The sequence below is a fragment of the Phoenix dactylifera genome, chromosome 10, assembly GCF_051530095.1.
Source record: "Phoenix dactylifera cultivar Ajwa chromosome 10, Ajwa_hap1_PhDact_Kaust_v1.1, whole genome shotgun sequence".
NCBI lineage: Eukaryota > Viridiplantae > Streptophyta > Magnoliopsida > Arecales > Arecaceae > Phoenix > Phoenix dactylifera.
Window position 1 is genome coordinate 19,620,742 of NC_143199.1, and position 67,757 is coordinate 19,688,498.

A 67,757-nucleotide genomic window follows, 5' to 3' on the forward strand; every position below is an offset into this window, starting at 1 on the left:
CTGTCCTGGGTGAAATTCCTTACGAATAATCATTTTATCATGCATGATCTTCATGCGATCTTTGTACTTCTTGGCACACTCGTAAGCATCGTTTCTAATTTCTTCAAGCTCATCGAGCTGAAGCTTCCTATGTTCTCCTGCCTTGTCGAGATCGAAATTTAGGCGTTTGATTGCCCAATGGGCCTTGTGTTCTAACTCGACAGGTAAATGGCAAGCCTTGCCATAGACAATCCTATATGGGGACATTCCAATTGGTGTTTTGTAGGCCGTACGATATGCCCAAAATGCATGTGTTAACCTATGGGACCAATCCTTTCGAGATGGATTGACAGTTTTCTCAAGGATGGTCTTGATTTCTCTGTTGGAAATCTCAACTTGTCCACTCGTTTGTGGATGATATGGTGTACCGACCTTGTGGGTGATGTTGTACTTCCTAGCAAGGGCTTTAAAAATTCTATTGCAAAAATGTTTCCCCCCATCACTAATGATAGCACGAGGGGTGCCAAAGCGAGCGAAGACAGACTCCTTAAGAAACTTGATCACTACTTTGTGATCATTGGTCTTACATGCGATAGCCTCAATCCACTTGGACACATAGTCAACAGCTAGGAGTATGTACTGGTGCCCAAATGACATAGGAAAAGGACCCATAAAATCAATACCCCAAACATCAAAGATTTCTACAATTAAGATTGGGTTCAGGGGCATCTCATTTTTTCTTGAAATTTTTTTTAGTCTTTGACATCGGTCACATGCTTCGCAATACTCGTGTGAGTCATGAAATAGTGTGGGCCAATAGAATCCGCACTGCAAAACCTTTGCAGCCGTCTTTTTACCACTGAAATGACCACCACAAGCGTGGTCATGACAAAAGGAAAGGACTTTCCTTTGTTCGTATTCAGGGATACACCGTCGGATGATCTGATCAGGGCAATATTTAAATAAGTATGGTTCATCCCAAAAATACCATTTTACACGAGCTAGGAAGCGAAATTTCTCTTGTTTGGTCCATGAACTGGGCATTCGTTCAGTAACTAGATAGTTGACTACATCAGCATACCATGGAACATTGGTATGGGAAATCATCATTAATAGTTCATCAGGGAAGGTCTCGGACACAGGCATGGATTCTCCAGATGATTCAACAATTAATCTGGACAAGTGGTCAGCTATAACATTTTCAGATCTCTTTTTATCTCGTATTTCAAGATCAAATTCTTGAAGCAATAGGATCCAACGAATGAGTCTTGCCTTGGCATCCTTCTTTGTGAGGAGGTACTTAAGGGCGGCATGATCAGAATAAATAAGGACCTTGGATCCTATCAGATAGGGACGAAATTTGTCAAGAGCAAAGACAACAGCCAACAACTCTTTTTCAGTTGTAGAATAGTTAAGTTGGGCGTCATTCAGAGTTTTGCTTGCATAATGAATCACATGGGGAAGCTTCCCCACTCACTGACCTAGGACGGCACCTATTGCATAATCAGATGCATCACACATGATTTCAAATGGCAGATTCCAATCAGGGGACCTTATGATGGGTGCTGAGGTTAGTTCAGACTTCAGTCTTTCGAAAGCAGTTATACAAATCGGCGAGAAATTAAAAATAGCATCTTTCGCCAACAGATCGCATAAGGGTTTCGACAATTTACTGAAATTCTTGATAAAGCGGCGGTAAAAACCCGCATGCCCTAAAAAGGATCTGACTTTCCTAACAGTTTTGGGAGGTGGTAACTTGGCAATTAATTCTACTTTGGCTTTATCCACCTCGATTTCCCTTTGTGACACAATGTCTCCCAAAACAATACCTGATTGGACCATAAAATGACATTTTTCCCAGATAAGAACTAAATTTTTTTCTTTACATCGTTCTACAACAAGGGTCAAGTGATGGAGACATTCATTAAAATTAGATCCGAATACAGAAAAGTCATCCATAAAAACTTCTAAAAATTTCTCCACCATGTCGGAGAAAATGCTCATCATACACCGCTGGAATGTAGCAGGTGCATTGCATAACCCAAAAGGCATGCGACGATAGGCAAAAGTGCCGTAAGGACAGGTGAATGTGGTTTTCTCTTGATCCTCACGTGCAATTGGAACTTGGTTATATCCAGAATAACTTCAAGGAAACAGTAATGAGAGTGGCCAGCTAGACGTTCTAACATTTGGTCAATGAAGGGTAGTGGGAAGTGGTCTTTTCTAGTCATGGCGTTCAGCTTTCTGTAGTCGATGCATACTCGCCATCCAGTTTGGATTCGAGTTGGGACTAACTCATTGTGGTCATTCTTAATTACAGTGATTCTAGATTTCTTTGGTACGACTTGAACTGGGCTCACCCACTGGCTATCAGAAATAGGATATATAATCCCTGCATCTAAGAGTTTAATGATTTCAGCTCGAACCACATCCTTCATGATTGGGTTAAGTCGCCTTTGTGGTTCTCTAGAGGTTTTTGCATCCTCTTCTAGATGAATTTTATGTTGGACCACAGAAGGGCTAATCCCCTTGATATCAGCTATAGACCAACCGATTGCTTCTTGATTTTTCTGAAGGATATTTAACAACTTCTCTTCCTGTTCTTCAGTTAAATTTGATGCAATAATAACAGGTAAGGTGTTGTTGTCCCCGAGAAAAGCATATTTTAAGTTTTCAGGCAGATCTTTAAGTTCAAGCCGGGGAGGTTTGACACTTGAAGGTACTAGCTGGGATTCAGGTATAGGTAATGATTCAAATTTAGTAGCCCATCTGCTAGTATCCATTACAGAAATGGAATCTAGCAATACATTAACCTCCTGATTCGACTCTCCTTCCTCACAATCTTGACTGAATTGGGCCAAACATCATTCTAGTGGATCAGAATAACTTGATTCCTCGAAGGACTTGCTGATTATGTTTTCAATCATGTGAATTTCTTCTAAATCGTCCATCTCAGATGGTTGATTACTACTGTGAAAGACATTGAGTTGGACAGTCAAGTTTCCAAATGCTAAGATCATTATCCCATTTCGGCAACTGATCACAGCATTTGAAGTGGCCAAAAATGGTCTGCCAAGGATTACCGGGATGTGACTACCTGGATTTTTCACTGGTTCAGTTTCGAGGACTACAAAATCCACAGGGTAGTAAAACTCATTTACCTTTACAATTACATCCTCTACAATTCCCTTAGGATACTTCACAGTCCTATCTGCTAACGAAAGAGTGATGTTCGTGGATTTTAATTCCCCCAAACCCAACTCTGTGTAAACAGAATAGGGTAACAGGTTCACGCTAGCTCCTAAATCTAGGAGAGCTCTCTGAATGATGGTTTCTCCTATTTTAATTTCAACAGTGGGGCAACCAGGGTCCTTGTATTTTGGGGCAATCTGTTGTTGAATAAGAGATGAGGCTTGTGCCGCCATCACAGCTTGCCTAGGAATACTGGTTTTCCTTTTCACCGTGGTTAGGTCTTTTAAGAATTTGGTATAGGAGGGGATCTGTCTAATGGCATCTAGGAAGGGTAAATTTATTTGGACATTTTTAAAGACTTCCATGATTTCATCGTACTGAGATTTTTTCTTTGAGTCTTGTAGTCTACTAGGAAAGGGAGCCTTGGGTGTGTATGTCTCTATTGGTTTCTCCTCTATTCCTTGTGTTCCCTGTTCTTGTGCCTTTTTCTAAGTGGGGTTCGGTTCATGCTTTTCTTCTTTTTCTTGTACAGGAAGTTGGACCTTGTTGTCCACTTGCTTGCCAGACCGTAAAGTGGTAATTGCCTGGACTTCATGGGTAGGATTTCCATTAGAATCAATCTGAAACTGGCCTCTCGGCCCTTGATTCTGTTGCCTACTAGGGTTAGGCACTGGCTGACTGGGCAATTCACCTCTCTTCCTATCCCCTAGAGAGTTAGCTATTTGGCTCAGACTAACCTCAAGTTTTGCAATTGCTTGCGCATGGAATTGGTTAGTTTGGGTTTGAGCCATGTTGGTCTGTTGTTGCTGTTGGATGAAGTCTTGTTGCTGCTTCATCATGTTAGCCATCATGGCTTCCAATGATGTAGTTTGCTGAGGGATAGGGGCACTATAAGTAGGAATAGGTGGAGCCAATGATTGGTTTATTTGTGATGGACCTATCCTGGAAAAATTCTTCTGAAAACCTGGTAGACCACCTTGATGCTGAATAGGTTCATTTTGCTTGTATGAGAAATTTGGGTGGAACCTATTATCAGGATGGTAGACTGGGCTGAATGAATTGGGAGTGGGCTTCTTGAAGGTACTATATGAGTTTAGAGCATTTGCCTGCTCAGCCTTAATGTTGGGTAAACTAGGACAACACTCCACTAGATGCTCAGAACTGTCACACAGGATACATAAACTATGTGACTCGTGATCCACTTTCATGATGGGATTTAACTCTTTATATGAACTCGAGCTAGTGGAAACAGTGAAAGCATCAAACTTTTTGCTTAAGTTGTTCATTCCAGTCACCAGATTGGACATGACATTTTTGAGTTCTGGGTCTGCTTTCATTTCATAATTACCTGGTTTTCTAGATCCGAACTCATCTCTATTTACTTTCTCACCATAGCTACTCCAATTTTGGGCGTTCTCGGCTAAGTCAACAAAAAATTCATAGGCTTGATCCGGGGTTTGGTTCATGAACCTACCCTTGTGCATGGACTCAATCATGTTTCTATGTGCCGGAGTTAGTCCTTTATAAAAGAAGTGGACTAGATCAGCCTTGTCAAGCCCATGATGCGGGCACTTGACCAAAAGATCATGGAATCTTTCCCAAAGTTGGAAAAATTCCTCCTCAGATTTTCCTCTAAAAGTTCTTATGGCATCCTTAATTTTTTCAGTCTTTACTATGGGATAGAATTTAGCCATGAACTTCCTAGATAGTTGTTCCCATGATGTGATGGAATTTGAAGCAAGGGAATACAGCCATGCAGCAGCACGATCCTCTAAAGTCATGGGAAACAACCTTAATTTAATACCCTCTTCATATAAGTTTTGATTTCTAAACGTTTGACAGATTGTCAAAAATTTGTTTAGATGAATATAGGGTTGTTCACTCTCGAACCCATGAAACTTGGGTAACATGTTTATTGTTGCAGCCTGAATCTCGAATTGGGCTGCATTATTAATTGGTAATACTATACAAGTAGGGGGACTAGCGGATGCGGGTGCGAACAACTCATTCAAAGTTCTAATATGTTCACCCATTGTAGAGATTGATGGTTGGCGTACAGTTCGCAAGTTGTAATGAAAAGTTCTGTCAATCTCAGGATCAAATGGGGTTAACTTATCCCTTAATGACCTTCTACCATGCATACATTATCAACAATTCATTAGGTTTGACTCCTAAAATGAACGAAATCCTAAGAGAAGAGAAGGGCTAGACACAGATGACCACAACCAACACCACACAACAATTTGACCCTATTAGTTTTAGAACTAAGTGAGGTTTAGTAGCTTCTTAAATCTAGTTGCACAGAGATTTATCGGGTTAAAAATTTCCTGAAATTCTCTCTAGATTAGACAGCTCCTAATCTCCCTTTCAGATTAAGCTTGAGCTTACCAGTTAAGCAATCGAGTAACCAGTGACCAGGAAAGTCCCGGGGTGTGTGGTGGTGCCAGAAGGGATACACCGATACCACAATACCCGTAACAGTTCTTACTGTTGTAAAACTTTCCTAGACATCACCAATTACTAAATTCTCACTGGAGTGGCTTTCAGCCGCTTCTTTCCAAGAGCCTAATTGAGCTCAAAAACTCTAAGGCCAACGTCTAATTGATTTTAATTTAATTTGGCTTAGGATATGTATGCAAGGTGGTGATTTTTTGGCTAAGGACAGGTAATGACTTCCCGACCTTATCTTTTTAATGGGTTTTGTCCTTAAATTTTTTTATGCAAATGCTTGATGCAGTAAATAATCAATAATTTCTTAAAGTTTATGCAATGTCATTAGGTTGTACTGATTAAATGAGCAAGCAAAAAAAATTTTTTTTTTACTATTTTCTTAATTTTTTTATTAAAATTTTATTTAAATTTTTGTATAGCAATAACTTGAATGTAAACTAAACACAATCCTTATGCGTCAGTTAATCTCCGAATGCCCGTTGAATAAGCTCTGCAGATTACTCCGTGAGGAGTCCCAATAAAGGTATGATAACCTCGGGGGATTGCACCTTATCAATTACTAGCAAAATTAATAATTTTTTTTTAATTTTTCAATTTAATTAATTTTTTTAACTTTTCTTTTTTCTTTAAAATTTGAAATTTCAAATTTCGAATTTCAGAATTCAAATTTTCAATTTAAAATTTTTTTGAATTTTAGAATTTTGGAATTATTTTTTTTTAAATTTTTAATTTTTTTTATAAAATTTTAAATTTCGAATTTCAAATTTTAGAATTTAATAACTACGAAATTATTAACTAGAAATTATCAAAATAAGGAAAATTAATAAAAATAAAAATAAAAACTTACTACCGGAGTGCGTTCACTCCGGACATCCAAAATCCGATTTGATCTTCGTGATCGTTCTTGCTTCTCGATTTGCCTCCCCGGCAATGGCGCCAAAATTTTGTTGTCGAATTTCCTGTTTACCTAAAAATATGCTAAACAGATCGTTATTAGAACCGACAAACAAAGTTTAAATTAATTTTACTCTTACCTTTTCTACTCGGAAAATAGTGGTCGTAAGAGGTCGATCCACAGGGAGGCGATTGGAGTTGCTTAAAAATAAAAACGTTCACTTGGATTCAAATCGATTTTTGAATAACAAAAGAAAAACATTACGTCGGGGATGTTGAATAATTCTCTAGTCTATCAGAGAATGTTTTCCATTTGAAAATAACGACAAGACAGATACTTGGAATCGAAGAGCATTTATAAATTTAATAAAATATTTAACTATTCAAAGAAAAGCTTTGACATGGATAAAAACAGTGCTTAGGAAGATTGAAGCCTGGAACATAGACTGAATGAAAGAAAGTTTAATGCATTGCATAAAAAGTAGAAATTAAACTGAACCTAGAACATGGATTGCATGAAAGAAAATTAATTGATTTCATAAAAAGAAATAATTACAAAAAGTAAAAAGATTGAAGATGAAGCCTAATGCTTCTTTCTTCTACAAGTAAAAAAAATAAAAATAAGAAATTTTATTTTCTCTCCCTTTCTCTCCCACGGTGGACTTTCAACATAAAACACCCTTTTTTTTTCTTTCTTTCTTCTTCCCAAGAACAGAGCTCCCCTGTTTCTTCTTCTCTCCCCACCGAACCGAGCCCTCTCTTCCAAACCAAACCGGGAACCTCTCCTCCCTCCTCTGTTTCTTGGCCTCCACCGAGCACACCTCTCTACTCTTCCTCCTCTCTTATATAGATCCCATCAGCAAGCACGTGGAGAGGATCGTGATTGATGGGAGCTGATCATGGTTGAAGATCCGGCGCGGATGCAGGGATCGGCTGGGCGGTGCGGGATCGCCGGATCACGGAAGAGGGGCTGGGATCGCCGGTGATTGCGGAGGATTTGGAGACGGGCGTTGCTGGCATGCGGTGGGGAAGCTGAAGATGCGTTTGAAACGGGCGCCTGGGTTCACGAACGCGGGATCGACGGGGAGGAGCCGATCGTGGAAGAGATCCGGTGCGGATCGGCTGGAACACGGGATGCTTGCATCGCTTGAAACGGCAGCTGGAAGCAATGCGGACGGCTGTGAGGCGGGCGTTGCTGGGATCACGGAAGAGGGAAGTCATCCGGGATCTTTGCTGGGAGGAGCCGTGGATCACGGGATGAGATGGGAAACAGAGGAAATGGGAGGCTGAGAGGGCGGTTTGATCACAGCACGGGATCACGGAAGATGCTTGGACGCGGCTGGACTCTTGGGCTGCTGGGATTTGGGATTTGCTGGCTGCGATCGCGTTGATGGCGTGGAGGATTTGGAAGGGATGCCATGGCCGGAATGCTCAAATGGAGAAGGAACGGGGACCACGAACGGCTGGGATGCGGCTTCGGCTTGATTTGGGAAGGAGCTGAGGGACTCCTTGAAACGGACGGCTGCTGATCGTGGATCTGGATTACCGGCTGCTGGAATGGATCGCGGAAGATGACGTGGCTTGGGGCGTTGGGATTGAAGATGATGGTGATCTGATGGATGGCGCGGATGCTGGCACATCGCTACATGTTAAAGATGTGATGCTGATGATGAACCTTATTGTCGTCATCCAACAATTTCGTATGTGTCTCACGCTGCTCATTGGTTGGACAGGCTGGTAACACTGGGAGTTCATGGTGTAGAACATATGCTATCTTCTCACAACTCAAGACAATCTTTAAGTTATGGAGCCAATCCTTGTAATTTGATCCGGTCAACCTATTGTTATCTAGGATTCGAGTTAATGGGTTGGAAGCCATTATCATCTGCAGAGAGTAAAGATTCTAATTAGAAATTTGTAATTGACATTAATTTATTTTAGGAACTTTTAAAATAAAAGTGGATCAAATCCTTCCACTATTTCTCGGATCTCTCACACTCTCCTGGTAAGGATACAGAAACCTGCGACTTAGGATTTCAAGTGGGGTGCTGCGGTCCCACCAATCTACATATCACCTAACCTAACAATTATTGGTGACATATAGACGATGAGTGTACAACTCTTGTACAATGTTTCATAAGCAAATTGAGCTAACCTAGTCTCCAAGTCATAAGGACCTCACATAACAGTTATTGGCCCCGTTCCTTGGTTAAGTCAGACCCACCGTATATCCCGCGGAAAATAAAACTGTGATTGGGTCCTTACCTAACAGTTATTGGAGCCCAACCCCATCTTTACCCCACAACATCACATGCTAATAGAGAGGTCCAATCCCCCGATGCAACTTGCCCACTGTGTCCAGCCGAGACAAATCAACGCCAGAAAGACCTTAGCAACTCTACTACGGCGGAAGACCAATTGACTTAATATTGGGTAATCAAGTCTTAGTGATTCCAACTTTGAGCTTTCCATTAAAGGTAATCGATCAATTGGCCAGATAAGCAGGTGGGAGGCTCTCCTTACTCAAGAGTAAGGTCCTAATTAAGTAACCACCTTTAAGCTTTCTTAGATACCAATTAGATCAATTATCCAAATAGGGCTAGCTCAATGTATCGTTCACTCTTGATTGATTTAGGGAGATTTTAGGTCTCATGGGATTTACATCTAATGTAATAATCTACCCCATACCATATGTTATGTATTTACATCTTATGTAAATATCACATTGGTTCAAGTTTACATCCTATGTAAATATGAAACTCTTTCATATAGATTACATCTTATGTAAATGAAATAATTGTTTCATTTTATATCTTATGTAAATATCCCATTGTTTCAGGTTTTATTCACATCTCATGTAAATAAACGTTTGTTTAATTTATACATACATCTCATGCATATATTATTTTAAACATAGGCATAAACAAGTATGGACATTGTCAAGACCATAAGCATCTCATGCATATATTTCAGATCTGAACTTTTTAATCTATTATGCTATTCTCTGAATTTCAGATCATGCATTACTTGATTTCAAACATTGTAATCTAATTGCAATTCTAAAAACAAATTGCAAGATCAAAGAAAAAGAAAAATCTGCATGCTGAAAATTTCAGCAACCTGAAATTTCAGCACGTAGAAAATTCAGCAAACATAATCTATTAAAATCAGATCTAAAAATATGTTAATCAATCCTTAAATCCTAATCATACTTCCAAAAACTTGGCTCTGATACCACTGCTGAGTTACACCCAGTGTGATGCGACGTTCGCAGCGGAATTTCGCACGGGACGTCGTTTATCGTATGAACGCGTCACGGATCGTAGAGTTCAAAAAATTTTCTGGATCCAAATCCAGAAGACCTTTGAACTCATAAGGAAGGAGAGATTAGGATCTGAAAGAGGTTGATTAAATATCATAAAACTGAAACAAAAATCAGAAACAAAGATTTGAAGATTCCATCTTCAAACTTTTGTGCGGGTGGAAAAATACCGCAGCCTGATGATCTTAGGAGGTTCCTGTTGGAGCCGCACAAATGTCCGGCCTCTATAGGTATCCATACGAGGACTTGACTATCTGAGATCAGATCTCACCAGAGTGCTAGCTTCTTGCAGAGATTTTTCATGACTATCAATAAAGATTAGAAGAAAATCAGCCATATACCTCCTTGAAGAAGAATTCTTTTTTCTTCAACCTTGCTCGCGATGGAGGAGGAGAAAGGATGAAGCTTACACTGTTGGTTACCCTGGTGGTCGCATGCATATATTTTTAAAAATTTTACAGCGGAAGCATGAATTAAACTATTTAATTCCTATGCATGCTAGAGATCATATCTCTACAACAAAAATAGATCCAGAAGTTTAAACAATTATCCTAAACAAGTAGGCATGATTCTATGTCTAACATGTAGTCATGCAGAATTTCAGCAACCTAGTTGATTTCTAATTTTAATTTTTAATGAGATCAGATGTCATACCTTTTTGCTTTGAGAACTTTGATGATGCCTTGATCACCTTGTATAGCCGCACATGTGTCCGGCCTCTACGGATAGTCCACGCGAAGCTCTAGGAAGATCCACAACTGCAGGAGTGCTAGCTCGTGCAGAGGTGCTGCAGTGGCTGAACTTTTCTCCCTCGAAGCACTCAACTTTTGATTCTTCTTCGAGAGGATGAAGGATGGAGATGAAGGAGAAGAAGGAGGAGAGAAGGTGGCTGGCTCTCAAAATTTTTTCAGAATTTAGAACCCTTTCTAAAGACCATCTCTACAAACCCTAAGTGTGGGGGTCCTTTTATAGCCAAAAGACCCCCCACGCCTCACACCTGCCAACAAATTTGGCTGATAAAATTTCCAAAAAATTCTGGTGAATTGGCAGCTAAGATATGAACAAATTCTCTTTTAATCCTGTGCCAAGAATCCCTAAAAATCAGGAGGTTATTGCACCCCAAACTTCAGCTGCACACCACCCTGCTTGATGCGTCATGCAGTCCCTACAAATTAGGGATTTGATTCCTATCTTTTTAGGAAGATTGAGGCGCCATATTTTTCTAAAAAATAGCCCCACGCCTCCTCTTTCCTCACGCCAAAAATTGGCCAAAAATAAAGAGGATAGGCACCACTGCTTTTAGGGATAAGGATGAGGTGTCTTTCTTCTCCAAGAAAGAAAGCTAGGGTCCTAAATTTTAGGAATTCTTCTCCATAATAAATTCTGATTATTTAGACTCTTAATCCTCATCAAATAAGGACTCTTAATTGACTTGAGTCAATCCCAATCTAATTGGGTCAAGTCCGATCAATTAGGTTATGCCCAATCGGCTCGGGTCGAACCCGATCGAATTATGTCAAACCCTAATTTAGCCCAAATTGAATCTAATTCAATTTGGCTTAATTAAAGTCCAATAATTCAATCAAATTGAATTTATTAGTAATCCAATTACTAATTAACCCTCCAATAATTCAATAATTATTTTAATGGAACTTTTGCTTAGGATAATTTGTCAATCGAATTGACCAAATTACCTCTGAATGATTCTTAATTATCAATCAGCCATTTGATCAACCTAGAAACTTCTATGCGTGTGACCCCATAGGTTCGAACCTAAGCCGGTAGCACAAGAACAACTTCTTGTACTAATCGAAATGACCATCTAGCAATGGTACCCGACGTCCGGATAGGCCGAATGATTGCAAAGCAACATTCAAGAACCCTTGGACTATGGTTACCGTATAATTTATCCCTATGACTCCTAAATGCCAGGATGACTTCAGAGTTCTGTCAACTCTGTAATAAGTGCATCCATGATGTGATTCAACTTTAGAAATTCTGTGACTCCGCACAAGGATTACCCTGGCTAAGATTTTGCTAAATTGAACACAAGGCATTATCTTCTATTTTCAGGAGGGGTCAATTCCATCTTGACTTACAACTGACTATGCAAGTACTTGACTATACCCAGTGACCTTCCGTCACTGAATTAGAAATTTAGGTAGTCCGGTACCAAAGTACAGTGAGTTGCTTGCTAGTCACAGGTTGCGGTCTCAGGTCAGAGGGCCAAACTTATACCCATATCCACTTGGAACATCTCTTAACAGTAGAGCGTTCCGGAATTGGTCACGTTCAGTGAAATGTACTCCTACACTTCACCTGTGTGACATATCAGTGTCTCCACACTCCTTGGTTAAGAGGACAACCAACGTATATGTCACACAACGACCTAATCTCGATAATGCTGTCGTCCTAGTAACAGCATATCATTTGATCGCGAACAGTTTTAAGGACTTGAAGATAAATCCTCCTTTATCATAAAACAAGTCCTAAGGACTTCATCATATAAAAGTTCATTTGAAGATGTACAATAAAATGATGAATAATGCCAAATAATACTTTATTAATTTGTCAATTCATTTACAAAATTCAATCATCAACATGCTGACGATTGACATTTAGGATACAATTCCCAACATACACCGTGGATCTTCCTTGTCTTGCTTCCGTGGAAGAAGAGGAAGAAGAAGCTCTCCTGCTGTTGTGGAGAAGGAGGAAGAAGCTTGGACTTGAGGCATGATGGAAGGAGAGAAACTCTTTCTCTCTAAGCGCTAATCAACAATTGATTGGATTGATCTCTTCACGCCAACAAGGGGTCCTTTTATAGATGGCGGATGGAGGGAGCTAAGGATCAGATCAAAGCTCATAATCCAAGGGATTAAGGCTTATCAACAAGGCTCCTAATCAGATTAGGATGACCCCTCAAACCGCCCACCATGGATGAATGCCAAGTGTCAATGTATAGCGCCATGATCAAAAAGTTTCAGCCCAATCCAATTGGATTTGATTCTTTCCTATGGTGCCTCCCTCCACATGATGACATGTGTCATTTGATCAGGAGATTAGAGCCTAATCTTATTTGGCTTAGACCTCCTTATTGATCGATTTGCTACATCGGTTAAAGTTAGTTCCGAGATGTATTAAAATCAATCAAGAGCTACATTCAGATATCGATAGATTAGAGGAGGGGACCTCCACTTTCTTTGGCTCGTTTAAATGCTAATGAGGCAAATGGGGTGCACAGATGGGGGAGGAGGCAAGAATGAGAAGATAATAGGGATGCAAATTAAGTTATTCTTCTAGATTCCTCAACTTCTTCCCTTCCCCTCTACAAAGAAAAGGAAAAAAAATCCCAGTAGAGTAGGGAAATTAGGTTTGTGGATTTTGATTATTTCTAGACGAAATCGGACCGGATTTGAGTAGTACCTATCCTGATTCGACCCGACTGGTTTGCAGCCTAGAGAACGGACGACCCTCGCCTCTCATCTCAGGCCCTGTTTGGGGGAGCTGTGGGCAGTAAAGCTGTTGGAAGTAGAGCTGTTAGAAGTAGAGCTATTATAAAAAGCTGTTTGCTGTTTGGTAACTACATTTGTAAAGTGCTGTGGCACTTTAACATATGTTTGATAAACAAACTGAGAAAGTACTTTTGTATGACAAAATTACCATAAAGGACATTGCATAGTATTATACAACAGAATATAATAAAACATAACATATATTAATACATAAATATACGATATAGTATAATATTATTGTAATATAAAATAATATTATTATAATATAACATAATAGTAATATAATTATTAGAGTAAATTAATTTTTGATAATATAACATAATATTAAATTATTTAACATAACATATTAATGTATTATGATATAATGTAATATATATTATATTTATAGTATAATATAATAATAAAGGTATAAAATATTATAATTATTAGTATAAATTAATTTTCCACAATATAACATAATATTAAATTATTTAAAATAACATATTAATATATTATGATGTAATGTAATATAATATAATATTTATAGTATAATACAATAATAAAGGTATAAAATATTATAATTATTAGTATAAATTAATTTCCCATAATATAACATAATATTAAATTATTTAAAATAACATATTAATGTATTATGATATTATATTTATATATAATACAATAATAAAGGTATAAAATATTATAATTATTTGTATAAATTAATTTTTCATAATATAACATAATATTAAATTATTTAAAATAACATATTAATGTATTATGATGTAATGTAATATACTATAATATTTATAGTATAATACAATAATAAAGGTATAAAATATTATAATTATTAGTATAAATTAATTTTTCATAATATAATATAATATTCAATTATTTAACATAACATATTAATGTATTATGATATAACGTATTATAATATTATATTTATAGTATAATACAATAATAAAGGTATAAAATATTATAATTATTAGTATAAATTAATTTTTCATAATATAACATAATATTAAATTATTTAACATAACATATTAACGTATTATTATGTAATGTAATATAAATAATATTTATAGTATAATACAATAATAAAGGTATAAAATATTATAATTATTAGTATAAATTAATTTTTCATAATATAACATAATATTAAATTATTTAACATAACATATTAATGTATTATGATATAACGTATTATAATATTATATTTATAGTATAATACAATAATAAAGGTATAAAATATTATAATTATTAGTATAAATTAATTTTCCATGATATAACATAATATTAAATTATTTAAAATAACATATTATTGTAGTGTGATGTAATGTAATATAATAATATTTATAGTATAATACAATAATAAAGGTATAAAATATTTTAATTATTAGTTTAAATTAATTTTTCATCCTCCGAATGACCATTTATCTCTCTAACAATTTTTCTTGCGGAAGGGAGTCTGACGGCTAGGGTTCTTGGCTCCAGCAGATTTTTAGGTTTATAAAGAAACAAACTATGTAATTATTATATTTTAATATGGGCATTTTTGTCAAAAATATAGCTTTCCGACAAAGCTGAAAACAGCATTTTCGAAAAGCTGCAAATTGGAGCTTCCCTCCAAAAGCTGTTTTCAGCTTTCCGCAAAAGCTGAAACAGCTTTTCGAAATTTTTACCAAATATTATTTTTTATCTAAAATTATTTTTGGAGGCCTAAAAAAAAAAAAAAAACCTCCTGCAAACAGGGCCTCAATTTCTCGACCCTAACTCGTTCGCTCTCCGGGCCGTCTCCACCGCAATAAATCCCTCTCTCTCGGTCTTTCCTCCCGGCCGCTCGCCCTCCGCCGCCTCCTCGAACGAATCTAGGGTTCTCTCTTGCCCGAGCTCATTGACTCCTCTCAAAGAGAGGAGCTCGCTCTGATCTCCAACCATGGCGACCCAGATGAGCAAGAAGAGGAAGGCAGGCCCTCCTTGACCGTCACCCTCACCCTCTGTTGCTCCAGATCACCTTCTTCGATCCTTTTTTTCCTTTCCCCAAAAATTTTCTCTAGTCTAGGCCTAAAATTTCTCTCGTTTTCACCCTTCTTATTCCTTTATTTGGTGTTTTTTTTTCGATTTTTCGCGCTATTGTAGTTCGTGGCGGATGGAGTGTTCTACGCGGAGCTGAACGAGGTTCTAACGAGGGAGCTCGCGGAGGACGGCTACTCCGGCGTCGAGGTCCGGGTTACGCCGATGCGCACCGAGACCATCATCCGGGCCACCAGGACCCAGAACGTTCTCGGTAGGATTCTCCTTCTCTCCCGCCTTTCCTTTTAGATAAACTGTAAAAGGACTGAGAATTTAGGGTTTTGAAGTGGATTAGTTTGGGGTTGCCTGAGATGTCTTTGGTTTGGTTTGGTCTTTGTTTGCTTAAGGTGAGAAGGGGAGGAGGATAAGGGAGCTGACCTCGGTGGTCCAGAAAAGGTTCAACTTTCCGGAGAATAGCGTGGAACTTTATGCCGAGAAGGTTAACAACAGAGGGCTCTGTGCCATTGCTCAGGCTGAGTCCCTCCGGTATAAGCTTCTCGGTGGCCTTGCTGTTCGAAGGTAATTTACTTAGCGCATCCTCTAGTGGCCACTGTTTATATGCATTCTAACATCTTGAATTCATGCCTTTTCCATTGCCCCATATGTCAATAGACCAAGTACGGTGGTTAATTGTTCTTTATATTTTATAGCATTCCTAAGATCTTCCAGGGGCTGTTTGGTTGGCAAGTTTTAGTAAAACAGGTTTACAAAAAATTCAAAATGAATAGGTTTTAAAAGACTGGTTGTTTGGTTGCTTTCTGTAAAATCTGTTTGTCAAAAGCAGACAAGTCATAAAATCTGAAAAGTGAGTTTTAGGAAAAACCGGTTTCCCCCTGTTTTTCATAAAACCTGTTTTACAAATCATGTTTGATGATTAGCTGGTTTAGAAAAACCCGCAGGCATCCAAGCATCCCTTCAGAATTTAGGTGGGTAGATACATGAGCTTGTTACCAAGGAAAACTCAGAATCATGTGACCTGATGAGTATAAAAGTTAATTGATGTGGCATTTTGAAGTATTAAAGGACAAAAATTTAGCCATTTCTGTTCAAATTGGAAATGACAGTTGTAATGCTTTATGATAGTTGTAATGTAAGAATATGTTTTAACAGATACAGACTGTATGCTTTCATTCTATCTCTTAGAAAGACCATTTTTTTAAAAAGTTCTTTATGCAAAGTATATTGTTATGCATGTTCCTGTGATCTCTCATGTAATTTTGTGACTTCTCGGCAAGGGATTTTACTCCCTGCATGCATATGTTTATGTAAATGTGATCTTTCCCTATTTGGTGGATGAATTTGTTGGATGATTGAGGCCACACGACTTCCGGTTGTGGGATTTGAGAAACATTGTATAGACTAAAAGACATTCAATCAGCAGTGGCCAGACAACTGCAGGGATGGTTCCACAGAAGACTGATTGAAATTTTTATCTACTCATACCATCTCATATGTCCATATGTTCCCTGTAATTGTATTCGTATAAAGAAGTATGCATCACACACGAGAGTACAACATAGTTTTGTGTGGTATGTAAATGGGAGGCATGCATGCTTCATGCATAGGAACGACAGCATCCTTAGTAATTGTGCACTTGTATATGTGTGGATATGCATACACACTTAAGGCCTGTTTGGATATTCTTGCAAGACTAGGCTAAAAGCCTACAGGAATCAGGCCTATTAGCCTGTTCAACTCACATCTTTTAGGGGCCTACCTAAATCTCGGCTTGTAGGCTTGTTGGGCTGCAGGTAGGAAAAAAAAAGACCCATGGAGGATTTTTTTTTCTTCCCACGGCATTTTAGCTTGGACTATCCCGTTGGACTATCCAAATAGGCTTTTAGTTTTTTTTTGGTCTGTTACTAATGTGCATAATCAGTAAGCATGTACCTGTCAATATATGAGGTCTTACTCGTCTTTCTAGTGAGATTTCGAGATATGGTGCATGCAGGAAAAGCTGTTTTACAGCAGCAACCAGACAACTGTAGAGATAAATCTACAGGTGAGTGGTCTGAAATCTGAAAACCATTTGTCCCCTGATTCTATGTCACATCTATTATCCCTGTCATTAAAGTGGGGCACATTTTGTGCAAGAGTATGTGGACTTAAATCGACTACAATATATAGCAAAGAACGTATTATGTTTTAATTTTTTAAGTTAATATAAGACAAATGCAACAGAAGTTTCTTTCTTTCTTTCTTTTTTCTTTTCTTTTGGGTAATTCTATTCTTATTAGATGTGCTACCAGAGACAAGGGCTTCATGCAAATTTCTTCTGCAGTTTGTTGGGTGCAACAAAGTATCTATAATTTCCTAGATTGCAATAGAACCTTGTCGACTAGCGATATCTGAAAGAAGATGATCATATCTTTCAATAGACAAGTGCATGGTTTCATTTAGCTCTTGCTAATGGCATTATCTACAAGGTTTTGCGAATTATAAAGTCTAGGCATGCAATTCTTATGAACAATCCATAATGCTGCAGTCCTTAGATGATTCTTTGATACATTGTCAATTCAACTTTGGTTGCTGTACTCCTATTGGCATCAACATTAAGGGAGATATCATTACAAGCTTCTTTTCATTCTTTTTGACTGTGCTTGTTGGCAATTTGATCTCACACAAATCAGCATTCATTAACTCATCACATGCATTCTCTTGCTTTCACAAATGTGTTTGCTTACTGCATTTGTTGGATTATAAGGCTGCACAGATTTAAATAGTGGTGCCTTTAACAACAGTGCATAGATGCAAAGCCGTTCAGGCGGCAGCGGCGAGACAACCGTGGGGATGGATCCACAGATGACTGATCTTTGATGCCAGTTATCTACTAATTCTATCGCATATTCCTCCCTATTACTTTACAAGTGTTGTTTTTTTCCTAGAAAGCAAACAACGGGAATATAATTCCTTCTATGTGCAGCAGTAATTTTATTGGTATGCTCGTTTTGATTCACTTTCTGGAGGCATGTTTTTGTTCTCTCTCTATCACAAGCTTAAGTTGAAGGCCTTGTATAAATATTTGCATTATGAAAGAGTGAATGCATGGTTGCCAAAAAAAAGGAATGAATGCATCTGTGGTGTTATACTATAAGAATTCTTGTCATACATCTTTAAGTCTCAGATTCTTATTGATGTTGCAGGGCCTGCTATGGAGTCCTCCGCTTTGTCATGGAAAGTGGTGCTAAAGGTTGCGAGGTGTCTTTGGATGGCAAGAAAATGCTACAATTTTGTGCATTTTGATGATATTTTCTTATCAGAAAAGCTATCATGCTAATATCTTTTGTTTGAGTATGGTATTGATTGTCTCACTGCTGAGCAAGTGACATGTTTCCAGGTCATAGTGAGTGGAAAGCTCAGGGCACAACGTGCCAAGTCAATGAAGTTCAAGGATGGTTACATGATCTCCTCCGGTCAACCAGTTAATGAATACATTGATTCAGCTGTGAGACATGTCCTTCTTAGACAGGTCAGCCGCCCATGTTATTAAGCATATATCCAACTTATGTTCTGACGACGAAATTCAGGGAAGCCCAGATTTTTTTAATTATGGGAGCATACTGAGGAACTTGTATGGTTTTCTGAGGAAAATGCATCCAAGAAAATCTAGAAGGTCCTGAGATCCTGAATGCGAAGATTGGTTAAAATTATTTAATTGATATTCAATTTTTGGTCTGATTCTGGGAGGTTGATTGTTAAGAGTTGACGCCGAACGGGGTGGGCTGCAGAATTTTTCTTCTTTGATGATGGCTGAATTTTTTTTTTTTTCTCTAAGCAATGGCAATGGAGGCTACGTTCTTTGTGGTGGAAGGGAGGAGGAAGAAGATGGGTTGCTGGATGGCGAGATTGGGTTCAAGGAGGGTCAGCCAATGGACCAAAATTAGGCACCAAGTTTAGTGGGCAGCTGAAATTGGTTGGTTCATTTGCATGTAGGCTGAATGGGTTTAATTAGAGTTTGAATTGCCTTGGACCCAAGGGGAGGACGTGAGAGGGTAATGGGCATGAGGAAATTGCTGGTGGATGAGGTGGCAAGCAAGGATGGCGCACACAAAGGGTGGAGGCGTGAGGAGAAAGAGAATGGATAAGGATAAGGATAAGGTTGAGTTAGTTAGGAAAATCTCATCCAAAACCAACCCAATTTCAAATGGAGTGAAGGGGAGGCGTCCCACCTTCCCTCAGCCCCTTTGGCGTCGCACCAGCAAGAGGAGTAGCCTCTCTTCACGCAAACAAATAACAATTTCGAAATCCAAAGCTAATTTCATTCATCATACCCTCCTTTATATAGAAAGAAAGGTTGGCAAAGGATAAGGACTACACAGAATTTTAAATTGGACTCCTAATCACATGAGGACTCTTTTAAAATTCAAATTTTCTAATTGACCAATCAAATACCTTGACACCTAAGCCTAAACACCTAAGATCCATATCTATGGGTGTGGATTGAAACCCATCAAAAGGAATTCAGCCGCATGCCATGAATATTTATCTAGGTGGAACTCCTTCTCGGGTATCAACATCAGCATGAAGTTCGGGAGACTCCTCAAATTTCATCCGATCTCCAAATTTCATGTTCTAAATAGTCATTGGAAAGCTACGGATGTCTACTTTCCAACAAAATTTGAATCAACTTAATCAGACTTCTGTAGCTCCCGAAATCTTCAAAATACTATATGGTGTTCAATCTGTCACGGATTTCAACTGGATCTGAACTCTGAATTTCTTCCACCTGACCCAATCAATGCCTTGGACTCAATCTAATTAGGCATTGGAGACACTAACCGATTGTGAATTAAATCACTTATTACATGGACTCAAACACACCACAACTTGGACTTGATTTTTCCCTCACACACCTAGATCCAATGTGCATCCAATGTGTCACGCCCAAATGAATGAGGGTAATGCTCCTGCATCAATTCTCCCCGGCTGGAAAAAGACTCGACTCTGTCGAGTTCTGTGACTGATAGAGCTCGTAGAGATCCGGGTTCAACCGTTGGACTTCCTCCGTCTTTAACCAAGAACAATCTGAAATTGATCTGCCTTTCCATTTAACCAGAAATTTCTGATATCCCCCTCGACGTGTGGACACAATTTGATCATCCAAAATGTCTTCAATGGTGTCTTTAGGGGCTGATCGACGTGGTAGTGATGGTGGTATGGCTGGAGGGTCTTCATCTTCAGCATAGTGTCCTTCGTAAAGCTGCAGGTCTTCAACATTGAAAATTGGGCTAACCTGCAAGTCTTCAGGCAAATCAAGCACATATGCATTAGGTCCCATTCGTTTCAGTATCTTGAAGGGACCGGCGCGACGAGGATGAAGCTTCTGAAAATTTCTGCGAGGGAAGCGTTCAGCACTCAACCGCATCATCACAAGGTCTCCTTCTTTGAATTCCAGGGGACGTCGCTTCAGGTCTGCTTGTTGCTTGTAAATCTCGGTGTTGGTGACCCAACGACGTCGAACTTCAGCATGGATGTCTTGTATGTGCCTGGCGAAGTCTTCACCACCTTCGCTGGTCCTTGTGTTGATGGGAAGTGGTACAAGATCAATAGGCTGCCGCAGCTTCAATCCGAGAACAATCTCGAAAGGTGACAATCCTGTGGTACGGTTGACACTGCTGTTGTAGGCAAACTCAGCATGGGGTAAAATTAGATCCCATGACTTCACATGATCCCGGATTAAGCATCGAAGAAGGTTCCCAAGACTGCGGTTGACCACCTCGGTCTGCCCATCGGTTTGGGGGTGATAGGCGCTGGAGAAGGAAAGACGGGTGCCAAGCTTCGCCCAAAGTGTCTTCCAAAAATAGCTAACGAACTTGACATCACGATCAGATACAATAGTCTTCGGGAGCCCATGTAGACGAACCACTTCTTTTAAGAACAAATCAGCAACTCGTGATACATCATAAGTCTTCGCACAGGGCACAAAGTGCGACATCTTTGAAAACCTGTCAACAATGACAAAAATAGAATCATGTCCTCGTGCCGTCTTGGGCAACCCAAGCACGAAGTCCATGCTGAGATCCTCCCATGGTGAGCTCGGCAATGGTAGTGGAGAGTAGAGGCCGACATTGGATTTTGTTCCCTTGGCTAGTTGACAAGTTCGGCAATGTTTGATGATTCGGTGGACATCCTTGCACAGGGTCGGCCAATAGAACCTGTCCCCCATCGTAACGACGGTCTTGTCACGCTCGAAGTGACCAGCAAGACCTCCCTCATGAACCTCCCGGATGATGCGGTCGCGAAGAGAGGTTTCTGGAATACATAGGCGTGTGCCACGGAAGAGAAAGTCGTCATGGATCGAAAAATCAGAATGCTGCCGGTGACTCCCTGCTGAAATTTCGGCGTAGATAGGCTGAAAATATGCATCAGTAGAATATAGAATTTTCAGATCATTGAAGCCCGTTACTTCTGCATTCAAGAGGATGAGAACATGTGTCTTCCGGCTAAGGGCATCAGCGACTCGATTTTCTACACCCGGTCTATGCTTCAATACAAAAGTAAATTGCTGCAGTACATTCACCTATCTTGCATGTCGCGCGCTTAGCTTCTTTTGTGAATTGATGTACTTTAGAGAGTCGTGATCGGTGTACATGATAAATTCTCGATGTAGGAGATAATGCTTCCAATGTTTAAGAGTTTGAACCATAGCATAAAACTTAATATCATAAGTGGAATACCTTCGCTTGGGGTCGTTGAGCTTTTCGCTGTAGAAAGCAATGGGATGACCTTCTTGGCTCAGAACTCCACCAATCCCGACGTGAGAAGCATCACAAGCGACCTCGAAGAGCTGATCAAAGTCTGGAAGTCGAAGAATTGGGGCTTGGGTTAGACGCTCCTTGATGTCTTCAAAAGCTCTAGTGGCGGCTGGCGTCCAACGGAAATTTTCAGCCTTCATACAATTGGTGATTGGTGCTATTATGCTGCGGAAATTTTTTATGAACCGGCGGTAGAAGGAAGCCAAGCCATGGAAGCTCCTCACCTCATGAATGTTACTTGGCGTCGGCCATTCCCGAATGGCATGAACTTTCTCCGGGTCCGCTGCAACACTTTGATCTGAAATTATGAAACCAAGAAATGGTACTTGTGATTCAGCAAAGAAGCACTTCTTCAGGTTAATATAAAGTTTTTCTGATCGAAGTGTAAGAAGCACTTGGTGAAGATGTTGCTGATGCTCCACACGGCTACGACTGAAAATCAAAATGTCATCAAAATAAACAACCACAAAGCGCCCAATGTACGGTTTCAACACTTGATTTATAACCCGCATGAAAGTACTTGGCGCATTGGAGAGACCAAACGGCATAACCATCCATTCATAGAGGCCATCCTTGGTCTTAAATGTCGTCTTCCACTCATCCCCAAGTCTGATTTTGATCTGATGGTAGCCACTTCGAAGGTCCAACTTGGAGAAGATGGTGGCTCCATGCAACAAATCCAGCATGTCAAGCCGCGGGATCGGGAAATGGTACTTCACTGTAATCTTGTTGATTGCTCTGCTGTCCACGCACATCCTCCATGAACCATCCTTCTTGGGAGTAAGTAGAGCCGGGACGGCACATGGACTGAGGCTCTCTCGGATGAATCCCTTGTCCAAAAGTTCTTGGACTTGGCGGTGAAGCTCCTCATGTTCTCTCAGATTCAGCCGGTATGCGGGAAGATTCGGTAAGCTTGAACCGGGCACCAAATCTATGGCATGTTGGATGTCCCTCATCGGTGGAAGCTCCTTGGAAAGGTCCTCAGGGGTTACATCAGAAAAATCATCCAATATAGACTTGAAATCAGGAGGAACAATTTCTGAAATTTCAGCCCCAACTTCCCTAGACACTAGTGCATACATGACTCCAATCTCTCGGCTACAAGCTTCAAACTTTCTCATGGTTAAAATCCGTTGGATTATCAGATTTTCAGAGGTAAAATCAGTGATCTGAAGGGGCTTTAACACAACTCTTTTGTTGGCACAATATAGAGAATAACAATTGGATCGACCGTCATACTTGACACTACGATCATACAACCAAGGTCTTCCTAGAAGAAGATGGCACGCTTTCATGGGCAGAACATCGCACCATACTTCATCTCGGAAGTCCTTACCAAGTGAAAAACTGATCAAGCATCTTTGTTTAACAGGGATGGAGGAGTCTTCGATCCAACTTACCCGATACGGCTTTGGATGCGGTACCGGTTTCAGATTCAGTTTTTTCAGCACTTCTTCGGAAATGATGTTCATGCAGCTTCCATTGTCAATGATGAGGTTTAGAGACTTGTTGGCATGCTCGACGCGAGTGTGGAAGATATTGGTGCGCCTCCAATCTTCCTCCACGTTCTCCTCTTGCTTGCAACCCGTAAGAACCCGTCGCACGACGCACACGGGTAGATCTGAAGCTTCTAGCTCCACCGCAGGGGCTTCTTCATCATGTTCTTCGTTCCCTTCATTTCCCTCTTCATCAGCGGGCTGAGAGGGAGGAGTGACTTCAGAGGGTCCTATGATCTCATCTTCCTCACATACCAACGCAAATCGTTGGTCTCGGGTAGGACAAACAACGGCGAAATGGCCTCGCCCGCCGCACTTGTAGCATTCAACAGGATTCTTCTCTTGCGGCGTGGATTGTGGCATAGGACCTTTACCCTTTTCATTAGCCCTTGGAGCACCCCTTTCCTGATATGTGCTTCTATTTACAGAGGTTTCAGATCTAAAAGCAGGGGCGTTACCTCGAGGAAATGGAACTCCTCGGTTGGTGCTGCGCTCAGAAAATCGTCGTGCAACCGGGGCTTGCGCAGGGCGTCTTTGTCGTAGCTGCGATTCAACTCGAATGGCGAGTTGGTATGCCTCCTCTAGGCTGAAGATGCGCGTCGTCATTAGCTCCCTCTTGATGTCATCCCTCAGCCCGGATCGGTACCGAGTTAGGAATTGTCGATCCGTCTCCGTGAGGTTGCTGCGGATCATCAACTCATGGAATCGGGCCGTATACTCCTCTACGGAAGAGCTTCCTTGACGAAGTTTCAGAAGTTCTTCGAAGAGTGTCTCCTCATAATCAAGGGGAAGAAACTTTTCCTTCAAACGAAGTTTCATGTTCTTCCAATCATTGATAGGGGGCTGTCGGAGTCGATGAAGCTTCTCTTCAACGCTATGCCACCATATGCGTGCTTGGCCCTTGAGCTTCATCTTCACGAATCGCACCTTGGTTTCATTGGGCATGCTGAACCATTCGAAGTAGTCTTCGAGAGACATCAGCCAATTCTGGAAGTGGGTTGGGTCCATGCTTCCGCTGTAATCAGCAACTTCTACACGAACCCGCTTCATGACATCGTCGAGATCATTGCGCTCCCGCTGATTTTGATGAACATAGGGGTTCCTGAAATTATTCCCCATACGAGGAACGTTTGGAGGGGGCATCCGCTGACCCCTAGGTGGCCTTTGGGGTGATAGACCCCCGGGGGAGAATGCTTCAACGTCGGGGTCTCCTCCAAATGGCACTTCTGAATTTTCAGGTTGCGCGGGGACAGCATGTTCGTCTTCAAGATTGTTTGGCTCGGGGAAGAGACGATCCCAAACAACTTCTACCTTCTAATTCAAGGCCGCCACTTGCTGGATGAGCTCGGCCATCATCTCAGCACGTTGTCGTTCATTGTTGTAGGGGCGACTACTTCTGGTACTCATGGCGACAAGGATTCGCTCTGATACCAATTGACGCCGAACGGGGTGGGCTGCAGAATTTTTCTTCTTTGATGATGGCTGAATTTTTTTTTTTCTCTAAGCAATGGCAATGGAGGCTAGGGTTCTTTTGGTGGAAGGAAGGAGGAAGAAGATGGGTTGCTGGATGGCGAGATTGGGTTCAAGGAGGGTCAGCCAATGGACCAAAATTAGGCACCAAGTTTAGTGGGCAGCTGAAATTGGTTGGTTCATTTGCATGTAGGCTGAAATGGGTTTAATTAGAGTTTGAATTGCCTTCGACCCAAGGGGAGGATGTGAGAGGGTAATGGGCGTGAGGAAATTGCTGGTGGATGAGGTGGCAAGCAAGGATGGCGCACACAAAGGGTGGAGGCGTGAGGAGAAAGAGAATGGATAAGGATAAGGTTGAGTTAGTTAGGAAAATCTCATCCAAAACCAACCCAATTTCAAATGGAGTGAAGGGGAGGCGTCCCACCTTCCCTCAGCCCCTTTGGCGTCGCGCCAGCAAGAGGAGTAGCCTCTCTTCACGCAAACAAATAACAATTTCGAAATCCAAAGCTAATTTCATTCATCATACCCTCCTTTATATAGAAAGAAAGGTTGGCAAAGGATAAGGACTACACAGAATTTTAAATTGGACTCCTAATCACATGAGGACTTTTTTAAAATTCAAATTTTCTAATTGACCAATCAAATACCTTGACACCTAAGCCTAAACACCTAAGATCCGTATCTATGGGTGTGGATTGAAACCCATCAAAAGGAATTCAGCCGCATGCCATGAATATTTATCTAGGTGGAACTCCTTCTCGGGTACCAACATCAGCATGAAGTTCGGGAGACTCCTCAAATTTCATCCGATCTCCAAATTTCATGTTCTTATAGTCATTAGAAAGCTACGGATGTCTACTTTCCAACAAAATTTGAATCAACTTAATCAGACTTCTGTAGCTTCCGAAATGTTTAAAATACTATATGGTGTTCAACCTGTCACGGATTTCAACTAGATCTGAACTCTGAATTTCTTCCACTTGACCCAATCAATGCCTTGGACTCAATCTAATTAGGCATTGGAGACACTAACCGATTGTGAATTAAATCACTTATTACATGGACTCAAACACACCACAACTTGGACTTGATTTTTCCCTCACACACCTAGATCCAATGTGCATCCAATGTGTCACACCCAAATGAATGAGGGTAATGCTCCTGCATCAAGAGTTTAACGGGATGTTAGCTTTACCAACTGACCATAACAACTAAACTGGGGGAAAAAAACCTGTTAATAGATTTACATAGTGTCCAAAACCTGTTTAACTTTTGCTGCCTTGCTTTTATGAATCTCTCTGACAGTTGTGTTCTAGTAGTAAGTTTTTTCTGCCTTCCTGATTTTTTTTAGTGCTGTAAATTGATAAGATTGAGTTGGTTGCCACTTGATGCTTATGCTAATATCTATTATTGTAGCTTCAGACAGAGGTAAATGTCTTGGGTGCATAACAACTTAGGCTTTGCCTTTGCATGTCCTTGCTACAATTTCTTAGTTGCATAATACTGAAGTCAGCTGCCACGCTTGAAGTACATGGCAATCAATTTGACTCCTGTTACTGAACTTGTGCAGGGAGTCCTTGGCATCAAGGTGAAGATTATGTTGGATTGGGATCCCAAGGGGAAGCAGGGTCCTGCTACTCCGTTGCCAGATCTTGTTACAATTCACACCCCCAAGGAGGAAGAGGAGTTAACTCAGCCTCTAATGGTCTAGGAAATTTTATTTTTTTTAGTACTGGAGTTTTGAGATTCATCACTTCTGCAGAGGGTGATGAACTTGAGGAAAGTCCATGCTGTGAAGCTGACGAAGCAGATTTTTTCTAGTATTGTTCTATTAGGCTTATTGGTGATGCAATTTTGATGATTGATAAATGTTTTATTTTGCACTTTTCTTTTCCGGTTTTGCAGACTTATTCTTTGTTCCTTAATCTTGTTATGAATCTGGATGGTTGGCCTTAGTGAGAAGTTGAGGATTTTAATGGTTACATGACTTTTTAATTTGGTTTTGTTTATGTGAGTATCAAGTGCACCTAAATTGATACCTTACCTTTAGTATATATCATAATATCATATATCTGATTATTCAACTAAAGCAATTATATGAATATTAAATCTATTTAGTATGTTGCAACCGAAGCAGTCCTTTTTTTTTCCCTTCTCTTTTCGAACCTATTGTTTTGATATCTGAAGTAGCATGTGAGTACAAAAGCTCGGCAAAAATTCTGCAGACCAGAAAATTGAAATCAAAATATCATTCTATCAAAATTTCTGAGCTTATCTCACAGCCGCTTGGTAAATTTCATGCTTAAGTATTTGCTAAAGCAGTCTATGGGTTTTCTTTTTCTGTAATGTAAGCTTTAACTTAATTCGTATTCTCCTAAAGGAGCTTGGTGTGTAGTATATTGTTTGCGTAGTGTATTGTTCTCGTAGGTTGGTGAGGCTCTGTGATATTACAAGCCTGTCATGTATAGGAAGGCAGGGTGTGGTAGACTAGGTTGCAAATTATGGTAAGATCTTGGACTGTTAATTTTTCATGGGACTTGTTTGAGAACAAGTAAGAAGACAGACCTACCTGCCATAGATTTGGATTTTGTAATATCTTGTAGGGCTATATTGGATAAAGGCAGGCCAAATATGGAGAGAACATGAAGGATTTGTTTTGAAAAAATAATTTTTAGGAATATGATGTGTTTTGTCATGTTTGGTTGATCACGAAGAAATAGCACATTTAAAGTGGCTTATGTTTGGTTGGACATCTTTTTTCCTAAGAAAGTTATATAAAATACATATTATACTTTTAATAAAAAAAAGATCTTATCTGTAGATTTTGATGACTTCAAATGAAAAAGTTATGGCCAAAATACCGGACTTGTAGTGGTATAGTCTGAAGGATAGAAATGGACTATAATAACCTTACTGTCAGTTCATAATATATTTTGAATAGTAAAAACATGTGGTCGGGTAGTTTGTTTGAATCCAAGTCAAATTTGGAGGCATTGGATGTTGGTTAGCATATCATGTGATCATATCTAACGGTAAATAAATCAATGTTAGATTTTAGCATCTAGAACCGCCATTAGGGCTTTTGATTTATTTATTTTTTTACAAGTTAGTCAAGTCCTAGCCGAGTTCTAAATGATCCTGCGAATTTCTATCAATGTAAAGTCTTTAAAACTCTTGTACTCTCCTCTTTTTGATCACAGTAAACTAAATTGAACTTTGATGCTATTTTTAGTGTCTCTTTGATGGTGCCACTCTGTCTTGCTATGGTGCAATTTTGTAACAATTTTTAAATAACTCAAAGGATCCCTTTTCTTTTGATGAGACTCCGAAAGGCTGCAATGTCGGTGAATATGCTAGAAGATTGAGTGAAGATCGCAATGACCGTTCAAGTTGAGGGTTTCAATCAATGACGCATTTGGCTAGTTATCTTGGCTTAGTTAGCTTCCTTCATTTTAGTTATTTTAGATGAGTTTTCTTTGTAGTTATTTTATTCATTTTCTAGCTTGTAAAATCACAAAAAGAAAGGAAAGAGCATATTGTTCATTTATTTATTTATTTGCATTATCAGAAACCTCCTATCTGGTTCATAGAAAATTTGTCGGTCCAGTTGCACTTATCGCAGTAGCATCAAGCACCGCAAATTATCTCTTACTTTAGGTGACTATAGCCAAATGCTTCTACAACCCAACTAGGTTAATCCTTTTGCTTTATCTCATGCGCACCTTGGTCCTACCGGTCCCAGCCTATGCCACTCAAATTGAAGGTACGAGAATTTAATTCCTCACAACTTTTACTAAATACTGTAATTAGCATTCTTTGGAAGTATAAAAATTTTAATACCATAATTTATGTTCCAACCTTATTCAGTAAAAAAAAACACTAAGTGAGGCCATTAGTAGGTTTTTATTAGCTATTTTATATAAATAATATCATCTACACTATAATGCAATAAAGGTAAACTGAAATTGTTGTTGTTATTATAAAACCCAAGACGAAAATAAATATTTAAAGGTGGTTTTATTATCCTATTAGAAAAAAAAAATGGGAGTGGTTTTATTATCCGTACATATGTAAAAATAAAAAAAAAATAGAATAGTAAAATAAGTGCTTCATTATACAAGTCAATATTAATTTTGAAACGATTTTTTTACAAAATTTTTAGGAGAATATTCGTAAAAACAAAAAAAACTCAAAACTAAGCTAAACCAGCCAGACCCCAACCCATCAACGGCCGTACGGAGGCCGAACGATCATCTGGCCTAAGAATGTGGACGGCGGATCAGACGGCCATTAAGAAACCCATCATTCCACGTGCGGCTCCCCTGCACATGGGAAGCCGCATCTCCGCACGCTGTAACTAGGACTAATCCGGGCCGTCCGAAATTAGGGTTCTGCGCCGCTCCCCCGCCCCTTTTATCTTCCTCGGAGTGTTCCATTCCTGCGACCCACCGCAGCGGAGCTCGAGGCGAATTCCGGTGGGTGAGATCTGCACTCTTCTCTCTCTCTCTCTCTCTCTCTCTCTCTCTCTCTCTTCTTCTGATCTCTAGGGCTTCATCTCTATATATCTCTCTCCAGGATATCAGTGTTTTTTTTTTTATACTTCGAATCTTGATGAAATCCTCTTTTGCGATCGATATTAGCCTGGGAATTTTTAGATCCCGATAATCTCACGCTATGCCTTAGACTTGGACTATTCTTGGATTATTTGAAGAGATCAGAATCCCGGATTTCTATTCCCATTATTTTGTTTAAGTTAATGGGATTGCAATCCTGTTAAATGCTATAAGTTTTGAATACTCTATGTAAGTGCCCTTTTCTGGGCTCAATTTCGGAAAAAAATATTTGGAAATTGAAGTGTTAATTTACTTTTTGATTTATATTGAGAGCCCGAGCCTTACCTTTTAACCCTCTTCCAACGATCTTCTGCTGGCCTTGGAATTAGAAAAAGGTAGTTCCTTTTAGTGCTTTTCCTGCGTTTTGTGTTTTGAAGCTGGGGCTATTGATGTCGTTTACGAGATTTATCTTCTATCTTGTCTTGTGTTGGTGATGCCTATTGCTTCGAGACATTAGATGTTTTCTGCTTCCACCTGATTAAGTTTTTGAATCTGCAGACCTGGTTGTCGTGGTGAGTGTTTTGTTTTGTTCTCCTTATAGTTTAAATGTGTTAGCGTAAAATCAAACCATCCAACAATTAGATAGAGAAAAAGGATTCGCCTAATTAAGGACTTTAAATAAAACGAATCATCTTTTTGATTTGCTAGTACTTTATTTATGAGAAGGTTTCCGCCTTAATAGGAAAAAAAAATGATGGAGGCTGCCTATTTCTTTTGTTGTACGTTTGGAGAAAGATGTCCTGGGGAAGATCGAGTTGATACAACTCTAGTGTGGTCGGATCTTTTCGGGTTTGTAGTGAGGTGCTTTGGAATGAACAATATATTGCATCATGAATATTTAGATGTAGTGTAGTGCGAGCTCGATATATATATATATATATGTGTGTGTGTGTGTGTGTGTGTGTATGTATGTATGTATATATGCAGTGATATTTATAGAAACTTATGAAAATTGAAGGTCATTGGTGCTTGGGATCAGTTTTGCGAGGCATATTGTCAAAACATTTTTGGGTACTTTGTTTGATGCACCTAGGACATTGTGTTTTATGGCACAAAAATATTCCATGGTGCTTATCTGATTGCTTTGACAAAACCTACTTACTGAAGTTTGTTGCATATGCTTTCATAGTCATTTTCAACTCAAAATCATATTCAACTTAAACAAAAGTACAATCCAATTGAATATTCGTACTGTTTAAATTATTAGTTTTACTTGTTGGCTGATGCTTCAGAATATTCGATGTCCTTGTCATGTTTGTTGTGTTTGAGCTGAACATAATTCTGAGAAGCATGCCTGCAGAAGATGTGTTCTGATGCTGCATTTTTTTTTTGATTGTTCAGTTGTTGAGCCATGGTTAAGCATAACAATGTTGTGCCAAATGGGCACTTCAAGAAGCACTGGCAGAACTATGTCAAGACCTGGTTTAACCAACCAGCTCGCAAAACCAGAAGACGCATTGGTAGGCAGATCTCTCTCTCTCTCTGTGTGTGTGTGTGTGTGTGTGTGTGTGTTGGGGGGGGGGAGGGCTTGAGTTATATCCTTTCACTGTGTTTCTTAACAAGTTCAAATTGTCCTCCGTCCTTTTTTTCTTCTCACTAATCAATCTTCACTATCATTTTTTCACAGCTCGACAGAAGAAGGCTGTGAAAATTTTCCCACGGCCAACTTCTGGACCCCTGCGACCTGTTGTTCAATGTCAAACACTCAAATACAATATGAAATCTAGAGCTGGCCGGGGTTTTACTCTTGAGGAGCTCAAGGTAACGCTTTGGTTTCTTGCTAATTGATTTACAACATACTTTTGTAGATCTTATTGCTGGCTATTCGAATTGCTAATTGGAACATAGTGGGGTTCCAATTTCTGAAAATGGTTGCTCAAACTTTGGTGTTCTGGTGCTCGTTATGAGCTGTATAAGTCAATAATCATTCAACATTTTCTACTATATGCACATTTTTAGTACAATTTATGTGCTTGCATCGAAATGGAGAGAGATAAACTAAAACATGATGGCAAAGAAGTTCTCTGTCATGAAGGTATCATTTGGAAGTGGCCGAAAATATTCCACCAATGCAGGAGAGCTAAAAACTGGAAAATGGTATGCAGTGTAAACTTCGTTAACTGATTGAAAGCATAGTTGTACTCTTCGGCAATAAGTTTTGTACGATAATTTTTTTTAGTTCTTTGATTGTTTACATGTTCCTCATGTTGTAGCCCTCAAAAGTACTTTTGGAGCACTGTATTATAATATTTTGAAGGTGGTGTCACAGTTAAGTTGAGAGCTTAGGAATTGATTGTTACAGGTTCTTTCATATTAAGAATATTCGTACTCTGTCGAAAGTGACAAGTTGCGAGATGAAGGTGTTTGAGGAGCTTTTTTGGAGGCATATGTTGCATATTGAGGAAAATCTGTATAATCAAAGCAGTAGTATATGATGACATCCCTCTTATGCAAGTGATAGGGGAGATGCTTCCATACTTGAGAGATGATAAAGGTGTGCTGCATCTTTTGCAAAATGGAATATGGTATGGTACAATGGTCTTCCTAACTGTTTTAATAGACATCTATGTAAGATCCAGTGGTATGACTACACCAATTCATGCATTAATGCCTTTTGTTTCTCAGTATCAAGTCAACATATTCTTCAGTAGCATTTTAACAAATTCAAGAGGTTTATGACGGGTTTCCATGTTCCTGTATCATTTGCTTTTATGGAAAGGGTTATAGGTTGATAATGAGGCAGAGCTCGTGGTCTGTACAAGGGTGCTGTTATGGGATTGCTGACCATCTTTTATTTCAATTGCAATCTATCAATTTGTTGATGCATTACTACAATTGGATAACAAATGATACAACTTTTAAGGTAAATGAATACAAAAGATATGAATGGTTGCATTCATGATCCATAACCTAGAAAAATCTATAAACTAAGAGCAAATTTGTATTCACTTTTTGATCTGTTACTTTGATGTTAAATTGGTAGTGTTGGTATTGATTGTAGGATTTCCAAGACTTGGGCTGAAATGGATAAATTATGACCTGCTTGATCAGGGAAATTTTAGATGCAGAATTTGACTGTTGATCTAACTAATGGAACATGTTTGATATGCTAGGCTGGAAGATTCATAAAGAATTCACAAACAGCAATTGGTTGGACTTAAAAGTGGAATTTCGCATCTAGAAAGCCCATAGCATATTTAGTAAGCCTGTCATTTAGTATTGGTTGCGGCATATTTCACCCCATGTTTGGAGTTATGAAAGCTTTTTTCCTTTATTTCTTATCTTTCTTTTTTTTCCCTTTTAATTGGGGTATTATGGTCAGTTTCACCTAAACGAAGAGGCTGGTTTCTATTGTACATTATGACTTGCCGATAGTATTACCTCCAAACATTTTTATACCATCTCTAAAAAAAAATTCTGTTCTTTCCCTAAGAAATATTATCATAAAAAGATGAATGTTACGAGTTTTGTAGTTTGCTTCAATGGTTGTATTCTCTGTAATTGCAGGCAGCAGGCATTCGAAAGAAGCTTGCCCCAACTATTGGCATAGCCGTAGATCACCGTCGAAAGAACCGTTCCCTTGAGGGTCTTCAAGCTAATGTCCAGAGGCTGAAGACATACAAAGCCAAGCTTGTCATCTTCCCAAGGCGTGCACGCAAATTTAAGGCAAGCGAACTCCAGCTCTATCTTATCTTTGTGCTACGATAAGCTGTCATTTTTCAAAAAAGCTCGCTAATGTGTATGGTCATTGTTTTCTCAGGCTGGTGATTCTGCTCCGGAGGAACTGGCGACTGCCACTCAGGTCCAAGGCCCCTACATGCCCATCGTCCACGAGAAGCCCACGGTCGAGCTTGTGAAGGTCACAGATCAGATGAAATCATTCAGGGCGTATGCAAAGCTTCGTGTTGAGCGGATGAACCAGCGCCAAGTTGGTGCCAGATTGAAGAAGGCCGCAGAAGCAGAGAAGGAAGAGAAGAAATGATTGGGTTCATGCCTTGGCTGGTGTTGGGCTCATTCATTTCAATATTTTGTACTGGTAGTTTTGAATCTGATCTTGGCTCACCCGTTTTTCCATAAATTCTGAAACAGTGAAACTCCGAGGCGTTTAGACTTTCTTGCTCGGGCTGCCTTCTATTTTATTGCTATGCTATGCTTGGTTAGCTTTAATTTCTGCATCTATCTTGCTATTGAATTCTCTCCAACCGTTTTTAAAGGGTTGTGGTATTAATCAGAGAGCAGACTTGGTTAATGCTCCATCTTCTGTACTTGTGAGTTTTTTTTTTTTAAAAACTAAAATGGGTATTTCATACATTACGAATACGGATACGCTTAATAGAATCAACAAATAAGTCACAAAGTTCTCTTGGTAACTTTTCCCTCCTTGTGCTTTCAGAGTGGCTGGCTACATATGCTTGCTACTCAGTCTATTGTTCCGTTGGCCTCTCCCACTTTATTACTTACCATCGTCTCGTCTCAATGAGTTTATCCCGTTGAGAGTGTATCCCTCCGCCTATGCACGGGCTTCGGTACTTGGTAGTTATTGTGCAGCTTAGGTGATTGTGTGGACTCATTGTGGACTATTATTTTTTCCTAGAGAAAATTAGGCAAGTCCCATCATTCAATGTGGGGGAGTATCGACATTTGCACGTCCACTGCGCGTGGTAACAAGAGTGGGAGGGTGGAAAGAAATCTGCCCTAAAAAAAAAGGACTTGGTGGATTTAGGATAAGGTTGGTTGAGATGGTTTTCCATAGTCCTTTTGAGTGAGTTTGTATAAAATGTTGCTCTTGGCTCGCACGTGGTTTTTAGAGTTTCTTAGTTCTGCATAAATATTTAAAATTTTTTCGATGAGTAATTAATGTAGAATTAAATATATGCATGCACAGATCTTCATATACTTCTTTTATTCAAGTTCCGACGTTCTCATCAAATTAAGAATTTAAATTTATTCAAATCTAATTACAAGCATTATGGTTAGTCTTCATTAACCGTACTATAGTGTCGAGTTCACTTTGATACCATCTGTTACAACTTAGAATTTCATTTAAAATGGCTAATCAAAAAATATTTTTTAAATTTTTTAATCCTAATTAATACTTAAAAATTTTTCGACGAATAACTAATGTAGGACTAAACACATGCCTAACAATTTAATCGTGAAGATTAATTCTTATCGTCATTATATTAAGCTATATAATACTAAGGATTGTTGGCCGAGAGGGATGGAAGGAAGAAATGGATCTATTTAGTCTTTATAAAAGCTTTTCTGAAAGGTGAAAATTTGACATCATGATTAGTGCTAACGGATGGAAGCAAGGCAGGGAACTTTCATGGCAGGAAGAAGTGCCTTTTCTTTTGCTTATTTTACTATGTGGTTTCATATTCTGATAACATATGGGATTTGTTTAACATAACAAGTCATGCTTTATTTTGCAGCAAAAATTGCATCAAGATAATAGAAAGATTCCTCTGGAATGCATCTACTTAGGAGTTATTAATAAAATTGTTAGATATAAAAGCTATATGTATCAAAATGGAATGCAATTTTGATACTGGATTTTGTAGGCATCATTATTAGCCATTATAGTGACATACTTTAAATTCAAGCAATAGTACTTTTCATTTAATAAAGGACGTTTACAGAACTTTTGATCATGAGTGACAATGGCTGCTAACGGTTATCTGTAAGCCAATTAATGTATTTGTAACTTAAGCTCGGAAAAACAGTTTATAGTCACTATCATAACATAAATTAATGTATTTGTATAACCTTTCACATCAAATCCCTAATTTATACTTTGCGTTCATCTTCCTTGGTTTACCCTATGGGCCTCATCATGCCTCGGGTACACTTTTGAATTATTTTATCTACGTGTCGAGAATATATTCGCTTGGGCTCGATATTTCCTGTTCGTGTCTGCATAAAGTTTTATGGTTTTCGTAATCGGCACCACCGCCTTCAGTAGAAACCGATAAAAGCTTCTGTCAGTTCCATATGACTCCTTGTTTTCATCGTATGCGTCAGCTCTGCGCGTGCCCCTTTCTATTTATTTTTTAGCGTGACGGGATAAACGAACGGACAAGATGGACGTACAGGAAAACATTGACGGCAGATCTACTTCTCGCATAGGAATATCTATGCGCGAGCAGAATCCGTATCTAGCTTTCCGTTGCGGGCTCACGGGATTGCGCAGGTCTTTTCGTAATTTGAGATAAGTCCAAGGTCTGGTTCAATTGAGACCCGTCCATATAAACGAAGCTCATCTTCCACCTCCGGCCGTCCTTCCAGAAGATCGGAAGCGGAGGAGAAGAGGAGAAGAAGAAGGGTGAGAATGGGTCTCAAGGTATTCAATTATAACTCTTCGATTCATTTGTTTTCTGTTAAAATCCTTAGCCTTTTTTGGTGATTTATTGCTTACGTTCAAGTTTTTTGATGGAAGTGTTCGTCTGAGATCAGTTGTTTCTGGCTTCGTTTGAACCACTTTTTTTTTTCCTTGATTCTTGTCCTTTTTAAAGTAGTTTGAGTTGTTTTTTTTTTTCTGGAAAAAATATTGGGATAGATCGAAAGAGAATTTTTTGGAGAATATATCGATGGACACTTGGATCAGTGATTTTTTTTTTAAGAGATTAGATCGTTATTGCTTGGGAATGCACTGGTTATAGTGATTCTTTTTTCCTGATATTATGGTCTTTAGAGTTTTTGAATGCCTTTCTATCTCTCTTTTAATTTATTTATTATTAATTAGATCTAGATCGGATATGTTCCCCGTAGCCTGTTAGGGTGGTGTATCATAACAAAGTTTTTGTTATTTGGATACATGAGATTTTCCTTTTGTTATTTAGATAAATGAGTTTTTTTTATAAGGTTTAATTGTGGATAAATCAGATAGTTTGTATATGGCCAGCGATGTTAACAGATTTTTTTCTTTTTTTTTACCTAAGATCTGGAGTATTTTCTTCTTTTAGAAGTGAATTAAAAAAAAAGTGGCATACCCATTTTTTGGATAAGTTTGCTTAGATGCGGTGTACTCCATACTCTTAATTTGCGTATCTTGAGTATATATCAATTTCTTTTCAGAAAAAGATTAATTCAACTTCCAACTCCTCTTCCCTGTTTCTTCACTTCCCCTGTGCATCCGCCATTATCCCTCTTGAAGTTGATGCTATCACGAGAATGTGGGGTCATGTATGGCGTAATCACTTGACCTTTGGACTTCAGAGATAGAAATATAAATATTACACAGGACATATTTGAGAGAATGTCTCAAAAAAGATCACACGATCTTATATGATTTCTGGAAGAAAAAAAAGAAAGAAAAAACAAAGTTTTTGTTTCTGTGGACTAATCTTGTTCAGGGCTCATCATTATGTGAGATGATTCCGTGGATGCTAAAAATGGAGTGGAGTTGGTGTTATCTTTTTCTTATCTAGATTGCAATTAGCTTGTACATAATCTGAACAATAGAGTTTTAAAGTGTTCTAAGTTGAGCTTCAAAGCAACCCCCAATCTTTCTAGCACAAGCCTGTGTCTTTCATTGTCAGTTCTATAAGAAATATTAAACCATCATGATTGAGATATTCATAAGATGTGCATATACCAAATCCATTTTTTATCAAGATGATTCTATAATTTGTTAATTGACCGAACTCATTAACATAGTTAATGGTGTTTTCTGCATCAATGAATGTGGTGATTGGCTTCATAAGGACAAAAAGTTATGTTTAAGCTTGGGGATAAAATGATGAAAAGGCTGAAGCACGAGAGATACATGATATTTTCAAAATTTCATGCAGAACTCAAAGTGGGATTACAATGATTCTTCACTATCTCTTCACAGGAGAGGTCTTAAGTTCAAACTTGACTGATGATGAATAACCTCCAAATTTCTCAAAAAGAATTTATGATATTTTAGAACAATGATAGACGTATAAAGCATGCTGAACAGGAGAGGTCTTAAGTTCAAACTTGCGTTGATGTTGTGTTGATTAGGTTTCATGCTCGTTCATTTGCTCCTTCTCATGAGATCTTGGTACATAGCTTGAATGTACTCATCAACCATGTCCTATCCAACTAAGCAGGGTGTGAAGTGAAATATATGGGCGGCTGAAGATAAATAATATATTTATTTTCATACCTGGAACTCTTCCTTTTGAGGTCTTCTATGGATAGAGCTTCCAATGGTGCAAGAGTTTACCACAGAACAACCCACCTGCCTTTCCTCTCTCCAACACTAACTTTTTTTCTCTTTCCTGCTTTCTCAAGATCCCTTTCTTAACTATGGAATTTTCTCAACCATTTAGGTGATTTCAACAATATAATTCCAAAAAGTGCTATCATTTTCTTTTAACCACAGATTCTCCTTTATCTCTCCACGTTAGGATAACATTTTTTTCTATATAAAAATGTTATTTCGATCAATATTTTAAATCTGTGGGATGAGGTATCCTAGTTTCTTCATGGAATGGAAAGTCCTGCTGCCCTTCCCTGTCCTGGTGGCCATCCAGTCATGTCTCTCTCATCTTCTTTCTTTGTTTGTTTCCTCTTCCTTTTCTTCCTTCCTTTCCTTTTTATTTTCTTTGTCTTCTTTCCTGTCTTTCTTGCCTTTCTCTTAGTCATGGATTTCAAGATATACAATATATTAGTTAATATGCGTCTTGCACAGCATGACATGATACGATTATGCTTGATGGTTTAGTTATGCATCAGATTATACTCCCTTTAGTCGCGTCAACAATTCTGCTTTCTGTATGTGCAAACAATTAATTTACTGAATGCCTTAACAGATCTTCTTTTGAATTTTCATTGCAGGAGGAGTTTGAAGAATATGCTGAGAAAGCTAAAGCTCTACCTGAAAATACTACCAACGAGAACAAACTGATCCTCTATGGGCTTTACAAGCAAGCGACTGTTGGACCAGTGAATACTAGTATGTCTTCATTCCCGTTACATTAGTTGTTCAACAGCAAAATTTATTTGCATATAATTCAATATAAATTATTCTCTCCCTTGTAACATATACTTAGTGGACACTTTGACTCGTTTAGCATATATTTAGTGGACACTGTTTCTTGTCTGTCTGAAAATTTCTGTTACATGTTTGTATAGGGTTGAGAAACCATGAAACTTTACTTTGCGATGGGATTCAGACTTGCAACTAACTTTATCTTTCCACGGCCTCCATCTGAACTTCCTAATCACCTTTTGCATTGTTAACCTCTGTGATAAGTGGCCTCAATTCTGGTCTGTTTGTAAGACGTTCCCTCGAGCAATCTACCGTAAGATTTTTTTCTTCTCTTTTTAGTAACAACTAATTATTTATAGATTGGTTGCCTAACTTGGAATTCTGGCCCATGAAAGTGTTCAGATTGTTAAAAGGCCCTTATCATTGTTGATCTGCTTTATTTACTGATTCTTATTGACACTCCAAATATTTGCTCCTGGTAAAGTTATATTAATGTGTTTGCTTAACTTTCTGGTCCTGGCAATCCTCTCTTCCAGCTGCTGCTTTCATTTACCACCTAAGGCTGTGTTTGGTTGCAGGATAAGGCAATAAAAAGGAACAAAGCCCCTTCACTTATTCCACTTTAACCCGACAAATGCTAAAAACAATGGCCTATCAATTCCAAGGGCAAAGTGGGTATTTTGAGAAGCAGGGTTTCTTTTTCCACTGGAATAAACTACTGCATCATGTAAATTCCTCCCAACCTATATGGTGGAGACGTTTATTCCTGTGTAAAGTGGTCAGTAAGTTAAACCATTAAGTCTGATTTAACTGCACACCAAATGCAGCCTAACTGTTTTATTGAGTAGCACATACATCTCATCTGTTTAGTTTCTATCTTTCATTCTTTGATTTTAACATATCAGTGCTTCTCCAGAGAGAGATGGGGGGAGGATATACATATAATATATATATATATTTATTTATATATGTGTGTGTGTATATATATATATATATATATATATAGAGAGAGAGAGAGAGAGAGATCAGGTTGAAATTCCTATCAAAATAATTCCAAGAAAAAAAAGTGGACCTGTACTGCACATTTTCTGTTTTTGTCTAGGACAAATGAAATATATTTCTTGGCTCATCAATGAACCTATCTTTAAAGGATGTTGTGATGATGGTTTCTTAAGATCCATCTAATAATTGGGATACCTTTATGGAGTAAGCTCAATTGATTCTCAATTGAACCTTGGCTGCTTGAAATACTAAATTTTAAAAATCTAGTTAATCCCAACTAGTCATTTTAATCATGGTTCACAAATTTTCCTTTGTGATGAAGTTTGTTTTTACTGCTTTCATTCATGTGTTTATTCGTTTATTTATTTAATTGACCAAAGGTTGACTCAACCACTAGATATTTTGTAAATAAAGATCTATAGATGCAGTAACATGCAAATCTGTAGGCATAGGTCCCACCTAAGAAAGTGAATTTAGTAATTAAAGAAAAAGGATCACTGATCAAGTAGTTTAATCCAGTAGAACCATTGTCATAACTTGAAGCAATCAGATAAACTAGAGATGTGGGTCATCGAAGACTTCAATGAATATTAGACCAAGAGGAATCAGACTTTCTCTCTCTCTAGCTGTTTTGATCCCTTTGATCAGAGGCAGTAAGTCTATGTTGAATCAACCTTAGATTTGTCCTGCATCTTCCACTGGAAGCACTCATCCGTTGCTCGTGGAAGAGTTTCTTCCTGAAACTCAATTAACAGAGAAATCCTTTGAGCATTGGGTTGTTTTGTTCTTGCACTTAACCTAAGGATTTTCCAGAATGATGTGATTAATGTTTCTTCTAGCTCTTGACTCCCAATTATGGCACCAAGGAGCCAATATAGCCCATATTAGTCTAATAAATAACTAATATGTGGGGCAGGATAGTCTACATGACGAAGAAGTGAGGAAGCGGTTTGCTACAATTTTAATTAATAATTTTAAAACATTTACCAAGATGTCAAAATCTTATAAAACTCAATGTTATCTGTTTTATCCATGCCCTAAATCCATTAGATCTGTCATTATTCATAAACACCACTTTGGTGTGTTAGGTCTAAGATAATGTAAATAATCACTTCTGCATGACCTTTTAGCATCAGTAACAGCACAGTTCCATAGGTACGTTTCTTAAAAAATTCACTTCTATTTTGTGTTTTACTTTTGGTGATTTGACCTTTGTCCTCCTATCTCTTCATCTCTGCTTTAAAGAAAACGTGTCACTCTGTTACATTTTATCCCTTGCATGAATTGTTTCGTGCTCAATATTATGCATGAATATTGTTCTTTTTACAGGTCGACCTGGCATGTTCAATATGAAGGACAGAGCCAAGTGGGATGCCTGGAAGGCTGTTGAAGGTTCTGAAAACTACCTGACAGACATGCTAGTCTTTGTTGCAAGTTTCGGTACATCTTTGTCATGCATATAATGCTTATCAGTGTCGATGACATCTGCAGGGAAATCAAAGGAGGAAGCCATGAGCGGCTACATCACCAAGGTGAAGCAATTGCAGGAAGAAGCTGCTGCAGCTTCCTGAACCAGTCTCTGATGCTGCTCGAGGAAATGACTGCTACTTGCTCCCCTGTGGTATCAGCTAGACCATTGGTTATCTAGTTTGAAGTTTGAATCATGCAATATGATGTACAAGCCGTGTGTGAATGAATTTCCTTTGTCCCTAATAATGGATGATGCTTCCTGATCATAATCTTACTATTTATGTTCTGCATTAGCGCTGCATAACTTTTCTACAAGACATCTCTCAGCTTATATTGTGGACTCAGTGAAATATTTCTTTCACTCGGTATCAGAATTGAAGTATCACCAGAGCGCACTGGTTCTGCTTGGGTTTAGAATGTCAGTGCATTGAGGGAAGCTGGAATTGGATACAATTATGGTTTCCTTCGCTGCATTTTTCTGTACTTAGAAAGGTCAACTGATTTGTGATCACTTTTCAGCTGCATTTTATTTATTGGGTCAAAACCACATAAAGATTGTGAAGGTAATAGCTTATGAAATATTAGTACTGGAAGGGCTTTGATAAATATGGTCTGTCATGTGCAGCTCATCTTTGTATTCTAATTTTCCAACTTCCAAGTAATTTTTGAGTTATATGGGTGGAAGGGTTATCTATGACAATATAAGATTTGATGTTGGATTAGGAAGTTTGGAATTGTGAACCAAAGGAATGGGGATTTTTGCATAAAGTATGAGAATGGAAAGCTCAATGGCTCATGGTCATATATGTTTCAGAAGGCAGGGTATGTTGGCTTGGTCGTGGCTCTCTAGAACAGAGACTACTACAGTTGGAAGTGCATTTTGACAAGAATTTTCTTTTTCTATCTTTCCTTGGTTATTTTAATACTGCACCCTATTTTGTATCTCTATCATATATAAATCCCCTCTCAAATATTTCTATTATATATGAATCCCCTCTCATGCGTATTTGCAGATCGGGCCAATTAATCTTATTATACTCCTTTGTCGCAGGAGTTGCTCCACAGCCCTCGTCTTCCCAGTCCTCCATGTCTTGTTCTTCCTCCTCCATATCTAAGCAATAATTACTTAAACAGAATATTAATAGAGGCTATTATTGAGAATATAAGATAAGTTTATTTGACTCTATTTACAAATATGTATAAAAAAATTAATACATAGTTAAGGCAATAAAGTAGGGTGTAACTGCAAAAAAATTCTCTTTGGTAAAAGATAACTAGTTTTTTTGTTTAAAAAAAACAAAAAACTAATGAAAACAAGGAACCATCTTAGTGCATTATTTATGATACTCAAAATTTTATTATTTCCAGAAACGACTAAATTTTTTTTCAAATTGGCTTCTTAACATTGTATGGGCGAATGTATCCATATGTCTCTTGTAGTTCTATAATGCCTTTTTTTTCACACAAATGATAAAATTCTGCATGGCTCAAAATGTTATAATACTAAAGCAAGCAGTGGGAGTAGAGTCTGATGTTGGTTCCTAAAATCTTTCAAATTACTCGCTCTCCCCCAAGAGAAAAAACACATAGAAAAGTTGTATTTTGCATAATTAGTTCCTAAACTCTTTCTTACAATTATGTCAGGCTCTTAATTCTTTCAATTTGCATGTTAATCCCAATCCATTGAACATGCTGGTCCTTTTGTTTATCTACCAAAATTCAAGTGGTAAAAGGGCTAATATGCTCTTGTTTGCCTTTTATGCAAAAGGAGAGAAATTTTTTTTAAGTTTTTAATCCAAATATTTTAGAGTTTCTGTCAGCACCCATTTGCCCAGTTGCTTGGCACCTCGAAAGAGGTCGAGGCTTTAAATCCTAGACATTTGATGCAGGTCAGGTCCAACCTAAGCTCAAGATGGGACCTAGAAGGCCCAAAAATAATATGACCTGCTGGAGAAGGTATCTAGTTGACACAGTCTGTCTCAGGGATTCTTACCATCAGAAGCATTCAACAATGAACTGGCTTCTACAAGACCACCTCTGCAAGAACCAATCTGATCCATACTCCATTTGATCCAATGGCAGGGAAGATACTGTATGAAGATATCTGATAGTGGCAGGGCACCATTTGAAGAACTTGAAGCTGCAATATGAGCCTGAATAAAGACCCACCGTTTTGATGATAGAAGGGTCGTCATCAGATCAAATTTGACAGCAGCATAGCTATCGTTCGAATGAATGACAGTTCATGTCATATTAGCTTTTGTCTATAGAAGGTTGTCCACAGCAAGGTAGCTTAATTTGGAGATCTTAGAACTCTATGTTCTAGATCTTTTTGAACCTTCTAGGGTACCAACTCATCCCTATACTCTAGTTTTTCATGAACAAATGAGGTTGCTTTCTCTTTGAGTACATGTTTATTCATGGTTACTCTAAATAAAACCTTTTCTTTGTGCAAGTCTTTGTGGATTTTTTTTGGATGAGGTCAACTTGTAGAGTCTTTGGTTAAAATGTGGTATGATGATGTCAATTAATGGAGTCCTTGGTGGCAACAAAACTCTCTTGATAGCAAGGTTGTAAGCTAGTAGTTATTCTTAGGGAGACCAGTCTCCACAGCCTTTAGTTTTCAAAATTATTTCTGCTTTATTACTTCCAGGATTCGTTTAGTTTCCGCTTACTAGTTAGTACTATTACTTAGATAGTTTTAGTCTTCCATTGGCTATCTCTCATGCTCGTGCTAGGCTTCCTAATCTATGTCAACATTGCTCAGAAATCTTAGTATTTTTCTAATCCTCATTCCATCCATTTCCTCAAATTCCTTCTCTTATCCTCCATCCTTCTACAGGGATGCAAAAAGTATGCTCTAAAACATACCAACAAGGTAGAAAAGTTGAAATATCAAGTATATCCAAAAGAACAACATAAAATTTTACCATTAGTTGATCCTAAAGTTTCAATTTAGGGGACATAGATAGATCTGGAAAGAAATAGATAAGGATATGTAAACCAAGGATTAGAGAATAAATCTTGGTGCAATAGTAAAGGTTGTTTCATTATAATCTCACCATCACGGCTTCGTAACATAAAAAAAATGCTCGTGGAAGGTAAGGTTGCATTCGTCCGACCCTCCTCATACTTTATAATGGCGGAAGTATCATGCACCGGAATTCCTTTTTTACATAAACCAAGGATGTACATGCAAGAGTTATATTTTTTTATTGACTAATATAAAATTTAATAGAATTAAAAAATTAATCTGCGAATTAATAATATATTAGGGACTAATACGTAAATATTTGTTGTATAATTTAGGATAAAATAGTCTAGATAGTTTGAGCCATTAAACACTTAAATTCCATTAGGGCACGTTTCATGAATATTCACTTCAACTGCAGTTAACTAGGCAGAAGGGTTCTACATGCAACATTTTGTGCAATTTCAGAGATTAATTTATAAATTTAAATAATTAATAGACTAATCTGTGAATAAGAAAATATTAAGGACCAATATGTAAGAAAAACTAAAGAAAAGATTACAGTACTACAGCTTTCCCATATATGTCACTGCCACCTATACGATTTACGGGAATATATGAGTGTTAACGGGCACGTTAGGCCTGCTTCCAACATCCAAGCATTAATTGGTATAGGAATTAATGCTTATAATAATTGTAAAAATAAACTTGTAAACAAAACTGATATATGCATCTATCCCAAAGCCAAAAAACCAAAGCTTACGGTGTTCAAGACCACCTCCAGCTCAAAACATGTTGAAGAAGAGAGTGAAGCCTAGCACAAGTATCAAAGAGATCCAGCCATAGCCCTCACCATCATAGAACACAGTGAAAAGGATGAGGAAGAGAATCATAAGTAAGAACAAGCCCAATCCATTCCCTTCTCCTTCACCCCCACAACTCTCTGGTTGCTCCCAGCGAGTCCTTGGTTCCGGTGGGTGGTAATATTTTCCAAGTAAATGAATCACTACCAGCAATGTCAGAAGACCAATCATCACGTTCTGAAGAACGAAAATAACGAGCAGGAGAAGGAGTGGAATTACAATCATTTCGGTCATGAACAGAACGATCAGGAGCAATATGATCATGATGGGAAGGATGGCCGCTAAAGCTAGTGTGCTCTCCTGCATCTCAGAGATCAACTCCAAGCCATTCATTAGTTCCTCCCAATATATGAACATTCCAAGGGCTCCGACGAGCAGCAGGGGCTTCACCGGAGATGGACCGAGGCTCATCTTTGCTGTAAGACCATGGCATGAGGGTCTGAGGAGGGTGATAAAAAGAGGGGCAGGTTTTCTTCCCATGAGCTGCTGGCTCTTTCATTCTTTTCTGGGTGCAGCTAATTTTAACTACCAAAAGTGGTTGTGCAAGCAAAAAGAAAAACAATAGACAGTGTTTGAGTTCGGTTGTTAGTTATTTTGTGGGAGGTTGCTATTTAGTTGACTACTTTATTTGGTAGTTAAACTGATTGGAAACATAGGTCAATGGTGTTGACATAAAATAATGAATGCTCTAGTTCTGATTTTGTGAATCAGAACCAACCCAAACAAAGCCAATGGGTTGGGGCCTTGGTGAAAATTGGTTAATATAACAAAACTCACACTACAATCTGCTAATAGTCAATGGAAAATCTTTGTACTCCTGTACAATTCATAAGTTTATGCAGATATTTTGTGGGAATGCATTGTTGATATTGAAATCAGGTTTATTGTCTTTATTCTGATGCATAGTGTAAAGAGGAAGACAATAGGGTGCAGGTTTAATTTATTAGCCATATATCAGCTATTTCCTTCATGCAAGTAATAATGCGTGCAATTTATGTTCTCCAATGAAATGGAAAGCATACAATTCTCCAACTCTCGTACTGCGTTCATCGCAATGAGTTAGGCTGTGAACAGAAATTGATATCATTGGCTTGATAAGAATAGGAGAATTACACAATGTGAAAGTACAATCAGAGTGTCTTGAATTAACATATGGAAACTATCGAAGACCATAGACAAGCAGAGCTCCAACTGCTGCAATCCCAGCCACCAGACCAACGATCACCCCGATGGGTGGCAAGCTACCACCAATAGGTTTTCCAGTCTTCACGTCATAACGTGTGAATCGCTTCTTTGGTGCATTGCATTGAGGACAAACATAGGAATCAGGCTGCAAAAGAGTTTGATTCTATCAATGAAAGGAAATATTGTTTGAAACTTTACAGGAAGAAATAAGCTGCAAACTTATCCCATTGTTTGTTTTATTGGATCATAGAAATCAAAGTCTTGAAAATTGTGACAGAGATCGAGTAGGCCTCTTATATATCAGTTGCATTGATGGAGAGAATTCAACCCCGTATGACATTCCTTTGTCTTCACAATGCGTAATCTTGCTAATATTAGGCCACAGTTGCCGCAAAAACAATTCTAGGGTAATTGCAGTTTTGCTTTGAAAAAAAGCAAGAAATGAAGGATGAAAATTCAAAGATATCATCATCACATTTAAAGTGATTAAAAGCATAGTAAGCACAATAAATGAAAATAATATTAGCTTTCTGGATCTTAATTTGTGCCCTAGAAACAAATGTGGTTTGCTATTTTCCTCTTCATCTAGATAAGTTCTTGACTCTTCCAAAGGTAAGAAAAGTTCAGATGGTTGTTCTGATAATGCATGAGTTTGAAATGTGTAATTGAATTGAGGTTCATATCAAATGGTGTTATAGGTTCGGCAATGCAACACCCTCTCATTCATGAGTTGGCTCAGATAGGAAATCAACACCAATTTTCGGAATTTCTAAGTAAAGTTGATCCTGTCATGAATTGCTTGGTGACTTTAATGGATAACTCCTTGATTATAAAGCCGAGCCGAGACTTGCTCATTGAGGCTGGGAAGAAGTTGGTATGCTTTATTCCTTGCCAAAAATTGGTTTGCATATGGCATACGCAAATTTTGACCTGGATTTTGATCTTATATCACCATGCTTCAACATCTCCATTAAAAATTCTTAATACTGTCTTTTAAATTGTTAAACATTTTGACAATCAGCTGTTCTGATTGGACCTTTGCACATTATTTCAAAACTCGATTGTAAAAATTCACCTCTTGATTCCATTTTCCACCATCAAAAACCGAGATTAAGAAAAATAGTGAATTAAGAGGGGAGGGGAACTAGTTATGCTTGCCTGTTCATCAAAAGGCTTCTGCAGAGTGTAAATAAATCCACAGTCCAGACATATGTGAGTTGCTCTAGCCTGCAATAAGATGCAAGGGATTGCTTAGTTGAAAAGAAAAAAGAAAATTCCCAGATAACAAAGATAAAAATTGATTCAAGCAGGTATAGAGAGAATAAAAAAGAATTGTAAGCTAAGCTTGTGGGAAAATCACAACTCTTGCCTTTTGTGCTTCAGTTAATTTTCGGCCAAAGCGAGGTGGAGCTGGCCTCTTTGGCAATCGCTTTACATCTACCTCTGCTCCCCTGTTTCGTAACAAGAAAGAAATATGAAGTGATTTTACAACAGTGGAACTAGTAACTGCTGCCATTTTTACCTACTTGTTCTAGGAGTAGTACAACTAGCATCATATTTTGTTGATGAGTTGCCCTATCTTTTACATCAGAAAAGGTAGCATCATGTTACCAAAAGAGATCTATGTGGAAATGATACTTGAAAAACTCTGAAATCTCTACTATTATAACTCTGTCATCCTCTTAGCTCGAAACAATGCAAGCTGAAGACAGTTTTAACCTAAGCATAATATGCATATCGTGCAACCATCTAATGGTAGATTCTAGTCATTACCTCATCCATGTTGGCTGCAGGACCTACCGAGCCCCGAACTTTTAACATATTTGAGCATGTGGTCTTCTACTAAAAATTGTATAACAAGACTTGAGCCATGTCCCTATATGTAATTGTTTATCGAGAGAACTTCTATGGAGAATACTATATCAAAGAAGAGAACCCCTCAGCCAGTACCTGATCCCTTCAAATGCTTCTTTTTTCTGAAGGGGAGTTCTTAAACTCTTGGACGTATCAACTGTGTCATCTACTTTAATTTAGTTATTGGCAGTATCATCAGATTCTGGGACGTTCTTGGTGGAGGCCTTAGATTTTCCAAAACTTTATGATCTGCATTCTTGCAAATCTTGTTTGATTAATTCCACTGGAATTCAGAATCTGGTTGGAACCTACAATTTCCAAGGAACATTGATTCATCTTTATATTTTTAATTTGGCAGAGTTCTGTTTTGGAGATGGTTTTGTTCAGCTACCTTCACCATCAAATCATGTTACACCTTCTTGAATTTTAGTGGTGTTAAGATCAACGGTATCAGGAGAATTTGGAGGGTTCTTCACCTCTTAAATTTGAAGTCTTCTCTTGGTTAACTTTCTCAAGCAACATTACTGATATCTGGCAACTTAGCCAAAAGGAACTGCCTCATGCAGAATTGTGTTCATTGCAATCAAGCTCCAGATATGATTAATAATTCGCTGTTCGATCACTATTTTGCTAAACAGGTTTGGATTTCCTTTTTCTTGAGGTCAAGCATTCATGGTCCACCTGATGATATTCCCTAACTATCACTACCTGGATGCAAGACTCATGTCCCTTTATTCTGAAAATTGGACTTTGTTTTGTTTTGTTATTGGTGGAGACTTTGGTTGGAAAAAAACTGAAGCATTTTTAGCGAAGATAGTTGACCTTGCTTTCGTCATTTCTGAAGTAGCTAAATACTTCCATGAATGACTATCTTTGGCTTTCCCCTCGAAAATTTCTAAGCTACTTCAGTTTAAGACTGCATGCTCCCTATGATGCTTGTCTGGATAATTGGCTTTGGACACTGACACTTTTAAGACCTTGAAGTTTGAGATTGGCAAAACTAAACAACTAGTGGAAAGATGTTCCAACTTGAAGAATTTTCATCTGGCTTTAGGATTTGAAGTCTATGGAGGGCAGCAATAGATCATCATATCAAATGGCTGACCATCTTTGGATGGTGGCTTCAAGTCTCTTCTCTGAGGAAGAGTTCTCCGATCACCATATGTAATGGGGGGACCATGCCAGTTTTGCTGTGCCCATCTTCTTGGTGCTCTTTTTTAAGATTCTGCCGACATCCAACTGAGAGGGGGTGGTGCACTGAATTCCTTTTGCTTCTCTGTTTCTGCTTGGTTTCTTTTATTTTCCCCTACTTCTTCGCCTTTCAAATGTCCTGTCCTGATCGTGTTTTGTATCTCACTTCATTTTTCTCATGAAATGAGATGACTATACCCCATCTTTCTCTAAAAACCAAATCCATGTCCTAAATCCCTATAATTCCTAGTTCCTTTTCATGTGATAAGGTCCTGTTAAATAACAATTGTGGATGCCATCAAAGGAAGCATCGTGTCTTAATTACATGACCTTCTGAAAGCTTCCTCAAGTATACATACCATGATCTAGAATCATTTTTCGATCCACATTACGATAAAGCAAAATTAAATCGCTAAGGTGAAACAACTCTTTGATAGAAACAATTTTCAGTCTACTGAAAGGCTATCTAAATCATCATAATCATGTCATTTTTCTAATTGAGTCTGATTAGTTGCTGGTAATCATCATTCATCCTGAAGCTGCTACACAAAGGTCAGGATCTATATCGTATGGTAGAGTCGTAGACTAACTGATCTCAATCTGATATAATAGAGGTTATCCCAGGACCTCTTTTAATTATACTGCCCCAAGGCCATATCACGAATTCCTCTTAATAAATACCCCATACTTATCCAGATCAAGCATTGTACAAAAATCGTGCTGACACAAGGATGGAAGTACATCACAAAGGAAAATCATGGCTTGCACACATCACCTATAAGAATACAATGATCTTTTTGTAACATATCCATCCTAGCAATTTTACTGCTTGTCTTTGTGTCTTCAACTAGTTCATCGAATCTTTTTGAGAAACTGGTTCATGAAATCTTAATCTATTTAAAATGAAATTGTAATTGAAAGTCTTAACTACCTGCTTACTACAAAATATACAGAATCTGGCTTTGCTTGAATAGCAGTTTTGGTAAATCCCAGCTTGTCCGCAGGCCAAAGTTCATCTCCAAAGAAGCTGCTTGTGTACAGGACTTGGTCCCCAGCTTTTAACCCTGCCTTTGCTGCATTTCCACCACCATCCACAGCCTAACAGAATGGTCATTTCAAAATATGAGAACATTTTCTTTTCAAAATGAAGTTAATATACATACCAAGCTGTTATTTTTCAGCTTACTTGAATGGGCCTTGTGCAAAGCATGTAATTAAGGACTAACACAGATAGGAAAGCTGAAGGGCAAGGGAAGTATCATAGGACGGTATTATAGGAAGATTAATATTTGAGACACACAAACTGGAGCTTTATGGGTGGGGTACTCGAGAGTTTTGATTTAAACTGAAATGAAAGCTTTGTTTCATGAATCAATGATGAACTCGTGTCTGCATCAAAGTATCCTATCTGGTTAGCTCTTTTTATGAGATTGACATATTTATTGGGGACCTTTTTGGATAACCTATGGGTTTTACTCTTTCAAGTAGATAAACCAGCATGGATGCATGACTTTAACGTATATGGTATATCATAATTACAAAGAACTTTGACTTGTGTTAAAGATGGATTAGCCAGTTTCGATGAGTCATATTATTTTATTGCCATTTGTGCTAGTATTTGGTTGTCAAACTTCACAAGGTCATAGAGGATCTCCTTTTCACTATACAAACAGAACTGGGGAGTTCGTTTAACACCAAGTAGCTCTTTCTACTAACACAGACAAATTAAGGGATTTGAATGTAGTGATCATAATTAGAGGCAGGTCTGTCTCTGGATCAGTAGTTTACAGAGGGAATTCTTGAAGGGACAAGTGAGTGGATGAAGCAGAGTGAGAGGGAATCCATTAAAGGGTTGATGCTCTATTTCTCACACTCCTTTACTTTTGTGATATGGATGGGCTTGTTTGTGAGCCACCTCAGCGCCATAATCTTTTAATTTATCTCTTTTTCACTGCCTTACCTTTCTCTCCTTGTCATTTTTCTAATCTGGATCCCTCGATGCATTATAATAAATCCACATCATTTAATTTTATGAAAAATGGGTGAATACTGCATTTCCTCAATTTAAAAGAAACTAGTTTTGCTAGAATGGAGAGATAATACCAAACAATGTGTCCAAAATCTAAGTTTGGGTCGCATTACATTCATGAAAAAAAAATACTTCATTCATTTTGTGAAGCAGATTTTTTTTTAAATTTTTTATTTTATGGTGTGTGAGAGAGAGAGAATTGTGAAGCAGACATTTGATGGTGGATTGTCTAACTGTTTGATTCCTTTTGGAACACCAAATGACTTGACTTCAAATAGCAGAAACGCAAGTAAGGAGAACTCGGTTTCTTGTTTCCAAAAGCTGGGAACAGGTAACTTATGATTGATGGTGCAACATTTACAGTAGTATTGGGTGCTGCTAGCCTGCTACTGAAGCTGCCTAAAAGAAAGCAGTCAACTTATAATTGTCAAATATTAACTGCTGATGCACCAGAAAACCAAACTAAATCAAGTACCTGATTTCACGACTATATCACTAGAACATAATGGGTTCAAGAACATATCTGTTAAAAATTAAGTACTTGTCTCTATGTTAGTATTTTGGGACAATTCAATATAAGTCAAGATGAGGTGTTCTGCTTACAGTGATGACGACTCCACCCGCGGGTTTCTGCCCCAAGGTCAGGCCCAGGGGCTTGTCAACTTCGACCTCAATGCTCTTTGATGCACCAGCAGTTCTCGCACTGATCTCAAGCCCTTTCCTCCCCCAACTTCTCTCTCTCTCAGCTATGGAAGATATCCTTCTCCCCTCCAACAGTTGCAAGCCATGGAAGGCACTTTTCTGCACCAAAGAGACAGGGAGGTCAGAGTGGCTTACAGTTTCCTTGATGGGTCTATGATAAAAGAGCTACTTTTAACTTTCTAGGTATTGAAGACAACTCACTTGGTTTGTTGAGGAAAGGAGAGGTGGATTGGAGGGAGGAATTGAGGGAGATCTGAGGGAGTGTTGGGATATGGAGGAGTAGGCAGCAGCCACAGCAGGGGCTGAAGCAGCTGACATGTTGGAAGAGGCTGCAGTTGGACATTGGGATGGTTGGATCAAAGGGAGGAAGAAAAAGGTGCTGCTTTTGAGGGAATTTTGTGGATGCAAAAGGCTGGCAAAGGGATAGATTAGCCACAGGGGAGCCAAGGGAGGTGTGGGGAAAGTTGGACCACTGGTTTGGTGGAAGGTGGAGTTGGCTGAGCACAAGCCTCAAAATAAGACTGAAGGAGCTGCATCAGTAGTTCCCTAGTGGTGGGGTTGTCGTACTTCTGCTAGTCACATCCACGACTGTGGATGCTAAGCATGCTCATGGGGGCTTCCGCCTGGAGTCATATGATTACTTTGTCATGGCCAACCCAAAAGGCAGCTTATGGATAGAAATTGGTAAGCATCCCTGTTGATATTCCTGCATGCAGCTGCCCAGCAAAGTTTTTCAGATTTTTGACATTTTTATTTTTGTGCTAGAGCTGCGGACAGCTTGGGCTGATTTGTATCAAGCACGGCATATTCTATAGACTAGTGCAGTCATGCTCAAAAATAACTCGGCTACAATGATCTACTTGATTCAAAAATGCACCGGCCGCATAGGTGATTGCCATCCATTGCTCTAGAATATTTGGGCTATAATAGGTGGAGACGTTGCCTTCTAGGTCAAGTATGTTTACAGAAAGTCCAATGAAGCTGCAGATTGGATGGTCTCGTATGTGGCTGACCACTCTAGAAAAGCTCTCTGGGTTGGTGAAAGAGAGTTGTTTAGAGCATTCTGAGACTTGTTATTTTTTAACTTTTTTGATATATTCACATTAAAAATATATAATCATCCTTTATTAAAAAAAAAAACTTTTGTTCATAGGTATAACATAGGTAAATGCCTCCTAAATATTTTTTTATTTAGAGTTTTAAAATTTTAAATTAAGAAAAAAATAAAACAATAATTTTGCTATTAAAAACCTCCAAATTAGCTTTAATATCTTGCAAAGTCCATTATCATGTCCATTAGGAGAGTGGTAAGGCAAAGAGAAATATACATGCAATATAAATTTTGATCAGTTTGGTTAGAAAGGGGCTCTACTATTGTTATCTAGTGTTGTAGAAAAATATCAGTCTACTCTGATTTTGGTCATCTTCATCCATTGCTTGCTGATGCTCTAGCAGATTTTGATATTTTTTCTGAATTTATCTCGCTTTCCGCATTGTCTCAAAGAATAAAGGCTCTGATCTACGCTGATAGAGCCGGAGTTCAATTTTTTGATCACTAATGTTTTTATTTTTTTTTGGGCTTTTGGCCCCTCCTCCCTGTGTGTGTGTCTCTCTCTCTATATATATAGATGAGATTGCCTCTTCCCTCTCTACGTGCTTTTCCACTTCCGTCAAGTCCAATCACCCCTTATTGCTTGCACGTAAATTTCCATACAAATACGAAATATAATCCCCTATTAGTGCATGAAAAGATGTTTTACTTGGTTTAAGTGCGGTTGTCTTTTTCGGTAAAGAATTGCGGTTGTTTTGGGGATTTTTTTTTTTTTTTGTTCTTCGTAGCCTTATCCTGGTTTTCAGATGGACTTGCGTTATCTTATGCAAAAGAGGACGAGCGTCGAGCAGCGGTGAAGCCCTGGACCTCCGTCGTCCTCCATCCATGGAGGCCACAGGCGACGCCTTTCTCCTACTTCTCCTCTCCCTCTCCCTCTTCTCCTCCGCCGTAGCAGCTGAGGAACCAACCCCCTCCCTCCTCGACCGCCAGGAGGCCCAGCTCCACCGCCTCGAGACCCTCGTCGAGTTCCTCTCCAAGAGCGTCTCCGACCTCGAGTCCTCCCTCTCCGCCTGCTCCGCCCCGCGATCCCACCATCCCCTTCCCCCTCTCGTCACACAGCCGCCGCCCGAGCCGGCGGCGCACGGCTACCGGACCCCCGGAGTCGCCGTGACCCAGCACAAGTCCTGGTGGTCGGAGCGGTTCCAGTTCACCGCGGCCGCGCGGCTGGAAGCCTCCGTCTCTGCCGCCGCCGTCCTTCCCTACGAGGACCTCGACGGCCTCAGCAAGTACTTCGCCGTCGGCGACACGCGGGGGCGGGTCTACGTCTTCTCCTCCGCCGGCGACGTCCTCATCGAGCTCCCCTCCATCTCCGACTCCCCGGTGACCTCCATGCTCTGCTACCTCTCCTCCCGCCGCTACGAGAGCCTCCTTTTCACCGGCCACGCCGACGGCTCCATCGCTGCCCACCGCCTCTGGGAGTCCGCTGCCAATGGCGACGACTCGGCCACCCTCTCTGTCGACAGCTCCCGGCCGTTCCTCCGCGGCCCCCGCGAGCTGGACTCCCCGCCGGTTCTCGGCCTCGAGATGCATCAGATTGGCCGGACGAGGTACGTCCTCGCCACGGACGGCGGCGGGAGGATCAGGGTCTTCACAGAGAATGGCACTCTCTACGGCACCGCCATTGCCTCCAGCCTACCTCTTGCCTTCATGAAGCAGAGGCTTCTCTTCTTGACCGAGACTGGCGCCGGGTCTCTCGACTTGCGGTCGATGGTGGTGAAAGAAACGGAATGCGAAGGGCTCAATGGATCAGTCCCAAAAACCTACTCTTTTGATTCATCAGAGAGGTCCAAGGCATATGGGTTCACCGCCGGAGGTGACCTCATCCATGTCATTCTCCTGGGGGACGTTGCCAACCTCAAGTGCCGGGTTCGAGCGGTGAGGAAGTCGGAGATATATGGCCCTGTTTCCATCCAAACTATCAAAGGCTATCTCCTCGTGGCGAGTCATGACAAGGTCTTTGTCTACAATATCTCCTCTCAGTATTTTGGCAGGGTCGGAGCTCCTCTGCCTCTCTTCTTTGCCACCATCCATGAAATCAAATCACTCTTCCTGAATTCTGATACTACAGCTGATGGGTCTTTGACTGCAAAGACTCTGATCGCCGCTGACCGTGAAAAGCTTGTGGTTTTAGGATTTGACGATGGGTACATTGGGATATACCGGTCGAATTTTCCGGTGTTCAAGGTGGAGACTAATGCCGTGGTGTGGAGTGGCTCTGCTCTGTTGTTCCTCTTGTTCCTCATTGGCGTGTGGCAGTTCTATGTGAAGAAAAAGGACTCTTTGGGGTGGGTGCTGGAGGAGTCCTTCAATGCCTCAGGCATCAGAGCAGGTAGCCTTTTGGGTTGTGGGGCTAGTGACAGAGCTTATGTCGATGGTCCGAGAGCTGGCGATCTTAGGGAGTGGCGAGGAGGTGCGCTAAGAGATCCACCCCGAAGGTATGCGTCTGCCCCTTCTCAGTATCCAGGAGGACCAGGGATCCCATTTAGGACTGGTTCGGCCGACTCTAGTTTTAGAGGACCTGCAGAACTGAAATTTAGAGGGCAGAGTATGGAACCCACAGGCTTTGCCACAAGAAGAGAGTCACTGTTTCCAAACACTTCAATTGCAGATGATCATATTGATTGAGAGTTTACTTGTTTGTACTGCTACTTGTTTGACTTCGGGGCCTTGCTGGTTTCACCTGTCTGGGGTTCATAGGATCCTGGTATGTTTTGTTGCATTGTTCGAAGTGTTGTACAGAGTATGCATCATAATGAAACACCTTGACAGAGCAAGCTTAGATGATTATTTGCATTGGCCCATTTTGTATGGCTCAACATTTCCAATGCAAATCCTATTTTCCACTGTCTCTATGAAGTGATTCTCTTGTCACTCGATTGGTTGTTTTTTTTGTGCGAAAACATAATTCGGTAGAGTTATTGCTTTTTATCTTCTTTGTGTTGTCCATTTAACTGCTTGGAGCAAAAATTTTCAACAACTGCAGCTGTGTGATATACTTCATACATTTTAGTGTGTATCTGCTAAACCTTGATACACAGCACAGCATGGGTGCTTCTTTAGTGACTCAATTACTCTGCACAGTTCATCAGCATTGGTGCGAATTCAATTCTATGAATGGACACAACTGTTAGTATTGCAGACTGTTAAAAATTGCCTTAATATTACTAGATGATAATATTTATTTGACAAGCAGTTATAATCTTTTATGCTTTAATTCTTCAAAAAATGCATTCACCACATTCAGTGCTCTAGCTTATTCATTTTTCTGCATGATATGCTGAAACATCCTGGATAAAACTGTACATTTTCTGCCAGAACCTTTCTTGATGATATACCACATACTTAAAAGCTTAACTGTACTTATGGTCATCATTGAAGAAATACAAAGGTTGAATTAGTGTTCTATGTGAAGCTGAAAGTTTAATTGTTGGTAACTTCAGGTTGCATTATCTATCAGGTATTGCACTGTATCGGTTTCTGTAGAAGCACATATTACTTATCCTCCTATCAACAAATGCAATATGGTAATTTTTGTTAGCTCTCTGTTTGTAGATATGAAGCAGGTCAGAAGTTGATATGTTACAGAACATGATCCATAACATCTTTTTCCCTCCAACACTGGGCCAGGTCTGTATCCAGAAAATTGAGAAAGGATGAGTTCGAGTAGTTTGTGGTAGTCTTCTTCATCTTTCATTTAGTTTAGGATTCCTGTGGAAAATAAAAATCATATCAGAGTTTTATTTTGAAAGCTTTAATTTTCAATGAAGATAACAAGAGGAGAATTTTAAGAGTTATTTAACTTAATCATTAACCTAGACTTAATTGGTACTGGAATAAAATAAACTTGGCCCATATGTATGCAGGTTTTACTTGTCTATGTAACTAAGTGATGGAATATCGATGACATGGTTTACTTTGTTCATTGGCTGATCGGCTTCAAGATTTATTCTTTCTGTGGATCTTATCCAATCATCGTTCCCCCTTCTCCATACCTATCAACTCCTTCCTTTATTTCTAGCCTGTCACCTTGCAATATGCTCCTCTTGGGTCTCAAATCATTTTTTTATCAAAGCAGAAACACTTAAATTTAGTTTTGGACAAAAAAAGTGACTTTGCCTGGCAAGTCTTGATGCATTCAAATTGAAGGAACACTCCAGACAAAAAAACCATGTCAAACTTGCGGGTATGATGAAAAATGATAATAATAAGATCTGAGGGGGCAAATGTATCCAGAGCTTATTTCATTGCCTTGGTCTTCTTTGACTGATTGAACCTTACTTTCATTTCAACTGACTTCACATGTGTTAAGAACTTCCAAGAGACACATGGGAAGGCAAAATTTTCACCTTCATTTTTGATACATTCGAATATCTTCCAACAGGAGTACCACAAATGCTGGACATTTTCTTGATCCATGGATTCCAAATGTTGAAGAGCCATTTAAGGTTGACAGCATCTTTTCGGATCAGGTAGTGGTGATTCTAAATGAGTTAGTGACTTCGTAATTGTCCTCATCAAGCAGCCTTACATGGTGCCAATGTTGGGTAATTCTATAAGCTTAGGGCCTGTTTAGCACCGTTGTTGTTTTTGTGTTTTGGTTTTCCTATAAACTAGTTAAGTACCACATGGAGATTTATGTTGAACCATGAGTATGAAGAAACAATGATATCACTGTACTCATCCTTGCCATGCGATTGACAATGAGAGTGTTCTGAAACACATGGCCGATATATTGCTCTTGTTGCTGAATAAGAATTGTAGCATTGATGAGCTAAGCACATATGTTTTTATTGTAATGAATTATGGGGTTTTTTCTCTTAAAGTTCGGGATGTGGGCGGCAGCTTTGATTCCTGGATAAGTATATTTTAATGGACTGACAACTTTCTTGGACTGGAGTTCTTTCAGATTTTCAGCTTTATACGAACAGTATCTTCCGTGTTGGTTGGAAATCCTAGTTTCTTTTTGGTAGACTTGAAACTGTTAAAATACAAAATAAAAGTGACATGCCTGTTGGCACCAAACAAGAGATTAATGTATGAAGAGATTCTTTTAACCTCCGATCTGATGTCTTATTTCCTTATATGGATAAGTTATTGTAGTAGAAAAAAAGAGTTCGATAGATGTTGAAATCTCGCCACATATGTAATCGTGGGTGTAAGGTTGTATTTATAATCATCGAGATATACAAGAAAGAGTTTTACAAGGCAACAAATAAAATAGATTCCAAAAAATTAGAAGAACAATCAGCACTGTTTTACAAGGCAACAAATAAAATAGATTGCAAAAAAATAGGAGAACAATCAGCACTTGTTTTACAAGGTAACAAATAAAGACTCAGATCCTGATGATTTGAATTTTGAGCACAGCTTCAGATGATTTGAATTTTGAACTGATTTTGAATTGATATAGCTAATACCCCCCTCAAACTGTGCATTGTAGTAAGACATAGTTTGTGTCGCTGACGTTCCAAATCAAGACGAGTCTGAGGCTTTGTAAAGATATCAGCAATCAGTGATGAGGTAGGCACATGACAAGTAACCAATAGCCCAAGAGATACATACTCACGAACATAATGATAGTCTAACTCAATATGCTTACTACGAGTATGAAACACTAGATTAATTGTCATACGTAATGAGCTCAAATTGTCACAGAAAACAAATATGGGTATTAGGTAATGAGATATGAAGATCATGAAGTATAAATGACAACCAAGTTAATTCAGCTGCAGTTTGGGCTATTGCTCTGTATTCGGCCTCAGAGCTAGACCGAGAAATAGTTGGCCGTCTTTTAGCACACCAAGAAATAAGGTTATTTCCAAGATAAGTGCAAAAACCAGTAGTTGATCGTCGAGTTAAGGAGCAGCCTGCCCAATCGGCATCTGAGAAAACATTTAAGTCTAGTGTACTAGATGCCTGAATGTGAAGATCCAAGTTGATGGTGCCTTTAACATACCTCAAAATCCTTCTCACCATCGTAAAGTGACTATCAGTTAGAGCTTGCATAAATTGAGAGACATAATTAACACTGAACGAGATATCAGGTCTGGTTAGAGTCAAATATTGCAAGGCACCAACTAATGAGCGATAGTGATGTGGGTCTTTGTATGGAGTAGAGTTCTGATCTGACTAAAACTTATGAGTCATAAGAGTAGAAATTGGTTTAGATTCATGCATAGAATCACGTTCTAACAAGTCAACAACATACTTAGCTTGATGAAGCACAATACCATCGAAGACATGTGAAACTTGAATTCTTAGAAAATAATGGAGAGGACCGAGGTCTTTCATTGCAAACTCTGAATTTAGAGTGTCAATAAACTCATTGAGAAGAGCATCAGATGAGCCTGTGAGAATTATATCATCTACACACAGAATTAAAATTAATGTACCTGTCGCTGAGTAAAGGATAAATAAACTGGGATCGACTGAGCTGCAGAAAAAACTAGTTTCAAGTGGGATGGAACTAAAATGATCAAACCAAGCTCGAGGAGCTTGCTTTAGTCCATAGATGGCTTTACACAACAAGTAGACATGGTCAGGATGTTCAGAACTTTGAAAGCCAGGAGGTTGCTCCATGAAAACTTATTCAGATAACACACCATGAAGGAATGCGTTCTTTACATCTAACTAACGAATGCTCTACTTGCGAACAACATCAATGGAGAGAACTAATCTGATAGTTCTTGGTTTGACAATAGGTGAAAAGGTCTCAGAGAAATCAATTCCATCAATTTGATGATACCCTTTTGCAACCCATCGAGCTTTGAGCTGTTGTAAAGACCCATCAACATTGAGTTTAGTTTTAAACACCCAGCGTGAACCAATAATATTCATTGATGGGTCTCTAGGAACAAGAGTCCAGGTCTGATTGTGAGACAAGGCAACAAGTTCTTCTTCCATAGCCTTGGTCCAACCAGGATGTTTAAGGGCAGCTTGGACAGTGTTGGGTTCTTTTGGAATAGGACCGTAGTCATGTAACAGGGCATAGCAAAGATTGGGCTTGCGAATACCTGATTTAGCACGAGTTGTTATATGATGAGAGATAGATATTTGAGAAAAAGATGTACCAGTAGTAGATTCGTGAGGTGAGGCATCATTCATAGGCTCATGAATTTCATTTGCCGTCCTGGGTTCAAGAGGTGCATTAGTCAGAAGCAAAATAGATGCATTAGGAATAGAGTGTGAAGCTTCAGTGAGTAAATCAAAGATGACTATGGTCTTTGCCAATGGAGCATCAGTTGGTGGAGGTTCATATGAGGGTATTTGTTGAGTGGAGTCCGTTGGAATTGGCTAAATTCGAAGGAAGCCATTCTTTAAAGGTAGTGACAATTGACTAAGGAGCACCATGCTGAAGAGAGACTGGTTCTTTAAATGGAAGTGTTACCTCATCAAATACCACATGGCGAGAGATAATGGTCCGCCAAGTAGGGGGGTAGTAGCATCGATACTCCTTGTGTCTATCACTGTAACCCAAGAATACACAAGGTAAAAACTTAGTATCAAACTTAGTTGTTTTAGTATTCCATATGTAAGAAAAGCACCATGAACCCAAAACCTGAAGAAACCATAATCTGGTTGTTGATTGTGAAATAAATAAAATGGTGACTGCCATTGAAGAGTTGCCGAAGGAGTTTTGTTAATTAGAAAAACAGCAGTGGTAAAAGCTTCAACCCAGAATTTCTTAGGAATATTTGCATGAAGCATCATAATAAATCCAAGTTCTCTTATTACTCGATGTCGTCGCTCTACAACCCCATTTTGTTCGAGTGTGTAGGGACAGAAAATCTGATGAATGATACCTAATTGTTGCATATGGTTTAAAAATTGCTGATTAACAAATTTTCCACCACCATCAGTTGGTATTATTTTAATAGATTTTCCATATTGGCAAATAACATACTTTTCAAACAACAAGTACTGAGCAAAAAAATCTGACTTCTATCATAGAGAAATTAACCATATAAACTTTATGAAATCATCCACAATTGCAGCATAATATCAAAAATGGTTAACAGAACTTACTGGAGCAGGTCCCCATAAATCAATATATATCTTATCAAAGACAGCAAGACTTTTAGAAGAAAATAATGAAAAGGAAAGTTTAGACATCTTTCCTAATTGACAGCTCTCACACATGGGAGCTGCTACTTTATTGGACACAACCTTTATTAAACCAGAACTGCGAAGATGTGCTATGACAGCTGCTTGAGGATGGTCGAGCCGTTAATGCCATAATTCTTCAATGACAACTCAAAATCTAGTTGAGAAGAATGTAGCCGGCGAAGCACGAATGGAGTACAAGTTATCCTATTTTATTTCCATCATCAGCACCTTTTGGGTGACTCAGTCCTTTATGACAAAATCTTGATTAGAGAACTCACAGTTAACTAGATAATCAGAAGTAAGTTGGCCAATAGATAACAAATTTCTTTCTAAATTCGGAACTAAAAGAACATCAGTAAGATAATTTAAGAAGAACCAGAACCAAGAGTAGCATCACCAATATGAGTTATACGTAAGAAATCTCCATTCCCAATAAGAACATGATCAGAACCATTGTAGGGATGAGGGTTATGCAAAATACCTTTTTGAGAAGTCATATGAGTTGAAGCCCCTGTGTCCGACGTCCATTCTTCATCATTAGCATTTGAATCAAAATGAAAAGCTACAAATGCCTTTGGTAAATTGTTAGGTTGAATGGCATGATTAAACCTATACCAACAACGGAGGGCATTGTGACCTCGTTTGTCATATATATGACAAACAAGATCACGATTGCTCTCTCAGAAATTGTTAGGTGCAGCAGGGCAGAGCTTCGAATATTTGGTTTGGTCGAAGATTGGTTAGCAGGAGCAAACCTCTTACCCTTAGAGGAGAAATTACCTGAGTTTCTTGTCCCTTTGTTGTGTGACTTGGAGTTGTTTTTCTACCTAAAGAAGGCAGTGTAGGCAGCCTGGTCTAGAGAATGAAGGCTCACACATGTTTCATAACTCTACAACAAAGGAACTACTTCACCATAGGAGGGAATATGAGGTTTGAGCATTGAAGTAGTAAATGGTTCAGAGCGAGCACCAAGACCATTAAGCAAGGAAAAAACCTTTGTTTTGTCACATGTCCAATAGTAGCTAGGCTATCACAAATGCCTTTAAACTTGTGAAGATAGTCGTTGAGAGACATTTTTGGATGTTTCTTCATATAGATAAGTTGTTGAGTAAGTTAAAACTGGAACTCTTGAGAGGCTTTAGCATAGGCATCTTTAAGAGCAGACCAGACGTGCAGAAGTATCAAGGCCAATGACAAAGCCAAAGGCTTTCTTAGACAGAGTTCCAATGATCCACGCTCTAAGAAGACTGTTGCTGGAAATTGGACCCAGGGGCAGCCGTCGGCTGAGGAGGAGGAGCTCCGACGCGAGAATGGCGGGTGGCGCTCCGTCGGCGGGCGGCGTCCTCCGGGAGACCTACAAAATACCGGTGGCCGGGGTTTCCGGCGCCGGCCCTCCGATGCTTAAGTCAGAGGGGGCTAATATATAAGAGAAGATGGAAGATGTTTCTCCTGGTTTCAGCATCCAACCCCCTCCAAGGTGGAGGGGTTCCCCTTTTATAGAGGGATATCGTATTACCTGTGAAGTGACGGGGCAGATTGTCCTTTTTGTCATAATTGAACACGATCATGTGCATTAATAGTGTCGTGGGAGATCAGACCAGAGTCAGTGAGTCGTCGTGGCTGATCAGATGTGGTGGAGTGGTTCAACTGCCTGCCGTGGAGGGCCTGAGGTCCGTAGATAACACGCGCATTGATTGTTGAGTGAACCGGAGATCAGAACAGGCCATGCGCATTAATGGTTGAGTGAGTCGGAGATCAGAACAGGCCATGCGCATTAATTACTGACGGCGAAGTAGGGTATGGTCTCTGGCTGAACTACGGAAGGGCGTGGCGTTAGTAGGTGAGTAGTGAGGCTAGGTTTCTGAAGGCTCCCGAAGGAGATTAGACCGAGGTCGAATGCTATGATGGGGCATCTCGGAGTCCAGCATCTGGTCGGGCGTTGAGCCAAGCTAGTCGCCCTCAAGTCAGGCATCTTTTGGTCGGGCGCCTGCTGGTCGGGCATCTTCTGGTCGGGCGCCGAGCCGAGCCAGTCGCCTTCAGGTCTGGCGTCTTCTGGCCGGGCGCCTGCTGGTCGGGCGCCTTCTGGTCGGGCACCGAGCAGAACCAGTCGCCTTCAGGTCTGGCGTCTTCTGGTCGGGCGACCGTAGGCCGGGCGCCTTCTGGTCTCGGAGTCCAGCATCTGGTCGGGCGCCGAGCCGAGCCTGTCGCCTTCAGGTCGGGCATCTTCTGGTCGGGCGCCTTCTGGTCGGGCGCCCGTTGTTTTGGGATAACCTAGTTTTTTCCCCTAACACTACCCTCCGACTTTCTAGTTCGAGTCGCTTGCGAGGTCGGGCATGGAAAGTAGTTGTTTAATGGTGCTCCATATTATTTTAATGCTGCATCGGTAGGGGCCAGAAAATTTCGAATTTTTACGGCGCTCCGCATGTTTCAAGGCGTCATTAATAGGAGAAGGTGGGATGATGCCTTTTCACCGTCTGAAACGGCCTTGCATCGTGGGCTCATGATGGGGGTCCACTGCCTTGATTCGGTATTTAAAGCGTCGATCTGAATAGGATACGCCACTTTGGCCTCCTGGGACCGACGCTTGGCACAATCTGAACGGGAGGCGGGATTCTGTCTCGCCGATCCGGGCCGTTGGAGAGGTTTATATAAACCTTCAACTTGGCCCTGAGGGTTTCTATTTGGCGATCTTTGTTTCTTGTTCTCTAGCATTCCCATCCCTTCCGGCGGCCTCCTGGAACTGTCCAGTTTTTCTCCTCCGGCGAAGATCCCAGTAGGTGTTCCCCCTCGTCTGCTCGGGAGGGCTTTTGTTTTTGCTTCTTTTTCTTTTTCTCTTCTTTTTTCTCTCTGTTTCTTTTAGGATGAGTCATGGTCCCGATGAGGTTGGGTCCACCATTAGCAGTGAAGAGGTAGAAATGGCTGAGGAATGGTTCTTTCCTCAGTGCGGGTTCCGTCTGGAACCCGCGGGGTCGGAGGATCGGGTGACGAGGCCCCCTCCAGGCTGGATCAGAGTGTATTTGGAGTCGCTCTGGGCCGGCCTGCGATTCCTCCTTCATGGGTTCGTGAACGAGTTGCTGACGGCATATCAAATTGTCCCGACGTAGCTTGTTCTGAACGCGTGGAGGACGATTGTCGGTTTTTTATCCTTGTGCCTGGCGCACAGGGTGCCGACCTCTGTTAATATCTTCCAGTGGTACTTCTTGCAGAAGTCCAACTCGGAAGATGGAGAGTGGCTTTACCTTGCCCTTCGGGGTGGTCGGCCACTCTTCCGGGGTGCTCCTACATCCATTCATGGATGGAAGGAGAAGTTTTTCTTCTTGTCTTCCGAGCGGACGTAGGGGTTCAATCCTTGGTGGGAGCAAGCCCGGCTCAAAGCCGCCAACAAGCTCCCAAGCTTGTCCAAGGGCGAGCAGAAGATCCTCGACGCTCTTAGTGGCCTCGAGGAGAACATTCTGCTGAACGACCTTGTGAGCAAAGATGCTCTGGTCAATGTTGGCCTGAGCTCGGCGCATCCTCAGGGTAAGGGTAGTTTTTACTATTTGTTCTGTTCTGTCTCTTCTTTCCTGAGATTTGACCTCTTTTATATATATATATTTTTTGTTCCCAGACGTTCCGAAAATGGTGACGAAGAATGCGGCCCTTTACGCTCGGTTCCAGAAGTGGGTCGCTGAGACTGGTGGGGCTCCACCCGAGTCCCGAAAGAAAGCTCGGACATCGTCTGGCGCGGGCGTCGGGACGAACGCAGCACGGGCCGGATCCTCTGGGCCCGCTCAAAAGGAGGTCTCGAGCTCCGACCACAGGGGCCCAAGCTCTGCGTGGGTATCTACGGCGCTCACGTGCCCGGCTCCGATTTCGTAGCATCCAGGTTGGCCGCCAGTCCGACCTCAGCATCTGGTGCCCGAGACGAGCAGCCAAGATGCCACGGGGCCGCCTCCGCCGAGCCCAGCAAGGCCCAACCTCCCTGGACCCTCGGAAGTCAGGTCCCGATCAGAGAGGAGGCCATACCTCCCCTCGTGGGAGATCTTTGAGGGTGACTCGGCCCTCGATGATCCTGCTGTGGCGCGGCAGGTTTTTCGGGGCGCGCTGCTCCCGGCCGACCAGACTAAGATCCGGTCCATGAACTATAATAGTTTCTTGGACGGAGTATATTGCTCCGCGGTTCGGGTAAGCATACCTTTTACTTCTCATTTTCATCTTTCAATTTTTAGCCTTAACTCATTTGTTTCATATCGCCGCTAACAGCATCTCCACGAGGTCGAGACTCTGATGCATATCGCGTCCGACTATCGGGAGCGGGCCCGAAGGTGCCAGCGTAGGCAAGAGGAGGCCGAGGCAAGACGCATCGAGTCCGAGGCCGAGCGGAAAGTGCTCCTCGCGAGGGTGGAGGCCGCCGAAGACGAGCTTCGGGCTTTGACCGCGGAGCTCGAGGAGGAGAAGGGCGCACATGCCCTTGCTAGGTCAGAGGTGCATGCTGCCAAGGCGCGTCTGACTGAGGCCTGCTCGGCGCTCGCTGCCCACGAGCAGGAGGTGAAGGAGGCTCACCTTAAGACCCAGAAGCTCGAGGCCCGTGAGAAGAGGGCTCTAGAGGAGGCTCAGCATGCGGTCCAACTCTTCCGGGAGTCGGAAGAGTTCCGCGATCTGCTGGAGGAGGAGGCCGTGGATGGGCTTATCCGCGGCTTCGACAATTTCTGCAACCAGCTGAGGCGGCTCTGCCCCGAGTTTGACCTTAATCTGCTTTAACCTGGGGCAGGAGTCGAGGAGCTCGAGGCGCCTGAAGACCCGACAGGAGCCGAAGTTCAGGCAGCCGAGGAGGGCAAGATTCTTGCCGAGGGGGATCTAGGAGGAGCTTCTGATGCTGCCCCCCAAACTGCTCAGGCTGAGGCGACGGCTGCGGATGATCACAGAGCAGCGCCCGCCTCCTAGGGTTTTGCTTCCCTTCCTTTTTTGTCTCTCTATTTTTCTAAGCAAGGTCGGCCTCCAAAAATTGTATGGTCGAACCTCAGTTTTGTACTCTAGCCTTCGGGCTTATTAATGAAAGTTCCTTTCTCCTAAATTCGCGAATGTTCTGTTTTTTCCTTCTGCATGGATAAGTTTTCTATCATTTAAACTAAAATTCCCTTTGGCAAACTTTTCGGGCTCGGTCGAGCCCCGTTTGTGCCTGCTGAGCATAGATCCACTAGGAAACGTTCCGAGCTTCATCATCTCGGAGCTCGGGTCCGCAAAATGCCAAGTCTTTGAGCTTGGATTCGAATCTCGCCGAGCCTTAAGCTCGAAATCGAATCTCGCCGAGCCCCAGAGCTCGGATCTAAATTTTCGGAGCGCCGAGCTCGATCTTTTCGCCCTTGGAGGGGTTTTGTCAGGCCTTAGGTTAATCTTCCGGAAGGTTTTGGCGGAGTCTTTGGGCTCGGCTTTCCGGGTGTAGGCATGCAAAAGCTTTAAAGTTGGTCCCTGAGGGGATCATAGACGAGCCCCGTAGAGTTATTGTTAGGGCCATTGTGGCAGTCGACCTTGGATTCGGTTGGTGTACCAACTAGTAGAATCGAAACAAAGTGACTCAGCACTTCTAAGCTCGGGTATAGTGCTTAGGGTTGAGGCCGCCGCTACGGGCAGGCGTTGACCCGGACCGACATTTTAAACTCGGTCGAGCCCTCATTTAGGGATTTGCATAGATCAGCCTGTAGATTAGTGGTGGAGGCATGCCTGAGGTCGAATAGACCTCGACTTACAGTTGGCTCAAACGGGCATTTTGATCTTGGTTGGGGGAGCTCCTGAGCTCAGTCGGGATTTCGCCTATCGTTATAGTGCATAAGTAAATGCGATAATGTAGGTGCTAGGTGGAAAGTACCTTTCGCATCGTCGGAGCCATGCACTCCAGTTTGAGATAGCCGATTCCGCTCTGTGATTGGCTCTTAGAGGCGTTCTTTGGCCTGTAGCTCGCTTCCGTAGGTGATGTCATCTGCGGGAGAATGAGGCGGTGCTTTGGTCAGAGCCTCGCACCACAGCGTAGCCTGATCCATCCTCGTTTCTTGGCTTGTGTTCGGCTCGGTGGGGTATCCCGACCTTGGTCGAGGAAGATCCCGAGCTCGGTCGGGATTTTGTCGACCGTCCTGGTGCATAAAGTAAATGCAATAATGTAGGTACTAGGTGAAAAGTACCTTTCGCACCACCGGAGCCGAGCACTCCAGTTTGAGGTAGCCGATTCCGCTCTGTGATCGGCTCTTAGAGGCATTCTTTGGCCTGTAGCCCGCTTCCGCAGGTGATGTCATCTGCACGTTGGAGGGTCCACGAAGGTCCCACCCTGTTGTTGTCTTCCCGAGGTCGAGGGGTCGAGCACAAATTTGGCGGAGCTCGGGCTTGTTGTCGATCTGGTGATGCTTTCCAAGGTCGAGGGAGTTTGGAACTCTACTGTCGACTCACGGAGCATCCCGACCTTGGTCGAGGGATCGTGCGCAAGGTCGAAGGGTCTGAGAACGCACTATCGACCTGCAATGCTTTCCGAGGTTGAGGAAGTTTGGGACTCTACTATCGACTCACGGGGCATCCCGACCTTAGTCGAGGGATCGTGCGCAAGGTCG

The 67,757-nt window shown here is 40.2% G+C and overlaps 4 protein-coding genes, 1 long non-coding RNA gene, 2 other non-coding genes and 1 pseudogene across 10 annotated transcripts; 7 read left to right on the forward strand and 1 right to left on the reverse strand.

Annotated features, from left to right (window-relative positions):
- Positions 1-15,078: 15,078 nt before the first annotated feature.
- On the forward strand, positions 15,079-27,118 carry LOC103696489 (small ribosomal subunit protein uS3x). Of its 2 annotated transcripts, XM_008778145.6 has the most exons (6): positions 15,079-15,295; positions 15,469-15,616; positions 15,750-15,921; positions 18,546-18,600; positions 18,740-18,871; positions 26,694-27,118. In XM_008778145.6, exons 1-6 carry the CDS (start codon positions 15,266-15,268, stop codon positions 26,832-26,834), a joined length of 678 nt encoding a protein of 225 aa, XP_008776367.2. In that variant the 5' UTR covers positions 15,079-15,265; the 3' UTR covers positions 26,835-27,118. The 2 variants fall into 2 exon arrangements, with proteins under 2 accessions (XP_008776367.2, XP_088561609.2); XM_088705483.2 differs by lacking the exon at positions 18,740-18,871 and having other exon boundaries at positions 26,694-27,006.
- LOC120108959 (small nucleolar RNA snoR143) lies at positions 17,293-17,457 on the forward strand. Its single transcript, XR_005510060.2, has one exon. It is a non-coding gene; the product is annotated as a small nucleolar RNA snoR143 (small nucleolar RNA).
- Positions 18,108-18,251, forward strand: LOC120108958 (small nucleolar RNA snoR143). Its single transcript, XR_005510059.2, has one exon. It is a non-coding gene; the product is annotated as a small nucleolar RNA snoR143 (small nucleolar RNA).
- A 2,377-nt stretch (positions 27,119-29,495) lies between the features above and the next one.
- On the forward strand, positions 29,496-33,985 carry LOC120103689 (large ribosomal subunit protein eL13z-like). 2 transcript variants are annotated; one of them, XM_039122690.3, is made up of 5 exons: positions 29,496-29,598; positions 31,078-31,196; positions 31,364-31,497; positions 33,244-33,402; positions 33,497-33,985. In XM_039122690.3, the coding sequence occupies exons 2-5, from the start codon at positions 31,088-31,090 to the stop codon at positions 33,716-33,718; spliced, it is 624 nt and encodes a 207-aa protein (XP_038978618.1). In that variant the 5' UTR covers positions 29,496-29,598; positions 31,078-31,087; the 3' UTR covers positions 33,719-33,985. The 2 variants fall into 2 exon arrangements, with proteins under 2 accessions (XP_038978618.1, XP_038978619.1); XM_039122691.3 differs by having other exon boundaries at positions 29,517-29,602.
- Positions 33,986-35,740: 1,755 nt separating this feature from the next.
- LOC103696487 (acyl-CoA-binding protein-like) lies at positions 35,741-41,463 on the forward strand. The gene is made up of 4 exons (XM_008778142.6): positions 35,741-36,079; positions 38,545-38,662; positions 41,030-41,092; positions 41,192-41,463. The coding sequence occupies exons 1-4, from the start codon at positions 36,068-36,070 to the stop codon at positions 41,269-41,271; spliced, it is 273 nt and encodes a 90-aa protein (XP_008776364.1). The 5' UTR covers positions 35,741-36,067; the 3' UTR covers positions 41,272-41,463.
- Positions 38,876-39,415, forward strand: LOC149752720 (uncharacterized). Its single transcript, XR_016396637.1, has 3 exons — positions 38,876-39,011; positions 39,101-39,176; positions 39,277-39,415. It is a non-coding gene; the product is annotated as an uncharacterized LOC149752720 (long non-coding RNA).
- Positions 41,464-46,063: 4,600 nt separating the features above from the next.
- Positions 46,064-52,443, reverse strand: ENH1 (rubredoxin family protein). The gene is made up of 6 exons (XM_008778141.6): positions 52,167-52,443; positions 51,867-52,064; positions 50,166-50,332; positions 47,559-47,640; positions 47,348-47,416; positions 46,064-46,334 (listed from the first exon to the last, which is right to left on the reverse strand). Exons 1-6 carry the CDS (start codon positions 52,281-52,283, stop codon positions 46,164-46,166), a joined length of 804 nt encoding a protein of 267 aa, XP_008776363.1. The 5' UTR covers positions 52,284-52,443; the 3' UTR covers positions 46,064-46,163.
- Positions 52,444-53,622: 1,179 nt separating this feature from the next.
- LOC120105838 (putative membrane protein At1g75140 pseudogene) lies at positions 53,623-55,947 on the forward strand (annotated as a pseudogene). The gene has a single exon (XR_016396636.1). The product of XR_016396636.1 is annotated as a putative membrane protein At1g75140 pseudogene (transcript).
- Positions 55,948-67,757: the final 11,810 nt, after the last annotated feature.

Excerpts from the sequence above, each read along its gene's own strand:
- LOC120103689 (XM_039122690.3), top strand. The coding sequence starts at position 31,088 with ATGGTTAAGCATAACAATGTTGTGCCAAATGGGCACTTCAAGAAGCAC. Across the intron at positions 31,498-33,243 it reads TTACTCTTGAGGAGCTCAAG|GCAGCAGGCATTCGAAAGAA; the intron begins GTAACGCTTTGG and ends CTGTAATTGCAG. Across the intron at positions 33,403-33,496 it reads GGCGTGCACGCAAATTTAAG|GCTGGTGATTCTGCTCCGGA; the intron begins GCAAGCGAACTC and ends TTGTTTTCTCAG.
- LOC103696489 (XM_008778145.6), top strand. The coding sequence starts at position 15,266 with ATGGCGACCCAGATGAGCAAGAAGAGGAAG. Across the intron at positions 15,922-18,545 it reads GGTGGCCTTGCTGTTCGAAG|GGCCTGCTATGGAGTCCTCC; the intron begins GTAATTTACTTA and ends TTGATGTTGCAG. Across the intron at positions 18,601-18,739 it reads GTGGTGCTAAAGGTTGCGAG|GTCATAGTGAGTGGAAAGCT; the intron begins GTGTCTTTGGAT and ends ACATGTTTCCAG.
- ENH1 (XM_008778141.6), bottom strand. The coding sequence starts at position 52,283 with ATGTCAGCTGCTTCAGCCCCTGCTGTGGCTGCTGCCTACTCCTCCATA. Across the intron at positions 50,333-51,866 it reads CGGGTGGAGTCGTCATCACT|GCTGTGGATGGTGGTGGAAA; the intron begins GTAAGCAGAACA and ends CCATTCTGTTAG. Across the intron at positions 47,417-47,558 it reads AATTAACTGAAGCACAAAAG|GCTAGAGCAACTCACATATG; the intron begins GCAAGAGTTGTG and ends ATCTTATTGCAG.
- LOC103696487 (XM_008778142.6), top strand. Across the intron at positions 38,663-41,029 it reads TGTTGGACCAGTGAATACTA|GTCGACCTGGCATGTTCAAT; the intron begins GTATGTCTTCAT and ends TTCTTTTTACAG. Across the intron at positions 41,093-41,191 it reads TGCCTGGAAGGCTGTTGAAG|GGAAATCAAAGGAGGAAGCC; the intron begins GTTCTGAAAACT and ends TGACATCTGCAG.